The 72,089-nt window shown below is 35.4% G+C and overlaps 2 protein-coding genes across 2 annotated transcripts; both read left to right on the forward strand.

Moving 5' to 3' along the window:
* Positions 1–18,036: 18,036 nt before the first annotated feature.
* On the forward strand, positions 18,037–18,723 carry LOC141673351 (secreted RxLR effector protein 161-like). Its single transcript, XM_074480086.1, has one exon. It carries the CDS (start codon positions 18,037–18,039, stop codon positions 18,721–18,723), a length of 687 nt encoding a protein of 228 aa, XP_074336187.1.
* Positions 18,724–50,056: 31,333 nt separating this feature from the next.
* On the forward strand, positions 50,057–50,743 carry LOC141673352 (secreted RxLR effector protein 161-like). Its single transcript, XM_074480087.1, has one exon. The coding sequence runs from the start codon at positions 50,057–50,059 to the stop codon at positions 50,741–50,743; it is 687 nt and encodes a 228-aa protein (XP_074336188.1).
* Positions 50,744–72,089: the final 21,346 nt, after the last annotated feature.

The raw sequence follows: 72,089 nt of genomic DNA on the forward strand, positions 1-72,089 counted from the left end.
CATTTGTATGCATATTTAGCATGATCCCTTAAGGTGAACTATGATATTTGATAAGTTGATGTTTATTTCAGTGTGGTAATGACGAATAGAGGGATGTTTAAGTCTTATAGGGTTGCTTTTGATCTAGATCATGATCATACTTATTTATTGTTGAGATTTAATCACTTGGTTATATTTAGAATTTGTGATATTCTCGTAATGACGTAAAAATACTAATTTTTTTATCTGGAGAAAAACTTGGATTTCATTGCTAGTTGTTGTAAGGCTAGGCGTCAAATGGCTAGTAGCCAGCTCATATTTTTATGAGTAGTCTAGGGTTGAATGAGATGGAGCGAAATTCACTCATTCAGAAATTGTTGAAAAAAAGAAAAAAAAAGAAAAAAGAAAAGAAAAAAGAAAAGAAAAAAGTATGTGTTTATGCATAATTTATCAAGAGTGAGCTCTTTAATACTCGAGTTATTAAGATCTAGGGGACTTTGTTTCTAGTGACCTAAGGCTTTTATATTCTGGGATCCGCTAACCTAACGCTCGCCACATGGGTATTATTGCATAAGTCTTTTGGGACCTCATTCATTGCACAATCAAATAAGCATCTTTGCTATGTGTTCAATAATAGTATGAATCCTTGTATGACTCTAGTAGAAAGGAGGTGTTGTGAGTCATAATGCGTTTATTGTCTATATTGTTTATAAACTTTTGATTATTTCGTTGACAGATAAGTTATGGTTATTGATCAAGTATCGAGAGATATCTGTTAAGCATTCCACACACGCACGTTTCTGGTTTGTGAGTTGGTTTGTGGGATTTATTCGAACTCTGTTTTAAGTCATTGCATTCTTAGAGGCATTGGCTTATTCATTTGGTTATGGTTATTCCGAGGGGATCGATTGCATTATCATTTAGTTACATTCATGTAGTTGCATTCATGCATTAGGTTTGTTTTGTAATTTTGAGTCTGTTTATGCTTGAGGACAAGCATCGATTCAAGTTTGGGGGTGTGATAAGTGGATTTTATATCCACTTGAAACACTTTATTACAAGCTTAAATTGGTGTTTTGAACTCAAGTTTTTGGTATTTTGATGTGTTTTTGTGTTATTGCATTTCAGGTATCAGTTAAATGAAGAAAGGAGCTTTTAAAGGAAATATAATAAAAAGTGATCAGATTTGGAAGCCAAAGCCATTATCAAGTTGTAGAGAATCTTGTTTGCTTCGCGTGGGCAGTTGAATCGCCTAATTCTGACGAGTAGAACTCAAGTTATGTCCAAAACAAGATTCATCAGAATTTTTTCTAGACAGGCTCCAGGCGCCCGCCCGGATGTGGGAGGCCGCCAGGAGCAGGCTCCAGTACAGTCGGACATATGTGAATTTGGCGGTGCGTTGACTAAGGATCACTATAGATATTTTATTACTTATATAAATGATTATAGTAGATATTGTTATATTTATTGGCTTAAAAATATGGATGAAGTACTAGATAAATTCATTATATATAAAAATGAAGCTAAAACACAAACTGGCAAAGTATAGGAGTACTTTGTTTAATGAATTTTGCACAAGCAATGGTATAGTTCATGAGGTTACTTCACCATACACACCAGAGTCTAATGAGGTGGCAAAGCAAAAGAACAGAACTTTTGCAGACATGATTAACAGTACACTGATTAATTCTGGGTTTCCTAAGTACACGTGGGGACAGGCTCTGAATACGGCTTGCCATATTCTGAATAAAGTCCCTCTGAAACATATAGAAAATACACCTTAAGAATTATGGAGAAAGCGTAAGATAAGTTTGAGTTATCTTCGTGTATGGGGATGCCTTGCTAAGGTGCTTGTCCGTGAACACAAGAGAAAAAACTAGGTCGGAAAACTATTGATTGTATCTTTCTGGGCTATACTGAAATCACAACTGCTATGAGATTTTAAATTTTAAAATATGACATAGATGGTTTTGTGGCAAATACGATAGTTGAGTTTCAAGATGCAACTTTCTTTGAGGAAGTGTTCCCTATGAAGACTGGTATATCTTTGGGTATTTCTAATCCTAATCATTTGGAAAAGATGATAAATATGGGGGCGGATCCTGGTAGTAGCTCTATTCCTAATGAAGTAGAGGAACCTAGAAGGAGTAAGCGTGAAAAGGTATTCAAGGACTTTGGAAGTGTTTTTACCACTTATAATGTCGAGGATGAGCCTTTGACTTTTCGTCAAACCATGGATTCTTCGGAGTCAAGGCATTTAAAAGGCGCTATGAAGAGTAAAATTGACTCAATTATTTCTAACAGAACCTCGGAATTTGTTGATCTCCCTCTTGGGCGTTCTACTATTGGATTAAATGGATCTTCAAGAGAAAGATAAACCCTAATGGTTTAATAGATACGTACAAAGATAGGCTAGTTGTAAAGGGATTTAAGCAAATGGAAGGCATTGACTATTTTAATACATATTCTCTTGTTGCCCGAATGACAACAATCAGAATGCTTATTGCATTGGCTTCCGTACATGGTCTTATCAACCATCAAATTGATATAAAGACAGCTTTTCTTCATGGTGACCTTGAAGAAGAGATATATATAGATAAGCCTGAGGGATTTGTTGCTTCTAGTAATGAGAAGAAAGTGTGTAGACTAGTCAAGTCCATCTATGGCCTTAAACAAGCAGCTATAGACTGGCATAGAAAGTTTGATAAAACTATTTTTGACTTTGAATTTTTAGTTAATGAAAGTGACAAATGTTTCTACTATAAGGTTAGAGGTAATGATTGTGTGACTATGTCTTTGTATGTAGATGATATTTTGTTGTTCGGAATCAATATTGAGATTATTAATGAGACAAAGAGTTTCTTGAAGAGGCACTATGAAATGAAGAATATGGGTGAAGCTAGTGTAATTCTTGGGATCATGTTGACTCCCTTAACTGATGGAATAACATTGTCACAGTTTCATTACATAGAGAAATCTATACTTGAGAAGTACGGTTATTCAAAGTGTAGAATCACTAGTACATCATATGATTCAAATATTGCCATAGTCAATAATAGTTCAGGAGGTCATGTGTCTCATTTAAGGTATTCTCAGAGTATTGGGAGTTTGCAATATCTTGCTAAAGTGATTAGACCAGATATTTCTTATTCTGTGTCTAAGTTAGCTAGATATACAAGTTGTCCAAACAAGGCTCATTGGGAGGCACTGGATAGAGTTCTTAGATACCTCAAAGGAACTATTTCCCTTTGCTTGCATTATCAGATATTTCTGGGGGTACTTAAGGGGTAAAGTGATGCAAGTTGGATAGCTAAGAAATTCGGTTCCAATGGAGTGACTAGATATGTGTTTACCCTTGGGGGGAGCAGTGTCCTGGAAGTCTTCTAGAAAGGCTTCAATAACTCAGTCTACTTTTGAGGTTGAGTTGTGTGCACTTAATGCCACGGGGACGGAGCATGAATGGTTACATAGACTCATGTTAATGTTACCTGTAGTAAGCAAACAGCTTCCTGCCATTTCTGTTCATTGTGATAGCCGTACAACTATCAACAAGATCAGAATTGTGAAGTATAATGCTAAGACAAAGAGAAACATCCAAGTTAAACTAAAGTCTAGAAGGGGTCTTGTGTCTGATAGGAATATTGCTATAGAGTTCATAAGAACTCAAGATAATATAGCTGATCCGCTGACTAAGGGGCTTGAGAATGTTGTAGTCCTTAAGTCGAGATTGGGGATGGGACTGGAAACCCATCATAATTCATCAACAGCGAGAACCTAATAAACCTGAGAGGAGATCTCTCAAAGTGAATTCAATGTGGTAATAACAATTTGTAAGGATGAATTGGTAGTGCCTCTACCATATACATCTAGATACTTAAGCATCTAAGTCTATCCCATGTAACCTTAAGAGGTACTTGAACTGCTAGTTAGCAAGAGTCTTAATATGTAGCTTGTACTGAAACTTTAATTTCAAAAGCTTGTACTATTTATATCAATATTTGCATAGATTTGGACTGTTAATTAAATCATAAACTAGCCATACATAATTATATCTATTTTTTATGAAGAATTGTAGAATACTTATTGTTATTTATACTGTAAATTAGGTAATATTGTTTAATAATTGATTGAAATTGTGTTAATTAGTGTTAATTAAAGATGCATTTCCAGAAGCCAAAGTCCCTTTATCTTTTGCCACTGCAAAAAATATAACTAAAGTTGCATATTGTATTGGGCTAAAAATAAAGACAAACAACTTTGTGATTGTTTTGGGGCTTCGAGTTGGGTTATACAAGAGAAGGAAGGTTGTGCTGCTAATGATCCAGAGAAGTTAATTATTAAAGTGCCAGCTAATGTTTTAGTTACTTTCCACTTAAACCGAGGTTATAATGGTTGTTTATGTGCAAAGAGTTTTTCAAACTCATGATATGTCATGCAATAATATGGATATAATATGGAAAACTAATGCTTCTAAGTGACGATAAAGCTTGGAATATATGGATGCTATATAACTATCCTGATTTTGCTTCAAAAATTCAAAATATAAGCCTAGGTGTAGATGTTGACGGATAAAGTCCATTATGTACAATGAATTTAAGTCAGAGTATATGGTTGATTGTATAAGTAAATTACAACCTACCATCTTTGATTTGCATGAAACAAGAGAATTTGATTCTCTCAATGTTAATATCGGGCCCAAATTCTTATTCAAATAGTATTGATGTATATACGTAACCATTAATTTTCGAGTTGAAAAAGGTATGGAATATTGGCATTCAATCTTATGATGCCATGACTGATCAGAGTTTTAATTTATGGGCAGGGGGCGTTCTGGACCATTAGCTACTTTCCGGGATATGCTATTATGTCCAGTCGAAGCACAAAAGGTAAACTAATGTGTGCTATTATGAAACCTGTCCACAATATTTGGAGCACAGCCGAAAAGTGTGTTATATGAATCATAGGAGGTTTCTTGATCTTTCACACAAATGGAGGTTTGACAAGAAAACATTCAATGGGGAGATCGAAACGAGGCATATGCTGAACTATTAACGGGGACATAAGTTGAACAATTTTTGGTTGGTTTAAAAATCAATTTGGGAAAATTAACAATAAAAAAACGTGAAAATAACATCCCTTTTTAAAAAGAAGTCATTTTTTTTATTTGCCGTATTGAAAGCGTAATCCACTTGGACATAACTTCGATGTTATGCATATCAGAAAAAATATTTATGACAAAATATTAGGTACCTTAGTTAATGTTGGAGGAAAGTCAAAAGATCATTTAAGTGCCCGATTAAATTTACAAGAAATAGGAATAAGGAAGTACCTTCATCCTGTGGAATCTGCTGATAAGCAAAAATATGAAATTAGCATCAGTCGTTGACATGACAAATAAGAAGAAATATCTATTTTCCAAGGTATTGAAGAATGTGAAACTTCCTTACAGTTGTTCTTCTAATGTTAGTCATCATGTGCAAACAAATGAAAGAAAGATATTGGGGTAGAAGAGCCAAGATGTGCATTTTATACTCCACTACTTGTTATAATTTTTTGTGAAAAAATCACTAAAAGCCAATGTTGTCAAACTATTGATAAAATTCAGCGCATTCCCTAGAGGTTGATAGAGTAAGGTCATTCATTTTGATGATATCAAGAGGTTACAAGAAGAATTTGTTGACATCCTATTTGAATTTGAGATAATATCCCCCTGTCTTTTTTGGTATCATGGTGCACCTGCCCGTTCATCTATGTATAAAAATTGAATATGGTGGATCAGAACACATTCGGTGCATGTATCTTATTAAGCAATATCTTTGCAAGTTGAAAAATTATGCACGTAATAGGAGCTGACTGGAATTTTCAATTGCAGAAGGCTATTTAGCAGGAGTGTGTAACATTCTGTTCAAGGTTTTTGGGTGGTGAATCGACTAATTTTGGAAGATGTCCAACGAATGTCTCTTAATTCACTAATTCATTACTATAAGATTAACATATGTCTCTCTTTTTAAACAATTTTTATGTTATATTTTCTTAAGGATTATCGGGCTTTATTGTATGCGGATGCATATTGAAAAAGATATAAATAGAACACTTGGTAGAAATATGTTGTAGTCTTGATGATAATTTACCAAAATACCTTAAGTAGATTTATTTAGTATCTTTTATAGCCTTCAACGGATAACCACAATAATCTATCCGTTGAAGGAGTAACTTATGTAAATAAGTATGTAGCACATTCTGTAATCTATAACAGCTAAGGGGTTTAGGAGTTTTAGTAGTTTCTAAGTCATGTTGACTACTAGCAAGATATATAAAATAGGTGGGCTAAGTTTAAATATAAAATGCCTTGTAATTTTGTATAAGTAAAAGAGTATCAACTTCTATGGAAACAACTTCAACTGCTAATCCACAAAGCTTCAACGAATGACTCTACAAGCTTCAACGGATAACTCAATATGCATTCAACGGATGTTATCAAGAGAGCTTCAATGAATGACACAAATAGTATCAATGGATAACACTTATGGAGGTTCAATGCATAATCAACAAAGATATCAGTTGATAGGGACTTGATAAAAGCTAATAGATTCACATGGGTTGATAGTGCACAAAAGGAATGTGGCGGTCTGATTGCAGGTGTTAGAAAAAAATGAAAATTTTCCATTTCCATGAAAAATAAACTCGTTGAAAGATGCTATATCTAACTTGAATTGCATTGGACAGAGAAATGAAGAAGCATGTGATTGGACCTAGCTAATAGGAATATTATTCTTGTCTTATTGCCAATGTAAACTTGGTGGATATCTATAAATCAAGTGTAGCAAATATCTTATAACTTAACCAACTAGAACAACATGTAGAAAGCAAGCTATTTTTTTAGTACTCTTAAGTTCTAAGTTGTAGGATTCACTTGTAAGCAACTGTGTGCATTTTGCATCACAGAGATTTCTTCATGTAGAAAGTTTTTAAACTTGTGTTTATTTACTTTATGTTACTTGAATACTTTTAAAGTCTTATTTGCACTCTTGCACATTCTGTTGGGTTTAATCTAAACTTTAATAAGATTTATTTAAATATGCATTTGATTTAATTTAGAAACCTGTGGAGTAGTGCTCAAGGTAGTTACTTGATTGCAGCTAATCAGAGATTTGATTAGCAGAATAGTTTATTTTCTTCCTAGTTTCTAGCCACTTTATTTGCAAGTTTTCTCCTTTATATTGAAATGTTTTGCTGGAATAAAAAGTGTGAGTTCAGAGCATCTCCTTTGGTTTATTCAGTTTGTGAATATATTAGATTGTCCTATAAATCTGGTATCAAAACACAAGTCCAATAGTTGGTGCCCAAGTATATGCCCAGGGCAACAACAATGGCTCCAGGGAAGAACAAAGAAGGAGCCGTCAGCCTCAGCTATCCCATGCTATCGAGAACGAACTATACGGCATGGGCTTTAAAGATGAAAGTGTATATACAAGCCTATAGTTTTTGGAATGCAGTGATGCCCACAGATCCTAAGGCAGCAATTGATGTTAAGACAGACAAGATTGCTATGTGTAAGTCATATGTCATAGACCTATTTGTATATTCGAGGATTCAACTCAACTCAAATAAGAATGTAATAAGTAAATAGTCTCGCAAAGTAATATCTGTCAAAGGATTCAGAAACAAGGTTCATCTACAGACTTGAGGAGTTAATTCACTGGAAGAAGTTCAAGAAGTTGATCATGCCTCAGTGATATAAATCAAGATCGTGGATTTAATCAAGTGACAGAGATCTCGTCAGGGTATCAATAAATTACAAGGATTTAATCTGAAGAAAATCAAAGTGTCGAAGTCAAGACATGAAGAAACGTCACGGAAGTTAGTCACTCATGAACCAGACAGTACATCGAGTGTCAACGTTGAAGTGATGGAATTGATTCATAATTTTCAGTGATTTTCAGAAGATTTGCAGAAGAATGGTTGCTGCTCAAGACTAGAATTAATTCTCTATTAATTAATTAAGTCATCTAATTTAATTAAGAAAATAAATTATATCTGCGAAGAATAATTTATTTATTAATTGAATTCATTGATTAATTAATTCTGAATTAATTCTAGGAATTTTAGGAATTTTCAGAAGTTTAATTGGATTAAATTCAAGCATTAAATCAGCAAGACAATTGAAAATGAACTAGCATGACAATCAGGATTGTCATACCGATTGTCATGCTAGTTCATTCAGATTGTCTTGCTAGTTCATTCAATTGTCTCACCGAAAGTCTTGCCATCTATAGGATTGTCATGCCAAGTCAATTCTATTCGTTTGTTGATTTAAATAGAAGCAGAGAAGCAGCATATCAATCATTCATTAAAACAGAAGAACAAAGAACAAGAAAAGCAGCCGCCTTGAAATATTACATTTTTCATCTGTTTAATTCAAGATCAATTTCTAGATTGTAAAGTTAAATCCAATCAACTAGAAATCTTTATCTTGTTCTTGTGTAACAATCTAGCGGATCAAAATCCCTAGAACTTAATCTCAAATTGCGTTTAGCATTTGAATCTTTTTATTACAAAAATAGAAAAAGTTCATGTCGAATTTATTCTAGATTTGTGATAATTAATTTGAGATTAATTCCTTGTAATCGATACAGTTGTTGTAACACATTTCAAGTTTAATAATATTTTTATTTAACTTGAATTTTGTTTCACATTTTTTATTCCGCATTTTATTCGATTATTTGGTACTGTTTGTATTCAACCCCCCTTCTACAAACACATTGGGACCCAACAATTGGTATCAGAGCCTTCTGATTAACGAACAAGTCAAGATCCTAGACTTTTGTGATTTTTCAACTCTTTGAATTTTTATTCATTCAAAAATTCATAATGACTTCACATAAAGTTGGAACCGTTAAAATTCCACAATTTGATAAAGAGAATTATATCATGTGGAAGAAGAAGATGCTATTATTTTTACAAGTTGCAAATCCCAAATTTTCAAACTTGTTAAAGAAGAGTATAAAAACTCCGATGATTATTGAACCGGAGGTAATAATAGATGGTGTGGTGACTACTGAAGCTAGAACCTATCCAAAAGAGCCTGAAGATTTTACTCCTGCTGAGAAGGAAGAAGCCTCCTTGGATGCCAGCCTTCAATTAATATTAATTGATTCCCTTGATCCCTTGATGAACAGACATGTGATGAACTGTAAAAATTCCAAACACATGTGGGAAACTATTGAGGTGATTAATGAAGGCACAGAGGAAGTTAGGGAGAACAAGTTGGAAATCCTAACCTCTGAATATGAACATTTCAAATCAAATCCAGGAGAAGGAATTACTGAAGTGTTTGAGAGGTACAATGCGTTGATCAACAACCTGAACATCAATGGAAAGTATTATTCAATCAGGGAGGTCAACAAAAAGTTCCTTTTAACACTGCCAGCTCATCTTGAACATAGAATCACTGCCATTAGAGAAGCTAGAGATCTAAGTGAGATTTCTTTGGACAGGCTCTATGGAGTGTTAAAAACCTATGAGTTGGAGCAGATTCAACAGAAGGAAGTCTACGGGAAGGATAGAATGGTCAGCACATCTACTGCACTTGTAGCTGAAGGTCAACAACAACAATCTCAACAGTTAGAAAGAATGGTACAGTTTTCCAAGGGTGAGGAAAATGAGTTAGTAGCAGAATATGATCCTCCTACTACAAATCAATCAAGTGATGATTTTTATTCCTTGGAAGAGCTGGAGCAATTGGAAGATGAATCAATGGCCCAAATTGTCAAGAGATTCTCCCATGTCAGATTCAAGAGGAATCCCAAGCTTAAGTACAAGTCCAACTACAACAAATTCCAGAAAGGTGGATCTTCATCCTCTAACACCAGCAGTGGTGGATACAAAACAGGGATGGTTGATCGGAGCACCATTAGATGCTATAACTGCAATGAGTTGGGACACTTTGCCACAGAATGTAGAAAGCCAAAGCAAGTAAGAAAGAACTCTGAAAGGGCTTATCTGGCAAAGGGAAGAAGCTGGGATGATACTGACAGTGAAGATGAAGATGAAGGAAATCTTGCTCTTATGGCTATTGATGGAAAAGCTTCATCATCAAGAATAGAGGTAAAACTTTCTAATGCTGAAATGGTTTATCATCTAAGAGGTAACTTAGATTGTGCACGTCGTGATAATAAACTGTTAAGTTTACAGATCACAGACCTTGAGAAAGAGGTCAATGAATTAAGACTTGTGCACATTAATCAAGACAAATTAAAAGAACAGGTATCTTTTCTAGAGAATAGAGTTGACTGTTATAGAAAACTCGAAACTATTCTCAAAGACAAGATCACCGGTCTTGAGACTAAGGTTAGAGCCTACTTCAATTCTTGTTCGAAGGCTAAAGAGTTCTACAGTAAGCAAGCTGTTAATCAAACATCTGGAATAGGTTATGATTACAATGCTGCTATTGGAGAATTAGGCATAAACTCCCCTCCTCATGTATGTGCTAAAGGGAGGGAAGTACCACATGTGCTTAAGGGTGTTGATGAACCCCTCTATAAAGCATCAATTGCTGAACCATTTGATGCGACCTCTTCTGTTATTCATGAAGAAATACGTGCTGAAGATCATGCTAATGAGAAGATTGTTTCCAAGTCAAGTGAGTTGAAAGTTCCAGTCAAAGTTGTGAAAGCAACTGAGACTAACTCAGACACGCATGAGTTGGATAACAATAATGCCATGTCTACCATGCATAAATTGCCTGCTGTTAATCACTCTCATAAAGCATGTAGTGTTGCTAATTGTATGTCTTGTGCTTTTAATATGATGTATGCTTATTTTAATGGTAAGCATGTGTCTAATGATAAGACTACTCCTCGTCAGCATGTGAATAACAAGAAGCATGATAGGTCTAAGACTGCTAGTCCTTCTAAGGCTAGAAAGGAGACATTTTTGCCTAAGCTTAAACAGAAATTTGTTAAGGCTGTTTACAAGGTCAAATGTTCAGTCATTGAGGATGTTGAGACCATTAAAATTAAAAATGTTGTTTTGCCTGACAAAGGACAGTTCTACAAGTATGCCGGGCCCAACCAAGTTTGGGTTCCGAAGAAGGTCTAATCCATTTGTAGTGCAGGGCATTAAACAAGTATAACCGGTAGTGTAGATTCTTGACAGTGGATCATCAAGACATATGACCGGAGATAGAGCCCTGCTATCAAATGTGGTTGAGAAAGCTGGCCCCCTGGTTACCTTTGGAGATAACAGCAAAGGTTTATCCGAGGGATATGGCTGTTTGCAAGCTGGGAATGTTATCATTATAATTTTGTATATTGTGCTAGGTTATTATCAGGAAGCATCATCTAACATATAGCACCAGTGACGAGACTTGAGAATATTACGACATATCAGACACCTGCTGCACATTACACTTGGAATTGTACTCTAGTAAGATGTGTACAAGTGTACTCCTGATTGGTAAGTCAAAAGAGGAAGTCAATGCACCACAGTTCATGGACTTTGCAGCTGCAGATCTATTGGACTATGCAATTTCTTCTTCACAATCTCACTTCAGGTTGGTATGAACTAGTATACTGCTCAAGCAATCGTCAAGAACATGGTATGGCACTCTAACAGAAATTGTAATTTTATATGAACTAGTAGAGTCGTCATATTTATGCAATATAACAATTAGTATCTAAAGTACTTGACAAGTATCAGTCAATGATATGTTGTTAACATTATGTTGCAGATATTTGTAAGCTTTTGACATGAATGAGAATTACTTAGACTTTACCCTAAGTGATCAATGTTTTATCAAAAACTCATTCATTTTGAAAAATAAAAATCAAACTTCTTTCTACATTAGTGATTTCTTATTTCATGTAAAATCTTTTGAAATCACTATTGTAAATCATTTTCTCTCTATTACCATATGTTCTATGATACAGGTTCAGTCTCCAATGACTTTCTTTCATTGACAGTCATGAGGTTGAAAACCCACAACGTCTATCCCAGACTGTAAAGACAAACACAAAAACAGAACCAACCAACACTCTCTTACCACTAAATGTAGTATGAATGAGCGTGAGGGAGATAGTGCCTAGTGCACCACATAAGGAAGGTTCTGTAGTCAACCCAGTAGCTCTGTCTCCTACATAGATGAGTAGTATTTAAACCGAGACAACTGCTAGCCCCCATACATCTTCTCAAAAAGATGTAATGGCTGAAAAGGTACAAAAACAGTTACTAGATTCATTCTCTCAACAGGGTGCGTCTATTGAATTTTGCCTGTCAGCCAAGGCATCCGATGTAGTGTCACCACTTCAAACTTAATCAATTCTTGATGCACAAGGAGAGGTTACACACACAAAGGATGAGTTGACGGAAACAAGAGTTTCGACCATTTTAAGGTCAGATTCGATTGTTCAAGGTTCGTTAGTGGACCAATTGCCTTTACAGGTGTTAGGAGAGGATACTGATCCAAAAGCCATATGTCAGTGGTCAGTGTCTACCTCCCCAGGCTTAAATCCCCTGGATGCATCTGCGGATAGTGGATCTGACATAGGTGCAGATCGGCAACTTGTTGACAATGATTCAGATATTACCTGATGAGTCACAAGGAAGTGTCTTCACAGACATTAGAAGGGAACCTTGATCTTTATGCTAAAATCTTTGGATCATTGTTTACCTTCCCAGAATTCAAATCTGGAACCCTAAAAGGGAAACTAGCAACTTGTAGATTATGACTCAGATTCATCTGACGAGTTTAACAAGGATGGGGATTTGTGAACTCCCATTGCACCACCTGTGACCTCCTTTAAGGATGGCTAAGGTGATTTTCCTTGCAGGTATAGCTGGATTATGGAGCTATGAGAGGAGTGATACACTTGTGAGAATGAGTGTAAACATGAGTGGAGAGAAGAGTGAAACACATGTGAGGTACACTAAAACACAATCACACACTCACAGTGAGGAAGAAAGAGAAACACTTGTTATTTCTTTTCCAACCAAGTGAAATATGAGAACTCCTTCAGACGACGGCATACATTCCTTCTTTAAGGGGGAGATAAAAGCTTAAGTAATAGTTTGGAGGATTCCTCAACTAAGGGGGAGAAATAGCAGGGAGGAAGAAAAAGATCCTACATGTACACTACACCACACCATTGTTGTTTGTAACTACGGATCCTATTGTACGGGAGAGGTGGTAAACACAAGGTGATTTCCTAGTAAGGGAAGAAGCTGTTAGGGGAGTACCATTGGTTTTTATCTGCGGATCCTATTGTACGGGAGAGGTGGTAAAACGAAGGTGATCTTCTTTAATCAGTTGATTCTCATAGGGGGAGAAGCAAGAGATATGGGCTTCTCAACAGGAAATGTGGTTGTACAAAAGAAGATGGAACTACTTGAAGATATGTTCAGTCTAGAGGAACATCTACTTGGAATCTGGAAAATGTTAAATCTCATCCAGAACTTTTCTGCTATTTACTTTGCACGTATGTTTATATCTTTTTCTTATTTGTTAGTTGAGTTATTCTCTAGGTATTTGTGTGTTATTGTCTAACAAACAAATAGGGGGAGATTGTAAGTCATATGTCATAGACCTATTTGTATATTCGAGGATTCAACTCAACTCAAATAAGAATGTAATAAGTAAATAGTGGATCGACCGTCAGAGAGATCTCGCAAAGTAATATCTGTCAAAGGATTCAGAAACAAGGTTCATCTACAGACTTGAGGAGTTAATTCACTGGAAGAAGTTCAAGAAGTTGATCATGCCTCAGTGATATAAATCAAGATCGTGGATTTAATCAAGTGACAGAGATCTCGTCAGGGTATCAATAAATTACAAGGATTTAATCTGAAGAAAATCAAAGTGTCAAAGTCAAGACATGAAGAAACGTCACGGAAGTTAGTCACTCATGAACCAGACAGTACATCGAGTGTCAACGTTGAAGTGATGGAATTGATTCATAATTTTCAGTGATTTTCAGAAGATTTGCAGAAGAATGGTTGCTGCTCAAGACTAGAATTAATTCTCTATTAATTAATTAAGTCATCTAATTTAATTAAGAAAATAAATTATATCTGCGAAGAATAATTTATTTATTAATTGAATTAATTGATTAATTAATTCTGAATTAATTCTAGGAATTTTAGGAATTTTCAGAAGTTTAATTGGATTAAATTCAAGCATTAAATCAGCAAGACAATTGAAAATGAACTAGCATGACAATCAGGATTGTCATACCGATTGTCATGCTAGGCCATTGTCAATTGTCTCACCGAAAGTTACTCTAGGAGGATGATTGTCTTGCTAGTTCATTCTGATTGTCATGCTAGTTCATTCAGATTGTCTTGCTAGTTCATTCAATTGTCTCACCGAAAGTCTTGCCATCTATAGGATTGTCATGCCAAGTCAATTCTATTCATTTGTTGATTTAAATAGAAGCAGAGAAGCAGCATATCAATCATTCATTAAAACAGAAGAACAAAGAACAAGAAAAGCAGCCGCCTTGAAATATTACATTTTTCATCTGTTTAATTCAAGATCAATTTCTAGATTGTAAAGTTAAATCCAATCAACTAGAAATCTTTATCTTGTTCTTGTGTAACAATCTAGCGGATCAAAATCCCTAGAACTTAATCTCAAATTGCGTTTAGCATTTAAATCTTTTTATTACAAAAATAGAAAAAGTTCATGTCGAATTTATTCTAGATTTGTGATAATTAATTTGAGATTAATTCCTTGTAATCGATACAGTTGTTGTAACACATTTCAAGTTTAATAATATTTTTATTTAACTTGAATTTTGTTTCACATTTTTTATTCCGCATTTTATTCGATTATTTGGTACTGTTTGTATTCAACCCCCCTTCTACAAACACATTGGGACCCAACACTATGGCAGCGATCTATCAAAGTATTTCCGAAGATAATCTCTTGTCAGTTGCAGAGAAGGAGACTGTAAAAGATGTTTGGGAGGGAATAAAGGTGATGTTCCAGGGGACAGATCGAGTAAAGATTGCAAAAATTCAAACACTTAAAACTGAATTTGAGTCCATAAACATGAAGGACTCAGACTCATTGGATGACTTCTACTTGAAGATCACAGTACTGGCAACAAATATATGCGCACTCGGGGAAGTTGTAACGTTGGCGTATATAGTTAAGAAACTATTGAGAGCCGTACCCCCACAATTATTACAAATAGCATCCACGATTGAGCAGTTCGGTAACTTGGACACAATGACAGTTGAAGAGACAATGGGATCATTGAAGGCCCATGAAGAGAGGCTACGATGACAAGTCGAAGGAAGTGGTAGCCAGCAACTACTTCTTACCGAGGAAAAGTGGTTGAAGAGAGATAGGGAAGAGGGGAAACTATTACTCACTAGAGACGAGTGGTTCAAACGCTTGAGCAAGAGTGGAACAGAATAGAGAACTCGAGGCCGAGATATCGGTCGAGTTGGGCGTGACAAAAGTAGAATAAGATGTTTTAATTGCAACATTCTAGGACATTACGCTGCTGAATACAGGAGACCAAGGCATGACAGAGAAAACAAAGAAGAGGTGAACATTGTACGAATTTTAGATGATGAGCCAGCACTACTACTGACTGAATGTGAGGGGAAGACCGAGAATATGGTGTTGGTTAATGAAGAAAGAGTAGCACTAAAACTATGTAAAGCAGAGAGTGAATAAAAGGTGGAATCTAATTTGTCGTATCTGGATAATGGTCCAAGCAACCATATGACTGGGCATCGCTCAACGTTTAAAGAATTGGATGAAAAAATAACAGGACAGGTCAAGTTTGGTGATGGCTCAGTAGTTCATATAAAAGGAAAAGGCTCAATAGTATTCAAATGCAAGACAGGAGAAGAATGAATTTTACGAGAGGTATACTATATTCCTTCACTTTGCAATAATATAATTACCTTTGATCAATTATCGGAAGAAGGAAATAAGGTTACTCTCAACGGTAATCTATTGTGGGTGCATGACAAACGGGGAAAGTTACTGATAAAAGTAAAAAGGTCATTGAATAGGTTGTATGAAATCATTCTTGTACACAGTGAACCTCATTGTATGTTGTCAAAGGCGGATGAAAATACATGGTTGTGGCACTCTTGTCTGGGACACGTAAGTTTCAAGGCAATGTTGTTAATGGATTCTACAAAGATGGTGCATGGTCTACCAAAGCTGACACACCAGAAAGCAGTGTATACGGGGTGTTTAATGGCAAAACAAACAAGGAAATGCCTCCCTTCTCAATCAAGTTATAGTGCTAAGAGGGTACTCAAATTGGTTCACAGAGTTCTCTGTGGTCCACTCTCTCCACTTACCCCATCAGGTAACAGATATATATTTCTTCTAGTTGATGACTATAGCAGGGTCATGTGGGCATATTTGTTAAAATCAAAGGATGAAGCATTTCAAACATATAAAAAATTTTGTGCACAAGTTGAAGATGGCCCCGAAAAGAAAGTTAAAGTTTTCAGAACAGATAGGGGGGTGAATTTTGCTCAACAGAATTCATGAATTATTGTGATGAAGCAGGCATTGCAAGAAAGCTTACTGCACCCTACTCGACAAAATGGCGTAGTAGAATGAAGAAATAGAATAATGATTGAAATGGCTCGCAACTTGTTAAAAGAGATGCAACTACCGAATACTTTCTGGGGTGAAGCCATTCGCCACTCGATTTACATATTAAATTGACTACCCACTTGTGTCATGTCTGGAATAACCCCGTATGAAGCTTGGTCAGGAGAAAAACCAAACATTGGACATATACGGGTATTTAGGTGTTTATCTCATATGAAGGTGCCAAGCCAAAAAGTGACAAAGCTAGACAATAGAAGCAAACCAGTTATCCATCTCAGAAAAGAACCTGGTACAAAAACATATAGGTTGTACGATCCAGTTAATCAAATAGTGCATGTCAGTAGAGATGTGATTTTTGAGGAAAGAAAATAATGGTCATGGAAGAAAGATGAAGACGTTCACGGAGAACAGTCGAAGACATTTACTATTTTTGGGACAGGAGAGAATTTGATGGAAGAAAATGTTGATATACCACTTGATACAGGAACTGATAATGAGTCAATACGCTCTTCGAGCTCATCTGTATCTAGTGTAGACTCTAAAATAAGCAGCGAACCACGTCAAAATTTCAGATCATTGAGTGAAATTTATGCCAACACCGAAGAGGTTGAACTCGAAGATGATGAACTATTCTTCATGGGGATCGATGAACCTGTGAGTTATGTGCAAGCTGTGAAATATCATCAATGGAAAGAAGCTATGAAGAAGGAGATGGATGCAGTAGAGAAAAATGGCACATGGAAACTCACTAAGTTACCACCTGGAAAAAGGGTTATCGTCCAAAATGGATATTCAAAATTAAGAGAGACACAAATGGGGAGGTCTTGAAGTATAAAGCAAGAATTGTGGCCAAGGGGTATGTACAAAAGCAGGGAGTAGATTTCGAAGAGATCTTTGCACCAGTCACTCGACTTGAGACTGTGAGATTGTTGCTTGCTCTTGCTGCAAGTAAGAGCAGGGAAGTTCATCATTTGGATGTGAAAACTGCGTTTTTGAAAGGTGAAATTCAAGAAGAAGTCTCTGTATATCAACCTGAAGGTTTCGTCCAGAAAGGAAAAGAGCATTTACTGTATAGATTAGTAAAAGTATTGTATGGCCTGAGGCAGGCACCTCGGGCGTGGTACGCAAAATTGAGCAGGTGTCTTGAGGAGTTGGGTTTCCAGAAGTGCCTGTATGAGCATGCCATCTACACTAGAAGATCCAGAGGAGAAATTCTGAACATTGGAGTATATGTCGATGACTTGCTTATAACAGGAACAGGTGTTGCCGTAATTAATGAATTTAAAGAACAGATGAGCAAGAAGTTTGAGATGTCTGATTTGGGAAAACTCTCACATTACTTGGGGATAGAGGTCAAACAAAGAGCTGGATATATCGAACTCAAACAATCAGCAGGGGTGGGTAGTTGTAATCCAACAAAATACCCAATGGACCCCAAATAGATTGTTAACAAAGATGAAGGTGGTGTAATGGTGGACACAACTCTGTTTAAAAGTTTAGTTGGAGGACTGCGTTATTTAGTTCACACAAGGCCAAACATCACATTCTTGGTTGGCATAGTAAGCAGATTTATGGAGAAGCCTACTACAGTGCACCTTAATGCAGCAAAGCGTATACTAAGGTACATGAAAGGGACATTGAACTTTGTTCTTGTTTACTCGAAGAACAGCAGAAATAATGTGTTAACTGGGTACTCAGATAGCGATTTAGCTGGAAAAATTGAAGACAGGAAAAGTACAGGTGGTATGGTTTTCTACTTAAATGAAAGTCTGATAATATGTGTATCCCAAAAGCAGAGGTGTGTGCCATTATCACCTTATGAAGCTGAATTTATGGCAGCAACCACAGCCGCGTGTCAGGAAATTTGGTTACGTAATCTACTCTCTCAAATAACATGTGAGGATATTGGTCCAGTGGTGCTTTATATTGACAACAAATCAGCTATTGATTTGGCCAAAAACCCTGTATTCCACGGAAGGAGCAAACATATTGACATTCACTATTATTTTATACGTGAGTGTGTTGAGAAGGGGGAGATCATTGTGAAATATGTTAGCACAGATATGCAACAAGCAGATACATTGACGAAGGCACTAACTGTGGTCAAGTTTGAGAAAATGCGCAGACTACTCGGAATAAAGGATCCACATGGATAAGTTTAGATTACGGGGGAATTTGTTGGGTTTAATCTAAACTTTAATAAGATTTATTTAAATATGCATTTGATTTAATTTAGAAACATGTGAAGTAGTGCTCAAGGTAGTTACTTGATTGCAGCTAATCAGAGATTTGATTAGCAGAATAGTTTATTTTCTTCCTAGTTTCTAGCCACTTTATTTGCAAGTTTTCTCCTTTATATTGTAATGTTTTGCTGGAATAAAAAGTGTGAGTTTAGAGCATTTCCTTTGGTTTATTCAGTTTGCGAATATATTAGATTGTCCTACACATTCAAAACACAGTTGTATTGTTAGGGAATAACAGCACTCTGAAGAGTTTTGGAATTGGTTAAAAAATGGCGGAAAAAGGGTGAAAATTTCTGATTTATATGTCCTTGCCTTGGGTTTTAATTGAATAGATAGGAGGTTTAGTGGGTACATGGTAAATGGATATGATTTTCATAAAAAGAGTAGAGATTCTAGATGCGCAACACAAAATATCAGCGTAAATTTTGAGTGTCGAAACCACTAGATTTGCAAGTTCGAAAGATGAAAACATAATAGTAGAGGTTATCAATTACTACAGATCAGTTAAAGAAATTGTTAAAGTTGATTATTATGGTGTTTTTACAGTGGTTCTATTCAGGTTCCATTTGTACCAAGAAAAGGACTCATTCGGTCTAACTAAAATGAATTTTAACAAGTTATGCAACAAATCAGATCCTTATATCATAGCTTCACATGTACAACAAATATTTTATACGGAAAATCCGACTGAGAGGATTGGGCATTATGTTATCAAAAAGTTGGCAATGGAATGGTCTAACGCTGAATAACAGTATGTAGAGGATAAACACAATGATGACAACCATCCTAGTACACATGATATCCCTAAAACTTGTGCTCCAAAAATAACTAAAGAAGAAGAACCTTTGATTTTAATATGTATTTTAGTTCAAGGCAAATACCTAAAGATAAATTTATGTCCTAGCTTATAATATTATAAATATGTTGCTCTTTTTTTCTGTTTTAATGTAGTTGCCTTATTTTTCTGTTACAATTTGGTTGTGTTTTTCTGTTTTAATTTAGTTGCTCTATTTTTCTATTCTAATTTAGTTGCTCTTTTATTTTTTAATTTAATTTCTCTATTTTTTTGTTGATCAATTCCTATTTTTAACTTTGTTACTTTTTATTTATTGTTACTTTATTATTTGTTGCTTTATTTTACATTAACATGTGCCTGGTCTAATCATCTTCTTTTTATTTTGTAGGATGGGCGCAAAACTTATGACCGTAAGATTGTATTATGGCGGAATTTTCAGGAGGGGTACTTATTCTTGTGAAAAGACCATCACAACATGCATAGTAGATACAGAAGAATTCGTGTATTTTGTGCTAATGGAATACATCAAGGATTATATATACTTAACAGAAACTGGAGGAGTATATACGGGAGATTACAGTGGTTGCAAGCTTTTGACAAAAGATAAAGTTTTGTTAGAGCTTGTAGATAGATGCAAATATGATGTTGAGATAGATCTGTATATTGATACCTTGGTTGACAAAGAAATTTAGCCCTCGGTTCATATGCGGGGAATTCTACGACTAAGGCTGAACATATTAAAAGGTATTCAAATTTCTTATGTCTTTAGAAATTTCAGTGTCATTTTTATAGATCATGTCTCTCGTTTCTAATTTATACCTTGACTACTTTTTATTCATGGCCAACTAATGGACAAGGGAAGTGGACATTATAGAACAAGCACAATACACACGCACACTTCTTGTATGTATATACCGAGAACAACTAAGTTTTATTACTTCTCACTATTCCACCCACAACTAAAGCTGCATGCAAGAGAATTTAAAAACAACTAGTACGTGATGGGCTGCTACAAAGCATGAGCCTCACAACTACAATCCTACTTAGTCTCCACTACTTTTATTCCAATCCTACAACCAGTAAGGCCCAAACGACCCGTTATGGCTGACTGCTAATACATAAAATAAAACATAAAACATAAAACATGTTTAGATATAAAACAAATATTCCAACAAATTCTCCCCTGATCTTAATATGTTTTCCCACCTGAGAACTCAGCCTTTTACAGCAAGATTCTCAACTCGGATCACCCTCCTCATTTACTCGAATTTGACTGGCCCAAACGCCTTAGTCAGAATGTCAGCTCGCTGCTCTTGAGTAGATACGTGTTTAACCACCAGCTCACCTCGTTCAATGCATTCGCGAATAAAATGAAACCGCACATCTATATGTTTGTTCCTGCCATCTAAAACTGGGTTCTTCATCAATTCAATGGCTGACCTATTATCTATATACAGTACCATCGGGCCAACCAGTTGCCTTGTAATTTCCTTCAACAACCCACGAAGCCATATACTCTGACAAGCCGCTGTAGTAGCCGCCATATATTCAGCCTCACATGAGGATAACGCAACCACCTTCTGTTTCTGTGAACCCATTAAATTAAGCATCTATTAAGGTAGAAGCACATCCCTCCAGTACTTCTCCTATGAATGACATCACCAGCTAAATCACTGTCCGTATACCCGTAGAAGACTCGACTGGCTTTCTCACCTTCATACACCAACCCATATTCAATTGCCCCCTTTATATATCTCAAAATATGTTTCACAGCCTGTTGATGCTTCACTGTAGGATTTTCCATAAATCTACTTACTACTCCCACGATGTAAGTAATATCTGGGCAAGTGTATGTCAAATACTAAAGGCTTCCAACTATACTTCTGTATTCAGTTGCATTTACCAATGTTCCCTCCTCGTCTTTATCTAACTATAGCTTATGCTCCATCGGAAACTTCTCTTTCATCAGTGATTCACCGGCCACTAATAAAAGTTACTCTAGGGATAGAATGGTTGCAGTTCATCATCCCCAATTTTTCCAGCAATTTGTTAGAATATGCTGACTATTTCAGGGTTGTACATTTTCCCTCTTGATTAACTTCGATTCCTAGATAGAATGACAGTAACCCCAGATTACTCATCTCGAAGTGTTTATTCATATCCTGTTTAAATGCCTCTATTTCCTGTTTTTCTGCACCAGCCACGAGCAAATCATCAACATATACTCTTACTACAAGTATTTTCCCATTTCTGCACCTTGTATACACAGCTTGCTCGTGTAAACATTTTTCAAAACCCAATTCCCGTAGACATTTATCAAGTTTTGCATTCCATGCTCTCGGAGCTTGTCGAAGCCCATACAGCGCTTTCACAAGTCTATACACCATCTGCTCTTGGCCTTTCTTGACAAATCCCTCGGGTTGTGTAACATAAACCTCTTCAAGGAGTTCCCCATTAAGAAACACTAATTTTATGTCGAGATGATGAACTTTACATTCCTCCTTCGCTGAGAGAGCTAGTAGCAGGCGTACCGTGTCAAGTCGGGCTACCGGGGCGAAGACTTCATCGTAGTCCACTTCTTTTCTTTGGACGTACCCCTTTGCGACAAGCCTGGCTTTGTACTTCACCACGTTTCCCTCCGGATCCCTTTTTAATTTATAAACCCATTTTAACCCTATAGGTTTATGTCCAGGAGGCAGAGTTGTAAGCTTCTAAGTTCCATTTTCCTCAATTGTCTCAAATTCTAACTCCATTGCATCTTTCCATTGCTCCTCGATTCTGCAGCCTCCCGAAATGACATTGCCTTCTCAGCTTTCAGTAGCATTAACTCGTCAATCTGATCGACAACTTCAGTGCTATCATAAATATCATCCAACATCCTGAACCTCCTTGGTTCAGTACTGGTTGCAGACGACGCACCAGTCGTTTCCGTGGCACCATCGCTTGTGGGTACTGACATATTCTGTTACGAACATGGTTGTCAGGAAGATGAAGCTTGGACTGAGATTGACTATAAAGGAGTTACAGGTTCCTGTTCAGCATCAACCATCATTTCTGTAAATTCATTTATTTCGACGTAATTTCCCGAAAACTCAACTTCACCATTTGTCTCCTTTTCCCACGGCTAGAAATCCTCTTCTTCAGTCACAATATCTCTACTAACATGCACTCTCCCCATTTCTGGATTGAACAAACGACTCCCTTTTGTTCCAGGCTCCTTGCCGAGATACACCATTTTTTCACTTCAGTTGTCTAGCTTCTTCACATTTTTTAACGGGATTTTCACGAACGCGGTACACCCAAACACCTTTAGATGTGTCAAATCCAGCTTATCTCCATTCCAGGCTTCATAAGGTGTCTGCCCATTCAAACTTCGGGTGGGCACTCGATTCAGAACATAGATTGAGTAACGTACCGCTTCTCCCCACAGGTAAACATGAAGATTTCCCCCCTCAGGAAGCTCCTCGCCATGGCAGCAACAGTCCTGTTCCTCCGTTCTACCACCCCATTTTGTTGCGGGGTGTAAGGGGTTGTGTAGTGCCTTAAAATTCCTGATTTTTCACAGTACTTTCTGAATTCGTTAGAGAAGAATTCGCCACCACGGTCTGTCCGCAACGTTTTTATCCTTTTCTCTGTTTCATTCTCCACCAACGCTTTAAACCTCTTGAACATCTCGAAGGCATTGCTCTTCTCCTTCAACAAATAAACCCACATTTTCTTGCTAAAATCATCAACTTTGTCAATGGGGTGATTGGTCTGTAGATATTCGCGTGAACAAGCTCGAGTAATTTTCTTGACACAAAACTGGTTTGGTGTGGGAAGAGCTTCCTAGGCATCTTTGTCATTAAGCACCCTTCACATCTTTTTACCGGTTGTACCAAAGTGGGTATCCCATATGCCATTTTTTCCCGTGATATCAGCTCCAACGCTTGAAAATTCACATGCTCAAGACGGCCATGCCACAATCACGTGTCTTCTTCCAGCTTCGTTAATAGGCATGAGGGTTTGCTATCTTCAAGACTGATCTTCTACAAGCTATTCTCAGTTCTTTTTACCTTCATCATTAACTTTCCACTCGCCTCATAGACCCACAAGTAGTCACCATCAAGCACAACTTTATTCCCTGTTTCAGATAATTGACCCAAACTTATAATATTATTACACAAGTTTGGGACGTAATATACCTCACTGAGTGTCCTTTATTCGCCATTCTTGCACTAGAATGCCACTGTCCCCTTTCTCATGATACACACCGTTGACCCATCACCAATTTTTACCTTTCCCGACACACGTTCATCCAATTCCTTGAATTTACCCCGCTGTCCTATCATGTGATTGCTTGCGCCATTATCCAAATACCACACCTGGGATTCCCTTTGTCCCTCAATATTTGTCTGGAGTTTTGCCACCAGAGCGTCTTCCTTCAACAGCATGACTTCATTATCTGTTTGTCCCACCTCAGCAATAAGCAAAGCTGGTTCGTCCTCTTGAACATTGGACATATTTGCCTCCTTAGGTGTCTCTCGTTCTTTTCTCAGTCTGCGATATTCTGCAGCGAAGTGCCCATGACATTGACAATTAAAACACCATACTCGTCTTTTATCCCGTATTCCTCGAGTATTACCTCCACCCCGAGTCCCTTCTCGGTTGGCCCATTTTTGCCACTCATCCCGGGTTAACAACAGCTGCCCGTCACTGCTTTCTTTCTTCCTCCACTCTTCTTCTGTGAATAACAGTTGTCCCTAGCTTTCTCAGTTGTTCCTCTCAGCCTTTCTTCATGAGCTTTTAGCGATCCAACAACCTCTTCCACTGACATCATTTCTAAGTCCCCAAATTGTTCGATGGCCGACGCAATTTGTAAAAATTTAGAAGGAACGGCTCAGAGGAGCTTTTTAACCACATACGCCTCATCTACTTTCTCTCCTAATGAACGGATATTGGTCACGAGCCCATTCAGTTTCAAATAAAAATCGTCGAGTTGCTCTTCTTCACTCATAGCCAGGGCTTTGAACTCACTCTTGAGTGTTTGGGCTCTTGCCACCTTCACTTTGTCTGATCCCAGAAACATAGTTTTGATAGCAATCCACGTGTCCTTGGACGATTTCTTCTCTGCTAGTGATAACAGGACATCCTCGGGCACACCTTGATAGATAATAGCTAGAGCTCGCTTATCGATTTTGTCCTCCACGACACCCTTGGGATCCTTGGGTTCGATTGCCTTCTACACGCCATGGGCCTGTATGAACACCTTCATTTTTAGAGCCCATGCTGTGTAGTTGGTCTAAGTCAATATTGGATAGCTCAGTCTGAAAGAGCTTTCTTTGGTTTTACGCGTCGCCTTCATTGACACCGGGAACGTCTCCTATGCTCTGATACCAAATATAGAACAAGCACAATACACACGCACACTTCTTGTATGTATATACCGAGAACAACTAAGTTTTATTACTTCTCACTATTCCACCCACAACTAAAGCTGCATACAAGAGAATTTAAAAACAACTAGTATGTGATGGGCTGCTACAAAGCAAGAGCCTCACAACTACACTCCTACTTAGTCTCCACTACTTTTATTCCAAACCTACAACCACGTAATGCCCAAAAGACCCGTTCTGTCTAACTGCTAATAGATAAAATAAAACATAAAACATGTTTAGATTAAAAACAAATATTCCAACAGACATTTGTTATTGCACACCAACTACAACAACAACAACAAAAAAGTTGAAGATGAATCAGAAGTGACAAGAGCTTTAGATGAGGATTTTGTCACCTAAACACTATAAGAAGCCAGTTGCGGAAATTGCACAACACGAAGAACCAACTGTTAATTAAATTGCAAACACGAGAAGGAAATTAAATTTACTAGACTGCAGCACTGATGGGAAATATAGAGGCAAATATGATATTGCTCTTAAGGTAGTAATATTGTATTAATTTTCTTGTAAACATAAACTTATATATAGTGACAATTACATCATGAAAATTAATGTATTGCAGGGGCATCTATTACCAGCAGTGAATATGTATGAGCAAGGAAGAATTAACTACGTGCTTGAAACAAGGTAAAGTTTCATGAACTTGGGTTGGTTAAATATTCAGCTAAACCTTGATCCACCAACAGTCCAGAAAAACAAGAAAAAAATAAAGACCAAGAGGAATCCGACAAATATGTTTTGAAAAATGTGAGCGAAGAAAATAGTGATAATTCATCGAAGGCATCATATATATCTTTTTTAGGATGAGAGTATATTATGCATTCTAGTATAATAAATAAAATGGTGAAATAACTGAGATTAAAATTTAGAAATTTATTTATAGAAATCATCTAACTAAAGAATATAGAATGGCTAATAAAGTTATCTAGATAATTATTAATGCTGATAAAATTATGTAATAAAAACATGTAAATAATATAAACCAAAATAAAATACAAAATTATTAACTTTGGTTGGTTATTGTTCTTTATTAGTGTTTTACTCATACTATACTTGTTGAATTTATTCACTTTTCATTTTACTTGTATTAAGTCTACCAATACAAAGAAGGTAGTACCTGGTCCCAGAACTCGTCCCCAAGCAATTGATTTGAATTTATTCAAGAAGAATCATGTGCCTACTATCGAGAAGAAATCAAGTAGATCTGCCACAATTGCGAACAAGAGAATGAAGAATCCAACTTCAAGAAAACTTTTAAATCTCACATGTAGTAAATTATTAAAGCAGTGTGGCAATATTGAAAGTGGTTCAGTTGGTGAATTTGTGGCATCGTGGGAACATCAGGCGCCAGGTTTTGAAACTGATCCAATAATAGAGGATGTTGTTGAGTCTAGTTGACCAAATAAAGATGAAGACGAATTTGAACCAGATAATGTATTTTTACACCTAAGCGGGTTCGGCCAATTGGAGATAAGAAGCCTAGATGAGAGCTAAGTAATTATCTTGGGACACTAGTTAAGGATCGTGTGTCTCGTGTGTCACTTACTTATGTTAAATAGCATGATGTTCAAGAAGAATTAAAGATAAAAATGTTGCCTTATATTCTGGTAACTTTATTAGTAATAGTAAACATTTCTTTCTTATTCATATATTTGCACTAAATAATGTATTTTATGTTTGCACATTACATGTAAGGTACGATGTTCCTGAACATGGACAAATGTGAATAAACATAATACTTTGTACTTGTTGGAGAGTTCACAAGTCCCGTGTCAAGAAAGATCATTACACAAAATATGGAATTGATGACGAAAGGATTCAAAATAAGCTCGATGAAATTTCACTAGATTTTAAGTTATTAATAAGGTATTCGGCAGATGAACGAGTTCGGGTACGCTTAACACAATAACATGCACTATAAGAAAAACGGCCAAATACAACCGGTTTAAAACCGGTCGCATTTAACTAAATTCGACCGCGGGGAGTCGAATTTAGTTAAATATGACCGGTATTTTGACCAGTCGTACATATACGAGTGATATTTAGTAGTCGGTTGTATTTATACTAAATTCAACCAATTAAATTCAACCGGTTAAATACGACCGCTAAATTCGACCGGTCAAATTCGACCGAGGTCAGTCGATTTTGATTTTTCATTAAAAATTTGAAAATCTCACCAAAATAATTAATTTTTCTTGAAAATTATAAAAATTCCGCCTAATAACTAAATTCTAATGAAAAATAATTTTTAAAAAAATAAAATATTTAATCAGCTAATTTAATTAATACAAACATAATCTTTAAGACTTTTATTAAAAAAATTGATCCAAACAGTTTTAAGAATTAAAAATCAGTTTTAGAGATCAAACAACGGTCCTAACCAAGAACTTGTTCAGAAAACTAAGAAACCAGATTCCGATCACTTTGTTGAGGTCATTTTCATTGTTTTCCATCATGTTTCAATTAAACAACAGCAACTCAACAACAATCGGTTTGAAACAACAAACTCAAAGTCCCAACCTTAATTAAAAACATCAACAAACAATAACACCAACCTCGAACCCGACTAATTTGAAACAAAACCAGATGATAACTCCCGCAAAACTCGATTTTTACTCAAATCTTAACTAAAATCAACACACAACCATTCAAGAACCCTAAAATTAACAACAAAGTCAAGAAAATCAAACCCCCAATGTGATTCAAGAACCCTAAAATAAAATTACAACCAAAACTTACAACTAAATATATGATACGACTCGAAATTGAACGATCTATTCAAATACGTAATCAAAGACATTGAAATATTACTCAAATCCAACCATGGTTCAATCGAAATTTTAAAAACAAAATACCCAAGAATGTGATTTGTTTGTGTACATAAATATACGTAAAAAGAAAATTGTCAAGAAGGAAAAAGAAAAATAAATTGTATCTTGTGTTTGGGGTTGTTCGGAAAAGAAATAAGGGAAGGAGAGAATGTGTGCGGTGGCTGGGGGGATGGTTTCTGGATGGGGGTAAGTTAATAAAGACGGGGAGGGGTTGGTTTAATACCTAGTAAGTAGTAACTAGTATTTGTTTTTTTAAATAACTTTTTTTGCTAAGACATTATTAAACTTAGGATCATAATTTTAGAGACTAAATTTGGTACGTCGGATAAATTCACGCGGATTGCTGATGTGTCATTAAATTTCGACTGCCTGCTGTTGTATTTACGAGTGTCAATTTTTGAATTTCAACTGGCTGATGCAAACTATTTATGCTATTCGAATTAAACTTCCTTATTTTCTCCAAAAAAAACCTATTTATAAATTTTAGGTCAAAAAATTATAATTAATTAATCATTTTAATACAAAATATTAAAAATATTAGGAATTTATTTTAATAACAAGTTATTTTTATTAAAAAAATGAAATTGTCATTTTGGTTGATTTGTACCACTAACTAGTGTTTATTCCTAAATTGATATTTTAATTTTTTTTAAAATATTGTTTATTGATCCAATTGTATGAATATCAAATAAATACATCAATAATATAACCAAAGTTTTATATCAAAATAATTTTATTTGGTTTGCTATTTTTACAGTCAAGCATCAGTTTGACTGGGACCACTAACTAATGTTTAGTTCTGAAGTGGTGTTTCGATTTTTTTTAAAAAAATATTTCGTCAATCCAACCTGTACGGATTTCAACACATGTCTATTTTAGTCATTAAATTCATTTGATTTGCTATTGTAACAGTCCACCACTTATTTGACTTTAATTATTCTTAGTATTTAGTCTCATGTCGATATTTTTAAACATTTTTATGAATGATCTAAACATACGGATGTCAATACCTATATATATTAGTTATATAACAAAAATTATAGAAAAAAATAATTTCATTTAATTTGCTATTTTAACAGTCAACTAGTTATATGACTAGTAATTCTTACTAGTGTTTAGTCCCATGCCAATATTCTGAGTTTTTAAAAAATATTTATGAATGATCCAACCATACCAAAGTCAAATCCTGTATATATTAGTGATATGATTAAAATTTTAGAAAATAATAAATTCATTTGGTTTGCTATTTTAACAGTCAACTAGTGATTTGACTAATACTTCTTACAAGTGTTTAGTCCCTTGTCGATGTTTTGATTTTTTAAAAATATTTATGAATAATCCAACCGTACGCATGTCATTAAGTGTATATATTAGTGATTTGACAAAAAGATTCAAAAAATAATAAATTCATTTGGTTTGCTATTCTAACAGTCCACCGATGATTTGACTAATACTTCTTACTAGTATTTAATCCCATGTCGATGTTTTATTTATTTAAAAATATTTATGAATGATCCAACCATACAGATGTCAACACATGTATATATTAGTGATATGACAAAAATTTCAAAAAATAATAAATTGATTTGGTTTGCTATTTGAACAGTCAACTAGTGATTTGACTAGTATTTTTTACTAGTGTTTAGTCCAATGTCGATGTTTTGATTTTTCTAAAAATACTTATTAATGATCCAGTCGTAGAGATGTCCAGACCTCTATATATTAATGATATGACAAAATTTTTAGAAAAAATTAAAGTTATTTGGTTTGCAATTGTAATAGTCAACTAGTAGTTTGACTAGTACTACTTAGTAGTGTTAAGTCCTTTATCTTTGTTTTGATTTTCTTGAAAGTATTTCTGAATGATCCAATCGTACAGATGTGAAGACCTGTATATATCACTATCTGACAAAATTTTTGGAAAAAAATTAATTCATATGGTTTGCTTTCTAATAGTGATTTTACTAGTACTTCTTACTAGTGTTTAGTCCTATGTTCATGTTTTGATTTTTAAAAAAATATTTATGAACGATCCAACCGTAAAGATGTCAAGACCCGTATCCAGTTATTTGCTATTTCGGACAATCAAAATTCTCCCATAATATATATTTTTTCGCCACCATAAATATTTGTACATGTGATAAATGTTATCTTTGTAAATAAATATATATTTTTTTACTATATTTAATACTATTTAAATTTTTTAAGTATTTTTTTTGTTTTTTGTTTACTAAATACAATTGCTTGCAATCAATTTAATTATTTCAACCGATTTCGATTGAAATTGTTTTTTGCCATTTCAGCAAATTCAAACAAAAAAAGCGGGAAAATATATTGCCATTTGGTAAGGCTAAATTCGACTGCTAGCGGTTCAATTTAGGAACACTAAATAATTCAGTTAGCGGGAAAAACCCCTCCATTTTTTGACAGAGTCAAATTCAACCGCATAAATATCCGGTCATATTTATTACTAAATTCAACCGCGTGCGGTTGTATTTAGCCGTGCCCAAAGAAACAACCGTTATCGGTCGAATTTAGGTCGGTTAAATTTATGCAGTTGAATTTAGCCTTATTTTCTTGTACTAATGCGCGTATAAAGTAGAATTAAAGAAGTGTAAACATTTGCTTCGTTTATTTGGTACCTTAAATACAATTTGTGTCTAGAATATTATTTTTTAATAACAGTCACTTGCTAAAGATAATGCAACACATCTTAGTTCTTATGCTGACCCACACACTCTTGATCGTAAGCCTCCTCTTGATGTTAGATCCAATTTGGTATGATATTATATTAATTGTGAAACATGAATTATTCAATTTTAGATCTGTTATATTTTAACCAAAGTGGTATGACATTGATTTATATTTTATTTATATTTTATTTTTATTTTTTCATACATGTCAGAATAGCAAAGACCCTAATCTTGAATCCTTATTGATGCTGCAATCTATTTTACAGCAAACCAGGGTGCAAGTATAAATCAAATAGGGAAGCAGTCCAAAAGCGAATTATAAGTACTCACCTTTTTTCTGCTAACTTAAAAACCAAACCTTATTTTACCTTTAACAAAAATATTGTGACTTTCACGTGTAGGATTCCAATGAGGGGATTATAAAATATGGAAATGATGCAGACATGCTACATTCTATTGGCAAGCATGGATCAGATTTGTTTCTGGGAAGGCGTTGTCAAACGGTTTGCCATGTTTGTTGGTTGAAAATGAATTCATTATTTTTGATTGACTTTTTTCTTCCAAATCATTACTTTTGAGTGGTATGTATGGCTAACATGGTTTACCATCGTGACTCATAGGTCCATTACTTACAAAACTAAATTTAGTAAATGAGTGTGAATAGTAGTGATAACGGACCATCATTTACGATTGTTGAGTCAAAAGAGAAAAGGCTTTAAATGATCAAAGAGGTGGCCAGTTTTCGGTCAATTCATTTACCTCTACCTAGAATTGTCGAATATCATTTTAAACCATTTTTTATCATTTATTACCTTTTTTTGTAGTGATAATTTAAGTAGCGGTTTAATTATTATTTATATGTTAAAATTTATCATTGATAATTATTGGGCTAGTCTTATTTCAATGGGCTTTTAAACACATTTATTTCATTGTGCCGGTAGACTCGAGACCTCTAGAAAATAATAAAATTCGAATTTTCAATAATTAAGTCGGTCTTAAATGGATTTGGAGTTGGACCAAGTTGATTTTGTTCAAAAAGAGAAAGCCTGTGCAAGGCCGTGGGCTTGACCATATTGGGTTGAACTTGGGCGTTATTAGGGATTAAATTTTTTGATTTTGAATTTTTGTGATTTTTAAAAGAAACTAAATTTGGTAATTAAAAATTCTAAATATGGTGTAGTCAAATGAAATTGAGTTAAATATATACGACACATGTTTACATATTTTTTTTTATATATTTCCGTTAACTAATTTAACCCTAATGAAATATAAAATGGCAGGGATAATCGAATATATTTCCAAGTTTTTATTAACAATACTCGTTTAATGTTATAACTATTTTAAGTAACTTCCTAACTTGACAGAGTGATATTTCTCTATCAACCATATCCTAAGCTATCTAGCTGATATATGGTGTGACAGATAGTGTCTATATATATATATGTTAAAATTAAACTAACATTCAAGGAATTAAGCTTATAGTTTTCCGAATGAAAATACAACTGGGATTATTATTGAATTATGTAAATAATACAGAACTTATAGAGGAGATAACTGACACTCAAAGCACCTAAAGACCAAGGACGTTCACCTGGTTTTTCTCCATACATACTCAATTGGACTCCTACTAAATAGCAACTACATCAGACCAAGTCTGATACTATAACATAAACTTTGTTTATTTATACACAAAACACAACTAAATAAAACAAATAGAAAATAAGACATGTTTAGATTAAGACCCAACATGCTCCCCGTTAATCTAAACACGTTCCAGGTTCTTGACTCCGAGTAAACTTCTCATCTTTTCAAACTTGGCTGCAGAGAAAGCTTTAGTCATTATATAAGCATGTTGTTCACTTGTACATACATGTTTATTCATGATTAACCCCTGCTCAACACAATCTCTAATGAAATGGTAGCGCACGTCAATATGCTTGCTTCTTCCATGAAATACCAGGTTCTTCGCTAAATCGATAGCAGACCTATTATCAATGTACCAGACAAATAGACCTGGTTTAATATTAGTAATATAACTAAGAACCCTTTGAAGCCATATGCCTTGACAAGCTATAGTCGTAGCCTCCATAAACTCAGCTTTACATGACGAGAGTGCAATACATCGCTTTTTTTTGAAATCCAAGAAATCAAACTTTCATCAAAATAGAAAACCACCCCACCTGCACTCTTTATGTCTTCTACACTACAAGCCAGGTCACTGTCACAAAACCCAGAAAAAAGGTAATTGCCACGCCCTTTGGTATATGTCAGACCATAATGTAAAGTACCTTTCACATATCAACATATCCTCTTTATAGCATTTAAATGCAACAAAATAGGATTCTGCATATACCGACTAACTATTTCCACCGTATATGCTAAGTCGGGATGTGTATAAACAAGATATCGTAAACCTCCAACTAGACTCTTGTAATAAGTTGAGTTAACTGGTTCACCAGTTATGTCTGCATCAATATGTAGCTTTGGCTCCATAGGATATTTCACTGCATTACACTCACTCATTCTTGCCTTCTAGAGCACCTTCTTAGCATATGTGGTTTGTTTTATACAAATAAACCCAAATAATATGATAACTTTCCAAGATCAGTCATGTCAAATTTACTACTCATCTCCCCTTTGAATTTGACAATACTTGCAAGACTAGTTCCAGTGATTATTAAATCATCAACGTAAATACCCACAAGTAATGACTCATGGTCGGTTCTTCGAATGTAGACAACATGCTCAAAAGGACACTTAACAAAACCCAAGTTTAATAAGCACTTGTTCAGCTGGGAGTACCATGCACGGGGTGCTTGACGCAACCCATATAGGGCCTTTATCAATTTATAAACTTTATGTTCTTGACCCTTTTGTACGTAGCCCTTAGGTTGTGATACATAAACTTATTCCTGGAGAACACCATTCAAAAAAGCAGACTTAACATCAAGATGATGGACCTCCCATTCATTTTTGGCTCCAGGTGCTAATAACAGGCGAACCGTTTCCAATCTGTTACAGGTGTAAAGACCTCATTGTAATCTATACCATATTTTTTCACGTAGCCCTTTTCCACCGGACGTGCTTTATGTTTGATCACCTCCCCGTTTGTGTCCCTTTTTAGTTTGAACACCCATTTTAGATCAATTTCCTTTATGTCCTTTTAGTAAATCTATGAGCTACCATATGTTCTTTTTCTCAATAGTGTCAATTTCCATATTCATTGCAACTCTCCAGGCTTTTTCTTTGACAGCTTGCTCAAAATTGACCGGCTCATCGACTCCTGACAAGAGTAGTTCATCTTCAATCTCCACTTCTTCAGTGGTATTGTAAATATCTGTAAGAGATCTGTAGCACTATCGCTCATTATCACTACTGGAGACAGCACTACTGAAAACACTAGAGCTGCCACTCGCTTGAGATTCAAGTCTAGAGCTGGTACTGCCTTCGATTTCAGGTGTCTGTGCAGAAGACATAGTTGTGATTGGTGTTGTTGGAGACAAATCGTTGTGGAGCTCAGAATCCTCTTGTGTGTCTGGTGCATAATTTTCGAGAGTGAACTGTCCTGTTGGTTGTGTACTGCCATCATTTGATTTCTGCCATGTCCATCCTTTTTATTCATTAAAGATGACATCCCTGCTTTTATGTATAAACCATATGTCTGGATCAAACAAACGGTAAGCCTTGGTTCCTAGTTCTCTTCCAAAATGAACCACGAATTTACTCCGATCATTAATCTTATGCATGAAATTAGTTAGGATCTTCATGTAAGAGATGCAGCCAAACACTTTTAAATACTTAACATTTGGTTTTTGACAATAGCAAGCCTCATGCGGAGTGATGTTTGAAAGTGTTCGAGTAGGTAGTTTATTCAAGATGTGAACTGCGTGCCTGATAGCTTCCCTTTCTTTTAAAAGACTCCTAGCCATGGAAACCACAGTTCGGTAACGATGCTCTACAACACCATTTTGCTGTGGTGTGCTGGGCGCGGTATAATTTCTTGATATGCCTGTCTCCATAAAAAAAGATTCAAAATTTCTCGAGAAAAATTCTCCTCCACGGTCAGTGCAAAACACCTGGATTTTCTGGTTTCCGTTTTCAACTTGCAATTTTAACTTATTAAAAGAAATCAGTGCCTCATCTTTTGTTTTAAGCATAAAGACCCGCATCTTATGACTGTAATCATCAACTACTAACATGAAATATCTATTACCAGCTGGAGTAGGTGGTGAAATAGGCCCACAAAGATCCCCATGTATAAGTTATAATGCATGCTTAGCAATAAAATTTGGGTGAGAGGGAAAAGGCTTACGAGATTGTTTAGACATAAGACACCCACTGCAGATTTCTCTTGGCTGATTGATCGATCGATGAGAGTCCACACACCATTTGATTTTTCGACATCAGGTGCATTGCTTTAAAATTAACATGCCCAAGGCATGAATGCCATAACCATGCTTCTTCCTCCACCTTTGTCAGTAGATAAGCTTCTTTTCTTTCTTCAACCTTAATTTTGTAGGGACGATTGACAGAGCATTTCATATGCATAAGAAGACACCCACATCTGCCATAAACCCATAAGCTATCCCCGTTAAGCACCACATGGTTACCTTCTTCAGAAAGTTGGCCTAAGCTGATAATGCTACTTCGCAATATAGGAATATATTACACTCCATGTAATACTCCGATTTCACCATTTTTAAAAGAAATCCTGATTGAACATTTCCCTTCAATTTTGATCAGAGAACCCTCACCAAATTTTACCCACTACAAGAAAAAAGTCCATAGATATCGCTTTTTGGCTGATGTCTATGCTGTTACCCAACCAATGTTGATGTCGGTGATGTCTATTCTAGACATCGATGAATACCTGATGTCTATACTCGATTAGACATCGATTTTAGTTAAAAAACAGATGTCTATGTGTTGATTATTTACATAAAATGTTATAAATAAAATATTTAATAACTAAATTACTCCTAATTAAACATGTTAAACATATCATAAGCTATGTTTTTTGTCACAAAAACATCGATTTTAATAAAAACACTGATGTCTATGTGATAATTTTTTACAAAAAAATGCTATAACAAAATTATTTGATAATAAAATTACACCTATTAAAACATATTAAACATATATAGAGCTATGTTTTTTGTCACAAAAACATCCATAATTTTGACAGAGGTGATGCAAAATGACATATTAAACATCTGTTTCTTTAATGAAAGGTGATGTCTAATTTAGCGTCATACATCTGTGTTTTCTAGAATGAAGTGATGCATATGTATCATTTAGAGTTGAACATGTTAGTCTTTAACATTAGTTGTTTGTCTGAAACTGATGTACATTGTGTTTTTTGACATCAGTTTTGTTTGGGTAAAAGTGATGTTTATAATTTTACTTGACTTCAGTTTTATCTTAAACAAAGTGATTTCTATATTTTATTTAGACTTGAACCTGGATTTCTTTGACATCAGTTTTTTACCTTAAAGTGATGTACATTATCCTTTTTGATATCAGCTTTTCTTAATTGAAAGTGATGTGTAAGAAGTTTATAGACCAAAGTGTGTAAAGTTTTACATAATTAATTTTCTAAAAAAGCGATGTACTCGTTACTAATAGACATTTGTTATAAATAAAACCGATGTCCTTTACTACATAACCAAAACTAAAACATTAGATTAACAAGCATCCACACAAATCTAACCAGTCAATCATTCATATATTTAACCATTCAATCATCCAAAAATGACCAACAACAACCCCATCATCTGCATCAATCATCTAAAAATCACCAACACCAACCCCATCATCTGCATCAATCATTCAAAAACTACAGAATCTACATTATCAAATGTACAACCCCCAACATTTGCAAACCTATACACCAACCCCAACATTCATACACTTACATTCTTACTACATCGAACTGTTTAATTGCCAAATGTACGACTACGCAAAAGAAAAGACATTGAGTACAAGAATTGATCAGATATGCTCTTGGATGAACTGCAGGACCTCAATGCAAACTTCATCTAGTTGTTCAATGCTGTAACACGATCGAGTCTGGGCCAACCACTACAAATTCCAAACAAACAAAATTCAGTACATGAATGAAAAGTAACCATATCGAAAGTAACCATATCTCAGTATATAGCGAACTGGAAGCGTCAAAGTAATACCTTTTTAGCAAAATTCAACTGGTCATCATCGATAATTTATTTCATGTATCGCATTATTACATACGCACATTCAATCCCACCGGGTTGTTTGGGAGATCCCTTTTTTATTAATTAAAAGACAAATCAGGCATTTCAAATAAATTATATATATTCAACACAAATATTACGTACTCGATCTATTGTACTTACACTAAGAAACTTTGCCTTGGCCATCTTGTTGCCCCTACCGGTTTCAGAGTTGTAACTTTTCAAAGCCCTGCATAAAAAACATAAAACCTCATATAATGTACAGAAATGAACATACAATTATACCAAACTGTTACGTTAATAAAAATTAATCATGACAACGCCTTTTCTAGTTCTGGAAATTGTGTCGGGTGAGGTAGTGGATTCAAAATATATATTTTCCCTTCCCAAATAACGACCAAAATCCAATGCATACTATTTTCATAAAAAAAACAAAGACAGATAGGAAACATCACATAGAAGTTTGTACTGTACTATCCATGTTTTTAATTTTCAGTATTACAATAAGCACTTACTTCTGATTATGCAGAAGATAGAATAGGCGATCCGGGTTACTCTCTCTCAACCGGTTTAAAATGTATGCTTCAAAATCAGCATTCACGTGATATGTGGATTCGGGATCAATAAAAGCAAATGTCTCCGCCAGTTCTGGTATTTCACTAATCTCAGAATAAAAGTGCCTATCGAAAGAGTGCTGATACTAAAATGCAATTTATGTAATATTACAACCATTAAAAAGAAATGATCAATAAAAAGAACAAAAAATGTAACTTACGCCATGTAATATGCAACTAGTGCTTGGCCCAGCATTTCAAACTCCAATAAAGACACAACATTCTCATGCAAAAATAAATTGTTTTTTCATGTCCAAACACATCCGGCTCACATCGAACCAGGATACTGACCCCAGAAGTTTTTAAATCTTTTTTCTCAGATTAGGTCCTGTATACAACAAGAAGAAAAGTATTAGCAACAAGTTTAGACAATAAATTAATAAAAAAAGGGTTTAAAATTAGAAAAAACCCCAATTTATAAAATTGGGGTTTTGAATTCAAAAATCCTCAACTTTTAAAACTGGTCTTCATGCAGAGAAGACCAGCTCGACTCAAGTAGATACAACAGTTACCGAAGTAGAGAGGTTAACTGAAAGAGGCTTAACGGAGAGATTGAGAGCGGAGAGAGGTTCAGAGAGAGAGAGAGAGGTTACAGAGACAGGTTCGAGAGAGAGAGAGGTTTGAGAGAGAGAGAGGTTCGAGAGATTGTGATGGTGTGATGTTTTTAGAGGTGTTCAAGAAACTTCATATCAACATACCTTTCACTGAAGCTCTTGAACAGATGCCTAGCTATACGAAGTTTATGAAAGGTATTCTCTCTCGGAAAGTGAAGCTTGATGAGTTAGAGACTGTTGCTCTAACGGAGGAATGCAGTGTTGTGCTGTAACAGAAGTTGCCTCCGAAGCTTAAAGATCCTGAAAGCTTCACGATTCCTTGCACCATCGAAAACTTGTCGTTCGACAAGTGTTTATGTGATTTAGGAGGTAACATCAATCAGATGCCCTTATCTATCTTCAAGAAGCTTGGTCTGCCTGATCCGAAACCAACATACATGTCATTACAACTAGCTAATCGTTCCATCGCTTATTCACGAGGTATAGTGGAGGATGTCTTGGTCAAGGTGGATAAACTCATCTTTCCTATTGACTTTGTAGTTCTTGATATCGAGGAAGATAAGAAGATTCTCATTATCTTGGGAAGACAATTCTTGGCTACAGACCAAACTATGATCGATGTACAAAAAAGAGAGCTTTCGATGAAGGTTTATGATCAAAAGGTCACTTTTAATGTGTTCAAGGAATTAAAGTTACGCACAGCTAAAGAGGAGTGCTTTAAAGTAGAGCAAATGCAGGTTTTGAATGCCCTCCATTGAAGAGGAAGTTGAATTTGCCATTCGATTCTCTTGGGTTAGCAGAGCTGAAAATTTCTTAGGAGCGTTTTGAACAATTTATTCAGGAAGCTCCCACACTTGAGCTCAACTGAAAGGTAGATCACTTGAGTTATTCATTCTTAGGTGCACCCCCATGATAAGGGTTTGGGATATATTTTTGATGATGTAGAGAGTGGCGGAACGGATCTTCCAGTACCTACAGAGGGTTCTTCTCATGCGCCACAAGTAGTTGATAGGACTCGTGTTGGCGATGAGCAGTACAGGCGAGTGACTAGGCGTATGGAGGCCATGCACGACATTCACCATCATTTTTATGAAGATTTGACACACGCTTCCGGTACTATTTTCCGAGACACTAGTGGCGAGGTTGATTGGCCACCTAATCCTCCACCCGAAGAGGGTGATCTTTCCGACGAATAGGTATGCCTGAAATCCTTATTATTACCTTCAATGAGGATATTAAAAATTTTAAGTTTGGGGGTGATAATGTAAGGATTAGTAGTGTGTGTTCATATAGATTTATATAGATTCATATTGCATGCTTAGTTGTAGTTCATTCATATTTTTGCATGATTGTTCATTTAGGACATATTTGTTTGTTTTATTGTGATTTCATATACCTGCATTTGTATGCATATTTAGCATGATCCCTTAAGGTGAACTATGATATTTGATAAGTTGATGTTTATTTCAGTGTGGTAATGACGAATAGAGGGATGTTTAAGTCTTATAGGGTTGCTTTTGATCTAGATCATGATCATACTTATTTATTGTTGAGATTTAATCACTTGGTTATATTTAGAATTTGTGATATTCTCGTAATGACGTAAAAATACTAATTTTTTTATCTGGAGAAAAACTTGGATTTCATTGCTAGTTGTTGTAAGGCTAGGCGTCAAATGGCTAGTAGTCAGCTCATATTTTTATGAGTAGTCTAGGGTTGAATGAGATGGAGCGAAATTCACTCATTCAGAAATTGTTGAAAAAAAGAAAAAAAAGAAAAAAGAAAAGAAAAAAGAAAAGAAAAAAGTATGTGTTTATGCATAATTTATCAAGAGTGAGCTCTTTAATACTCGAGTTATTAAGATCTAGGGGACTTTGTTTCTAGTGACCTAAGGCTTTTATATTCTGGGATCCGCTAACCTAACGCTCGCCACATGGGTATTATTGCATAAGTCTTTTGGGACCTCATTCATTGCACAATCAAATAAGCATCTTTGCTATGTGTTCAATAATAGTGTGAATCCTTGTATGACTCTAGTAGAAAGGAGGTGTTGTGAGTCATAATGCGTTTATTGTCTATATTGTTTATAAACTTTTGATTATTTCGTTGACAGATAAGTTATGGTTATTGATCAAGTATCGAGAGATATCTGTTAAGCATTCCACACACGCACATTTCTGGTTTGTGAGTTGGTTTGTGGGATTTATTCGAACTCTGTTTTAAGTCATTGCATTCTTAGAGGCATTGGCTTATTCATTTGGTTATGGTTATTCCGAGGGGATCGATTGCATTATCATTTAGTTACATTCATGTAGTTGCATTCATGCATTAGGTTTGTTTTGTAGTTTTGAGTCTGTTTATGCTTGAGGACAAGCATCGATTCAAGTTTGGGGGTGTGATAAGTGGATTTTATATCCACTTGAAACACTTTATTACAAGCTTAAATTGGTGTTTTGAACTCAAGTTTTTGGTATTTTGATGTGTTTTTGTGTTATTGCATTTCAGGTATCAGTTAAATGAAGAAAGGAGCTTTTAAAGGAAATATAATAAAAAGTGATCATATTTGGAAGCCAAAGCCATTTTCAAGTTGTAGAGAATCTTGTTTGCTTCGCGTGGGCAGTTGAATCGCCTAATTCTGACGAGTAGAACTCAAGTTATGTCCAAAACAAAATTCATCAGAATTTTTTCTAGACAGGCTCCAGGCGCCCGCCCGGGATGTGGGGAGGCCGCCCGGGAGCAGAGGCTCCAGTACAGTCGGACATATGTGAATTTGGCGGTGCGTTGACTAAGGATCACTATAGATATTTTATTACTTATATAAATGATTATAGTAGATATTGTTATATTTATTGGCTTAAAAATATGGATGAAGTACTAGATAAATTCATTATGTATAAAAATGAAGCTAAAACACAAACTGGCAAAGTATAGGAGTACTTTGTTTAATGAATTTTGCACAAGCAATGGTATAGTTCATGAGGTTACTTCACCATACACACCAGAGTCTAATGAGGTGGCAAAGCAAAAGAACAGAACTTTTGCAGACATGATTAACAGTACACTGATTAATTCTGGGTTTCCTAAGTACACGTGGGGACAGGCTCTGAATACGGCTTGCCATATTCTGAATAAAGTCCCTCTGAAACATATAGAAAATACACCTTAAGAATTATGGAGAAAGCGTAAGACAAGTTTGAGTTATCTTCATGTATGGGGATGCCTTGCTAAGGTGCTTGTCCGTGAACACAAGAGAAAAAACTAGGTCGGAAAACTATTGATTGTATCTTTCTGGGCTATACTGAAATCACAACTGCTATGAGATTTTAAATTTTAAAATATGACATAGATGGTTTTGTGGCAAATACGATAGTTGAGTTTCAAGATGCAACTTTCTTTGAGGAAGTGTTCCCTATGAAGACTGGTATATCTTTGGGTAGTTCTAATCCTAATCATTTGGAAAAGATGATAAATATGGGGGCGGATCCTGGTAGTAGCTCTATTTCTAATGAAGTAGAGGAACCTAGAAGGAGTAAGCGTGAAAAGGTATTCAAGGACTTTGGAAGTGTTTTTACCACTTATAATGTCGAGGATGAGCCTTTGACTTTTCGTCAAACCATGGATTCTTCGGAGTCAAGGCATTTAAAAGGCGCTATGAAGAGTAAAATTGACTCAATTATTTCTAACGGAACCTCGGAATTTGTTGATCTCCCTCTTGGGCGTTCTACTATTGGATTAAATGGATCTTCAAGAGAAAGATAAACCCTAATGGTTTAATAGATACGTACAAAGATAGGCTAGTTGTAAAGGGATTTAAGCAAATGGAAGGCATTGACTATTTTAATACATATTCTCTTGTTGCCCGAATGACAACAATCAGAATGCTTATTGCATTGGCTTCCGTACATGGTCTTATCAACCATCAAATTGATATAAAGACAGCTTTTCTTCATGGTGACCTTGAAGAAGAGATATATATAGATAAGCCTGAGGGATTTGTTGCTTCTAGTAATGAGAAGAAAGTGTGTAGACTAGTCAAGTCCATCTATGGCCTTAAACAAGCAGCTATAGACTGGCATAGAAAGTTTGATAAAACTATTTTTGACTTTGAATTTTTAGTTAATGAAAGTGACCAATGTTTCTACTATAAGGTTAGAGGTAATGATTGTGTGACTATGTCTTTGTATGTAGATGATATTTGGTTGTTCGGAATCAATATTGAGATTATTAATGAGACAAAGAGTTTCTTGAAGAGGCACTATGAAATGAAGAATATGGGTGAAGCTAGTGTAATTCTTGGGATCATGTTGACTCCCTTAACTGATGGAATAACATTGTCACAGTTTCATTACATAGAGAAATCTATACTTGAGAAGTACGGTTATTCAAAGTGTAGAATCACTAGTACATCATATGATTCAAATATTGCCATAGTCAATAATAGTTCAGGAGGTCATGTGTCTCATTTAAGGTATTCTCAGAGTATTGGGAGTTTGCAATATCTTGCTAAAGTGATTAGACCAGATATTTCTTATTCTGTGTCTAAGTTAGCTAGATATACAAGTTGTCCAAACAAGGCTCATTGGGAGGCACTGGATAGAGTTCTTAGATACCTCAAAGGAACTATTTCCCTTTGCTTGCATTATCAGATATTTCTGGGGGTACTCAAGGGGTAAATTGATGCAAGTTGGATAGCTAAGAAATTCGGTTCCAATGGAGTGACTAGATATGTGTTTACCCTTGGGGGGAGCAGTGTCCTAGAAGTCTTCTAGAAAGGCTTCAATAACTCAGTCTACTTTTGAGGATGAGTTGTGTGCACTTAATGCCACGGGGACGGAGCATGAATGGTTACATAGACTCAAGTTAATGTTACCTGTAGTAAGCAAACAGCTTCCTGCCATTTCTGTTCATTGTGATAGCCGTACAACTATCAACAAGATCAGAATTGTGAAGTATAATGCTAAGACAAAGAGAAACATCCAAGTTAAACTAAAGTCTAGAAGGGGTCTTGTGTCTGATAGGAATATTGCTATAGAGTTCATAAGAACTCAAGATAATATAGCTGATCCGCTGACTAAGGGGCTTGAGAATGTTGTAGTCCTTAAGTCGAGATTGGGGATGGGACTGGAAACCCATCATAATTCATCAACAGCGAGAACCTAATAAACCTGAGAGGAGATCTCTCAAAGTGAATTCAATGTGGTAATAACAATTTGTAAGGATGAATTGGTAGTGCCTCTACCATATACATCTAGATACTTAAGCATCTGAGTCTATCCCATGTAACCTTAAGAGGTACTTGAACTGCTAGTTAGCAAGAGTCTTAATATGTAGCTTGTACTGAAACTTTAATTTCAAAAGCTTGTACTATTTATATCAATATTTGCATAGATTTGGACTGTTAATTAAATTATAAACTAGCCATACATAATTATATCTATTTCTTATGAAGAATTTTAGAATACTTATTGTTATTTATACTGTAAATTAGGTAATATTGTTTAATAATTGATTGAAATTGTGTTAATTAGTGTTAATTAAAGATGCATTTCCAGAAGCCAAAGTCCCTTTATCTTTTGCCACTGCAAAAAATATAACTAAAGTTGCATATTGTATTGGGCTAAAAATAAAGACAAACAACTTTGTGATTGTTTTGGGGCTTCGAGTTGGGTTATACAAGAGAAGGAAGGTTGTGCTGCTAATGATCCAGAGAAGTTAATTAGTAAAGTGCCAGCTAATGTTTTAGTTACTTTCCACTTAAACCGAGGTTATAATGGTTGTTTATGTGCAAAGAGTTTTTCAAACTCATGATATGTCATGCAATAATATGGATATAATATGGAAAACTAATGCTTCTAAGTGACGATAAAGCTTGGAATATATGGATGCTATATAACTATCCTGATTTTGCTTCAAAAATTCAAAATATAAGCCTAGGTGTAGATGTTGACGGATAAAGTCCATTATGTACAATGAATTTAATTCAGAGTATATGGTTGATTGTATAAGTAAATTACAACCTCCCATCTTTGATTTGCATGAAACAAGAGAATTTGATTCTCTCAATGTTAATATCGGGCCCAAATTCTTATTCAAATAGTATTGATGTATATACGTAACCATTAATTTTCGAGTTGAAAAAGGTATGGAATATTGGCATTCAATCTTATGATGCCATGACTGATCAGAGTTTTAATTTATGGGCAGGGGGCGTTCTGGACCATTAGCTACTTTCCGGGATATGCTATTATGTCCAGTCGAAGCACAAAAGGTAAACTAATGTGTGCTATTATGAAACCTGTCCACAATATTTGGAGCACAGCCGAAAAGTGTGTTACATGAATCATAGGAGGTTTCTTGATCTTTCACACAAATGGAGGTTTGACAAGAAAACATTCAATTGGGAGATCGAAACGAGGCATATGCTGAACTATTAACGGGGACATAAGTTGAACAATTTTTGGTTGGTTTAAAAATCAATTTGGGAAAATTAACAATAAAAAAACGTGAAAATAACATCCCTTTTTAAAAAGAAGTCATTTTTTTTATTTGTCGTATTGAAAGCGTAATCCACTTGGACATAACTTCGATGTTATGCATATCAGAAAAAATATTTATGACAAAATATTAGGTACCTTAGTTAATGTTGGAGGAAAGTCAAAAGATCATTTAAGTGCCCGATTAAATTTACAAGAAATAGGAATAAGGAAGTACCTTCATCCTGTGGAATCTGCTGATAAGCAAAAATATGAAATTAGCATCAGTCGTTGACATGACAAATAAGAAGAAATATCTATTTTCCAAGGTATTGAAGAATGTGAAACTTCCTTACAGTTGTTCTTCTAATGTTAGTCATCATGTGCAAACAAATGAAAGAAAGATATTGGGGTAGAAGAGCCAAGATGTGCATTTTATACTCCACTACTTGTTATAATTTTTTGTGAAAAAATCACTAAAAGCCAATGTTGTCAAACTATTGATAAAATTCAGCGCATTCCCTAGAGGTTGATAGAGTAAGGTCATTCATTTTGATGATATCAAGAGGTTACAAGAAGAATTTGTTGACATCCTATATGAATTTGAGATAATATCCCCCTGTCTTTTTTGGTATCATGGTGCACCTGCCCGTTCATCTATGTATAAAAATTGAATATGGTGGATCAGAACACATTCGGTGCATGTATCTTATTAAGCAATATCTTTGCAAGTTGAAAAATTATGCACGTAATAGGAGCTGACTGGAATTTTCAATTGCAGAAGGCTATTTAGCAGGAGTGTGTAACATTCTGTTCAAGGTTTTTGGGTGGTAAATCGACTAATTTTGGAAGATGTCCAACGAATGTCTCTTAATTCACTAATTCATTACTATAAGATTAACATATGTCTCTCTTTTTAAACTATTTTTATGTTATATTTTCTTAAGGATTATCGGGCTTTATTGTATGCGGATGCATATTGAAAAAGATATAAATAGAACACTTGGTAGAAATATGTTGTAGTCTTGATGATAATTTACCAAAATACCTTAAGTAGATTTATTTAGTATCTTTTATAGCCTTCAATGGATAACCACAATAATCTATCCGTTGAAGGAGTAACTTATGTAAATAAGTATGTAGCACATTCTGTAATCTATAACAGCTAAGGGGTTTAGGAGTTTTAGTAGTTTCTAAGTCATGTTGACTACTAGCAAGATATATAAAATAGGTGGGCTAAGTTTAAATATAAAATGCCTTGTAATTTTGTATAAGTAAAAGAGTATGCAACTTCTATGGAAACAACTTCAACTGCTAATCCACAAAGCTTCAACGAATGACTCTACAAGCTTCAACGGATAACTCAATATGCATTCAACGGATGTTATCAAGAGAGCTTCAATGAATGACACAAATAGTATCAATGGATAACACTTATGGAGGTTCAATGCATAATCAACAAAGATATCAGTTGATAGGGACTTGATAAAAGCTAATAGATTTCACATGGGTTGATAGTGCACAAAAGGAATGTGGCGGTCTGATTGCAGGTGTTAGAAAAAAATGAAAATTTTCCATTTCCATGAAAAATAAACTCAGTTGAAAGATGCTATATCTAACTTGAATTGCATTGGACAGAGAAATGAAGAAGCATGTGATTGGACCTAGCTAATAGGAATATTATTCTTGTCTTATTGCCAATGTAAACTTGGTGGATATCTATAAATCAAGTGTAGCAAATATCTTATAACTTAACCAACTAGAACAACATGTAGAAAGCAAGCTATTTTTTTAGTACTCTTAAGTTCTAAGTTGTAGGATTCACTTGTAAGCAACTGTGTGCATTTTGCATCACAGAGATTTCTTCATGTAGAAAGTTTTTAAACTTGTGTTTATTTACTTTATGTTACTTGAATACTTTTAAAGTCTTATTTGCACTCTTGCACATTCTGTTGGGTTTAATCTAAACTTTAATAAGATTTATTTAAATATGCATTTGATTTAATTTAGAAACCTGTGGAGTAGTGCTCAAGGTAGTTACTTGATTGCAGCTAATCAGAGATTTGATTAGCAGAATAGTTTATTTTCTTCCTAGTTTCTAGCCACTTTATTTGCAAGTTTTCTCCTTTATATTGAAATGTTTTGCTGGAATAAAAAGTGTGAGTTCAGAGCATCTCCTTTGGTTTATTTAGTTTGTGAATATATTAGATTGTCCTATAAATCTGGTATCAGAGCACAAGTCCAATAGTTGGTGCCCAAGTATATGCCCAGGGCAACAACAATGGATCCAGGGAAGAACAAAGAAGGAGCCGTCAGCCTCAGCTATCCCATGCTATCGAGAACGAACTATACGGCATGGGCTTTAAAGATGAAAGTGTATATACAAGCCTATGGTTTTTGGAATGCAGTGATGCCCACAGATCCTAAGGCAGCAATTGATGTTAAGACAGACAAGATTGCTATGGCAGCGATCTATCAAAGTATTTCCGAAGATAATCTCTTGTCAGTTGCAGAGAAGGAGACTGTAAAAGATGTTTGGGAGGGAATAAAGGTGATGTTCCAGGGGACAGATCGAGTAAAGATTGCAAAAATTCAAACACTTAAAACTGAATTTGAGTCCATAAACATGAAGGACTCAGACTCATTGGATGACTTCTACTTGAAGATCACAGTACTGGCAACAAATATATGTGCACTCGGGGAAGTTGTAACGTTGACGTATATAGTTAAGAAACTATTGAGAGCCGTACCCCCACAATTATTACAAATAGCATCCATGATTGAGCAGTTCGGTAACTTGGACACAATGACAGTTGAAGAGACAATGGGATCATTGAAGGCCCATGAAGAGAGGCTACGATGACAAGTCGAAGGAAGTGGTAGCCAGCAACTACTTCTTACCGAGGAAAAGTGGTTGAAGAGAGATAGGGAAGAGGGGAAACTATTACTCACTAGAGACGAGTGGATCAAACGCTTGAGCAAGAGTGGAACAGAATAGAGAACTCGAGGCCGAGATATCGGTCGAGTTGGGCGTGACAAAAGTAGAATAAGATGTTTTAATTGCAACATTCTAGGATATTACGCTGCTGAATACAGGAGACCAAGGCATGACAGAGAAAACAAAGAAGAGGTGAACATTGTACGAATTTTAGATGATGAGCCAGCACTACTACTGACTGAATGTGAGGGGAAGACCGAGAATATGGTGTTGGTTAATGAAGAAAGAGTAGCACTAAAACTATGTAAAGCAGGGAGTGAATAAAAGGTGGAATCTAATTTGTCGTATCTGGATAATGGTCCAAGCAACCATATGACTGGGCATCGCTCAATGTTTAAAGAATTGGATGAAAAAATAATAGGACAGGTCAAGTTTGGTGATGGCTCAGTAGTTCATATAAAAGGAAAAGGCTCAATAGTATTCAAATGCAAGACAGGAGAAGAATGAATTTTACGAGAGGTATACTATATTCCTTCACTTTGCAATAATATAATTACCTTTGATCAATTATCGAAGAAGGAAATAAGGTTACTCTCAACGGTAATCTATTGTGGGTGCATGACAAACGGGGAAAGTTATTGATGAAAGTAAAAAGGTCATTGAATAGGTTGTATGAAATCATTCTTGTACACAGTGAACCTCATTGTATGTTGTCAAAGGCGGATGAAAATACATGGTTGTGGCACTCTTGTCTGGGACACGTAAGTTTCAAGGCAATGTTGTTAATGGATTCTACAAAGATGGTGCATGGTCTACCAAAGCTGACACACCAGAAAGCAGTGTATACGGGGTGTTTAATGGCAAAACAAACAAGGAAATGCCTCCCTTCTCAATCAAGTTATAGTGCTAAGAGGGTACTCAAATTGGTTCACAGAGATCTCTGTGGTCCACTCTCTCCACTTACCCCGTCAGGTAATAGATATATATTTCTTCTAGTTGATGACTATAGCAGGGTCATGTGGGCATATTTGTTAAAATCAAAGGATGAAGCATTTCAACCATATAAAAAATTTTGTGCACAAGTTGAAGATGGCCCCGAAAAGAAAGTTAAAGTTTTCAGAACAGATAGGGGGGGGTGAATTTTGCTCAACAGAATTCATGAATTATTTTGATGAAGCAGGCATTGCAAGAAAGCTTACTGCAGCCTACTCGACAAAATGGCGTAGTAGAATGAAGAAATAGAACAATGATTGAAATGGCTCGCAACTTGTTAGAAGAGATGCAACTACCGAATACTTTCTGGGGTGAAGCCATTCGCCACTCGATTTACATATTAAATTGACTACCCACTTGTGTCGTGTCTGGAATAACCCCGTATGAAGCTTGGTCAGGAGAAAAACCAAACATTGGACATATACGGGTATTTAGGTGTTTATCTCATATGAAGGTGCCAAGCCAAAAAGTGACAAAGCTAGACAATAGAAGCAAACCAGTTATCCATCTCGGAAAAGAACCTGGTACAAAAACATATAGGTTGTACGATCCAGTTAATCAAATAGTGCATGTCAGTAGAGATGTGATTTTTGAGGAAAGAAAATAATGGTCATGGAAGAAAGATGAAGACGTTCACGGAGAACAGTCGAAGACATTTACTATTTTTGGGACAGGAGAGAATTTGATGGAAGAAAATGTTGATATACCACTTGATACAGGAACTGATAATGAGTCAATACGCTCTTCGAGCTCATCTGTATCTAGTGTAGACTCTAAAATAAGCAGCGAACCACGTCAAAATTTCAGATCATTGAGTGAAATTTATGCCAACACCGAAGAGGTTGAACTCGAAGATGATGAACTATTCTTCATGGGGATCGATGAACCTGTGAGTTATATGCAAGCTGTGAAATATCATCAATGGAAAGAAGCTATGAAGAAGGAGATGGATGCAGTAGAGAAAAATGGCACATGGAAACTCACTAAGTTACCACCTGGAAAAAGGGTTATCGTCCAAAATGGATATTCAAAATTAAGAGAGACACAAATGGGGAGGTCTTGAAGTATAAAGCAAGAATTGTGGCCAAGGGGTATGTACAAAAGCAGGGAGTAGATTTCGAAGAGATCTTTGCACCAGTCACTCGACTTGAGACTGTGAGATTGTTGCTTGCTCTTGCTGCAAGTAAGAGCAGGGAAGTTCATCATTTGGATGTGAAAACTGCGTTTTTGAACGGTGAAATTCAAGAAGAAGTCTATGTATCTCAACCTGAAGGTTTCGTCCAGAAAGGAAAAGAGCATTTACTGTATAGATTAGTAAAAGTATTGTATGGCCTGAGGCAGGCACCTCGGGCGTGGTACGCAAAATTGAGCAGGTGTCTTGAGGAGTTGGGTTTCCAGAAGTGCCTGTATGAGCATGCCATCTACACTAGAAGATCCAGAGGAGAAATTCTGAACATTGGAGTATATGTCGATGACTTGCTTATAACAGGAACAGGTGTTGCCGTAATTAATGAATTTAAAGAACAGATGAGCAAGAAGTTTGAGATGTCTGATTTGGGAAAACTCTCACATTACTTGGGGATAGAGGTCAAACAAAGAGCTGGATATATCGAACTCAAACAATCAGCAGGGGTGGGTAGTTGTAATCCAACAAAATACCCAATGGACCCCAAATAGATTGTTAACAAAGATGAAGGTGGTGTAATGGTGGACACAACTCTGTTTAAAAGTTTAGTTGGAGGACTGCGTTATTTAGTTCACACAAGGCCAAACATCACATTCTTGGTTGGCATAGTAAGCAGATTTATGGAGAAGCCTACTACAGTGCACCTTAATGCAGCAAAGCGTATACTAAGGTACATCAAAGGGACATTGAACTTTGTTCTTGTTTACTCGAAGAACAGCGGAAATAATGTGTTAACTGGGTACTCAGATAGCGATTTAGCTGGAAAAATTGAAGACAGGAAAAGTACAGGTGGTATGGTTTTCTACTTAAATGAAAGTCTGATAATATGGGTATCCCAAAAGCAGAGGTGTGTGCCATTATCATCTTATGAAGCTGAATTTATGGCAGCAACCACAGCCGCGTGTCAGGAAATTTGGTTACATAATCTACTCTCTCAAATAACATGTGAGGATATTGGTCCAGTGGTGCTTTATATTGACAACAAATCAGCTATTGATTTGGCCAAAAACCCTGTATTCCACGGAAGGAGCAAACATATTGACATTCACTATTATTTTATACGTGAGTGTGTTGAGAAGGGGGAGATCATTGTGAAATATGTTAGCACAGATATGCAACAAGCAGATACATTGACGAAGGCACTAACTGTGGTCAAGTTTGAGAAAATGCGCAGACTACTCGGAATAAAGGATCCACATGGATAAGTTTAGATTACGGGGGAATTTGTTGGGTTTAATCTAAACTTTAATAAGATTTATTTAAATATGCATTTGATTTAATTTAGAAACATGTGGAGTAGTGCTCAAGGTAGTTACTTGATTGCAGCTAATCAGAGATTTGATTAGCAGAATAGTTTATTTTCTTCCTAGTTTCTAGCCACTTTATTTGCAAGTTTTCTCCTTTATATTGTAATGTTTTGCTGGAATAAAAAGTGTGAGTTTAGAGCATTTCCTTTGGTTTATTCAGTTTGCGAATATATTAGATTGTCCTACACATTCAAAACACAGTTGTATTGTTAGGGAATAACAGCACTCTGAAGAGTTTTGGAATTGGTTAAAAAATGGCGGAAAAAGGGTGAAAATTTCTGATTTATATGTCCTTGCCTTGGGTTTTAATTGAATAGATAGGAGGTTTAGTGGGTACATGGTAAATGGATATGATTTTCATAAAAAGAGTAGAGATTCTAGATGCGCAACACAAAATATCAGCGTAAATTTTGAGTGTCGAAACCACTAGATTTGCAAGTTCGAAAGATGAAAACATAATAGTAGAGGTTATCAATTACTACAGATCAGTTAAAGAAATTGTTAAAGTGGATTGTTATGGTGTTTTTACAGTGGTTCTATTCAGGTTCCATTTGTACCAAGAAAAGGACTCATTCGGTCTAACTAAAATGAATTTTAACAAGTTATGCAACAAATCAGATCCTTATATCATAGCTTCACATGTACAACAAATATTTTATACGGAAAATCCGACTGAGAGGATTCGGCATTATGTTATCAAAAAGTTGGCAATGGAATGGTCTAACGCTGAATAACAGTATGTAGAGGATAAACACAATGACGACAACCATCCTAGTACACATGATATCCCTAAAACTTGTGCTCCAAAAATAACTAAAGAAGAAGAACCTTTGATTTTAATATGTAGTTTAGTTCAAGGCAAATACCTAAAGATAAATTTATGTCCTAGCTTATAATATTAAATATGTTGCTCTTTTTTTCTGTTTTAATGTAGTTGCCTTATTTTTCTGTTACAATTTGGTTGTGTTTTTCTGTTTTAATTTAGTTGCTCTATTTTTCTATTCTAATTTAGTTGCTCTTTTATTTTTTAATTTAATTTCTCTATTTTTTTGTTGATCAATTCCTATTTTTAACTTTGTTACTTTTTATTTATTGTTACTTTATTATTTGTTGCTTTATTTTACATTAACATGTGCCTGGTCTAATCATCTTCTTTTTATTTTGTAGGATGGGCGGCGCAAAACTTATGACCGTAAGATTGTATTATGGCGGAATTTTCAGGAGGGGTACTTATTCTTGTGAAAAGACCATCACAACATGCATAGTAGATACAGAAGAATTTGTGTATTTTGTGCTAATGGAATACATCAAGGATTATATATACTTAACAGAAACTGGAGGAGTATATACGGGAGATTACAGTGGTTGCAAGCTTTTGACAAAAGATAAAGTTTTGTTAGAGCTTGTAGATAGATGCAAATATGATGTTGAGATAGATCTGTATATTGATACCTTGGTTGACAAAGAAATTTAGCCCTCGGTTCATATGCGGGGAATTCTACGACTAAGGCTGAACATATTAAAAGGTATTCAAATTTCTTATGTCTTTAGAAATTTCAGTGTCATTTTTATAGATCATGTCTCTCGTTTCTAATTTATACCTTGACTACTTTTTATTCATGGCCAACTAATGGACAAGGGAAGTGGACATTATAGAACAAGCACAATACACACGCACACTTCTTGTATGTATATACCGAGAACAACTAAGTTTTATTACTTCTCACTATTCCACCCACAACTAAAGCTGCATACAAAGAATTTAAAAACAACTAGTACGTGATGGGCTGCTACAAAGCAGGAGCCTCACAACTACAATCCTACTTAGTCTCCACTACTTTTATTCCAATCCTACAACCACGTAAGGCCCAAACGACCCGTTATGGCTGACTGCTAATACATAAAATAAAACATAAAACATAAAACATGTTTAGATATAAAACAAATATTCCAACAAATTCTCCCCTGATCTTAATATGTTTTCCCACCTGAGAACTCAGCCTTTTGCAGCAAGATTCTCAACTCGGATCACCCTCCTCATTTACTCGAATTTGACTGGCCCAAACGCCTTAGTCAGAATGCCAGCTCGCTGCTCTTGAGTAGATACGTGTTTAACCACCAGCTCACCTCGTTCAATGCATTCGCGAATAAAATGAAACCGTACATCTATATGTTTGCCCCTGCCATCTAAAACTGGGTTCTTCATCAATTCAATGGCTGACCTATTATCTATATACAGTACCATCGGGCCAACCAGTTGCCTTGTAATTTCCTTCAACAACCCACGAAGCCATATACTCTGACAAGCCGATGTAGTAGCCGCCATATATTCAGCCTCACATGAGGATAACGCAACCACCTTCTGTTTCTGTGAACCCATTAAATTAAGCATTTATTAAGGTAGAAGCACATCCCTCCAGTACTTCTCCTATGAATGACATCACCAGCTAAATCACTGTCCGTATACCCGTAGAAGACTCGACTGGCTTTCTCGCCTTCATACACCAACCCATATTCAATTGCCCCCTTTATATATCTCAAAATATGTTTCACAGCCTGTTGATGCTTCACTGTAGGATTTTCCATAAATCTACTTACTACTCCCACGATGTAAGTAATATCTGGGCAAGTGTATATCAAATACTAAAGGCTTCCAACTATACTTCTGTATTCAGTTGCATTTACCAATGTTCCCTCCTCGTCTTTATCTAACTATAGCTTATGCTCCATCGGAAACTTCTCTTTCATCAGTGATTCACCGGCCACTAATAAAAGTTACTCTAGGGATAGAATGGTTGCAGTTCATCATCCCCAATTTTTCCAGCAATTTGTTAGAATATGCTGACTATTTCAGGGTTGTACGTTTTCCCTCTTGATTAACTTCGATTCCTAGATAGAATGACAGTAACCCCAGATTACTCATCTCGAAGTGTTTATTCATATCCTGTTTAAATGCCTCTATTTCCTGTTTTTCTGCACCAGCCACGAGCAAATCATCAACATATACTCTTACTACAAGTATTTTCCCATTTCTGCACCTTGTATACACAGCTTGCTCGTGTAAACATTTTTCAAAACCCAATTCCCGTAGACATTTATCAAGTTTTGCATTCCATGCTCTCGGAGCTTGTCGAAGCCCATACAGCGCTTTCACAAGTCTATACACCATCTGCTATTGGCCTTTCTTGACAAATCCCTCGGGTTGTGTAACATAAACCTCTTCAAGGAGTTCCCCATTAAGAAACACTAATTTTATGTCGAGATGATGAACTTTCCATTCCTCCTTCGCTGAGAGAGCTAGTAGCAGGCGTACCGTGTCAAGTCGGGCTACCGGGGCGAAGACTTCATCGTAGTCCACTTCTTTTCTTTGGACGTACCCCTTTGCGATAAGCCTGGCTTTGTACTTCACCACGTTTCCCTCCAGATCCCTTTTTAATTTATAAACCCATTTTAATCCTATAGGTTTATGTCCAGGAGGCAGAGTTGTAAGCTTCTAAGTTCCATTTTCCTCAATTGTCTCAAATTCTAACTCCATTGCATCTTGCCATTGCTCCTCGATTCTACAGCCTCCCGAAATGACATTGCCTTCTCAGCTTTCAGTAGCATTAACTCGTCAATCTGATCGACAACTTCAGTGCTATCACAAATATCATCCAACATCCTGAACCTCCTTGGTTCAGTACTGGTTGCAGACGACGCACCAGTCATTTCCGTGGCACCATCGCTTGTGGGTACTGACATATTCTGTTACGAACATGGTTGTCAGGAAGATGAAGCTTGGACTGAGATTGACTATAAAGGAGTTACAGGTTCCTGTTCAGCATCAACCATCATTTCTGTAAATTCATTTATTTCGACGTAATTTCCCGAAAACTCAACTTCACCATTTGTCTCCTTTTCCCACGGCCAGAAATCCTCTTCTTCAGTCACAATATCTCTACTAACATGCACTCTCCCCATTTCTGGATTGAACAAACGACTTCCTTTTGTTCCAGGCTCCTTTCCGAGATACACCATTTTTTCACTTCGGTTGTCTAGCTTCTTCACATTTTTTAATGGGATTTTCACGAACGCAGTACACCCAAACACCTTTAGATGTGTCAAATCCAGCTTATCTCCATTCCAGGCTTCATAAGGTGTCTGCCCATTCAAACTTCGGGTGGGCACTCCATTCAGAACATAGATTGAGTAACGTACCGCTTCTCCCCACAGGTAAACATGAAGATTTCCCCCCTCAGGAAGCTCCTCGCCATGGCAGCAACAGTCCTGTTCCTCCGTTCTACCACCCCATTTTGTTGCGGGGTGTAAGGGGTTGTGTAGTGCCTTAAAATTCCTGATTTTTCACAGTACCTTCTGAACTCGTTAGAGAAGAATTCGCCACCACGGTCTATCCGCAACGTTTTTATCCTTTTCTCTGTTTCATTCTCCACCAACGCTTTAAACCTCTTGAACATCTCGAAGGCATTGCTCTTCTCCTTCAACAAATAAACCCACATTTTCTTGCTAAAATCATCAACTTTGTCAATGGGGTGATTGGTCTGTAGATATTCGCGTGAACAAGCTCGAGTAATTTTCTTGACACAAAACTGGTTTGGTGTGGGAAGAGCTTCCTAGGCATCTTTGTCATTAAGCACCCTTCACATCTTTTTACCGGTTGTACCAAAGTGGGTATCCCATATGCCATTTTTTCCCGTGATATCAGCTCCAACGCTTGAAAATTCACATGCTCAAGACGGCCATGCCACAATCACGTGTCTTCTTCCAGCTTCGTTAATAGGCATGAGGGTTTGCTATCTTCAAGACTGATCTTTTACAAGCTATTCTCAGTTCTTTTTACTTTCATCATTAACTTTCCACTCGCCTCATAGACCCACAAGTAGTCACCATCAAGCAAAACTTTATTCCCTGTTTCAGATAATTGACCCAAACTTATAATATTATTACACAAGTTTGGGACGTAATATACCTCACTGAGTGTCCTTTATTCGCCATTCTTGCACTAGAATGCCACTGTCCCCTTTCTCATGATACACACCGTTGACCCATCACCAATTTTTACCTTTCCCGACACACGTTCATCCAATTCCTTGAATTTACCCCGTTGTCCTATCATGTTATTGCTTGCGCCATTATCCAAATACCACACCTGGGATTCCCTTTGTCCCTCAATATTTGTCTGGAGTTTTGCCACCAGAGCATCTTCCTTCAACAGCATGACTTCATTATCTGTTTGTCCCACCTCAGCAATAAGCAAAGCTGGTTCGTCCTCTTGAACATTGGACATATTTGCCTCCTTAGGTGTCTCTCGTTCTTTTCTCAGTCTGCGATATTCTGCAGCGAAGTGCCCATGACATTGACAATTAAAACACCATACTCGTCTTTTATCCCGTATTCCTCGAGTATTACCTCCACCCCGAGGCCCTTCTCGGTTGGCCCATTTTTGCCACTCATCCCGGGTTAACAACAGCTGCCCGTCACTGCTTTCTTTCTTCCTCCACTCTTCTTCTGTGAATAACAGTTGTCCCTGGCTTTCTCAGTTGTTCCTCTCAGCCTTTCTTCATGAGCTTTTAGCGATCCAACAACCTCTTCCACTGACATCATTTCTAAGTCCCCAAATTGTTCGATGGCCGACGCAATTTGTAAAAATTTAGAAGGAGCGGCTCAGAGGAGCTTTTTAACCACATACGCCTCATCTACTTTCTCTCCTAACGAACGGATATTGGTCACGAGCCCATTCAGTTTCAAATAAAAATCGTCGAGTTGCTCTTCTTCACTCATAGCCAGGGCTTTGAACTCACTCTTGAGTGTTTGGGCTCTTGCCACCTTCACTTTGTCTGATCCCAGAAACATAGTTTTGATAGCAATCCACGCGTCCTTGGACGATTTCTTCTCTGCTAGTGATAACAGGACATCCTCGGGCACACCTTGATAGATAATAGATAGAGCTCGCTTATCGATTTTGTCCTCCACGACACCCTTGGGATCCTTGGGTTCGATTGCCTTCTACACGCCATGGGCCTGTATGAACACCTTCATTTTTAGAGCCCATGCTGTGTAGTTGGTCTTAGTCAATATTGGATAGCTCAGTCTGAAAGAGCTTTCTTTGGTTTTACGCGTCGCCTTCATTTGACACCGGGAACGTCTCCTATGCTCTGATACCAAATATAGAACAAGCACAATACACACGCACACTTCTTGTATGTATATACCGAGAATAACTAAGTTTTATTACTTCTCACTATTCCACCCACAACTAAAGCTGCATACAAGAGAATTTAAAAACAACTAGTATGTGATGGGCTGCTACAAAGCAAGAGCCTCACAACTACACTCCTACTTAGTCTCCACTACTTTTATTCCAAACCTACAACCACGTAACGCCCAAAAGACCCGTTCTGTCTAACAGCTAATAGATAAAATAAAACGTAAAACATGTTTAGATTAAAAACAAATATTCCAACAGACATTTGTTATTGCACACCAACTACAACAACAACAACAAAAAAGTTGAAGATGAATCAGAAGTGACAAGAGCTTTAGATGAGGATTTTGTCACCTCAACACTATAAGAAGCCAGTTGCGGAAATTGCACAACACGAAGAACCAACTGTTAATTAAATTGCAAACACGAGAAGGAAATTAAATTTACTAGACTGCAGCACTGATGGGAAATATAGAGGCAAATATGATATTGCTCTTAAGGTAGTAATATTGTATTAATTTTCTTGTAAACATAAACTTATATATAGTGACAATTACATCATGAAAATTAATGTATTGCAGGGGCATCTATTACCAGCAGTGAATATGTATGAGCAAGGAAGAATTAACTACGTGCTTGAAACAAGGCAAAGTTTCATGAACTTGGGTTGGTTAAATATTCAGCTAAACCTTGATCCACCAACAGTCCAGAAAAACAAGAAAAAAATAAAGACCAAGAGGAATCCGACAAATATGTTTTGAAAAATGTGAGCGAAGAAAATAGTGATAATTCATCGAAGGCATCATATATATCTTTTTTAGGATGAGAGTATATTATGCATTCTAGTATAATAAATAAAATGGTGAAATAACTGAGATTAAAATTTAGAAATTTATTTATAGAAATCATCTGACTAAAGAATATAGAATGGCTAATAAAGTTATCTAGATAATTATTAATGCTGATAAAATTATGTAATAAAAACATGTAAATAATATAAACCAAAATAAAATACAAAATTATTAACTTTGGTTGGTTATTGTTCTTTATTAGTGTTTTACTCATACTATACTTGTTGAATTTATTCACTTTTCATTTTACTTGTATTAAGTCTACCAATACAAAGAAGGTAGTACCTGGTCCCAGAACTCGTCGCCAAGCAATTGATTTGAATTTATTCAAGAAGAATCATGTGCCTACTATCGAGAAGAAATCAAGTAGATCTGCCACAATTGCGAACAAGAGAATGAAGAATCCAACTTCAAGAAAACTTTTAAATCTCACATGTAGTAAATTATTAAAGCAGTGTGGCAATATTGAAAGTGGTTCAGTTGGTGAATTTGTGGCATCGTGGGAACATCACGCGCCAGGTTTTGAAACTGATCCAATAATAGAGGATGTTGTTGAGTCTAGTTGACCAAATAAAGATGAAGACGAATTTGAACCAGATAATGTATTTTTACACCTAAGCGGGTTCGGCCAATTGGAGATAAGAAGCCTAGATGAGAGCTAAGTAATTATCTTGGGACACTAGTTAAGGATCGTGTGTCTCGTGTGTCACTTACTTATGTTAAATAGCATGATGTTCAAGAAGAATTAAAGATAAAAATGTTGCCTTATATTCTGGTAACTTTATTAGTAATAGTAAACATTTCTTTCTTATTCATATATTTGCACTAAATAATGTATTTTATGTTTGCACATTACATGTAAGGTACGATGTTCCTGAACATGGACAAATGTGAATAAACATAATACTTTCTACTTGTTGGAGAGTTCACAAGTCCTGTGTGAAGAAAGATCATTACACAAAATATGGAATTGATGACGAAAGGATTCAAAATAAGCTCGATGAAATTTCACTAGATTTTAAGTTATTAATAAGGTATTCGGCAGATGAACGAGTTCGGGTACGCTTAACACAATAACATGCACTATAAGAAAAACGGCCAAATACAACCGGTTTAAAACCGGTCGCATTTAACTAAATTCGACCGCGGGCAGTCGAATTTAGTTAAATATGACCGGTATTTTGACCAGTCATACATATACGAGTGATATTTAGTAGTCGGTTGTATTTATACTAAATTCAACCAATTAAATTCAACCGGTTAAATACGACCGCTAAATTCGACCGGTCAAATTCGACCGAGGTCAGTCGATTTTGATTTTTCATTAAAAATTTGAAAATCTCACCAAAATAATTAATTTTTCTTGAAAATTATAAAAATTCCGCCTAATAACTAAATTCAACCACAAATGGTTTAAATTAATTATTTTTTGTTCAACCGCAATCGGTTGAACTAATGAAAAATAATTTTAAAAAAAATAAAATATTTAATCAGCTAATTTAATTAATACAAACATAATCTTTAAGACTTTTATTAAAAAAATTGATCCAAACAGTTTTAAGAATTAAAAATCAGTTTTAGAGATCAAACAGCGGTCCTAACCAAGAACTTGTTCAGAAAACTAAGAAACCAGATTCCGATCACTTTGTTGAGGTCATTTTCATTATTTTCCGTCATGTTTCAATTAAACAACAGCAACTCAGCAACAATCGGTTTGAAACAACAAACTCAAAGTCGCAACCTTAATTAAAAACATCAACAAACAATAACACCAACCTCGAACCCGACTAATTTGAAACAAAACCAGATGATAACTCCCGCAAAACTCGATTTTTACTCAAATCTTAACTAAAATCAACACACAACCATTCAAGAACCCTAAAATTAACAACAAAGTCAAGAAAATCAAACCCCCAATGTGATTCAAGAACCCTAAAATAAAATTACAACCAAAACTTACAACTAAATATATGATACGACTCGAAATTGGATGATCTATTCAAATACGTAATCAAAGACATTGAAATATTACTCAAATCCAACCATGGTTCAATCGAAATTTTAAAAACAAAATACCCAAGAATGTGATTTGTTTGTGTACATAAATATACGTAAAAAGAAAATTGTCAAGAAGGAAAAAGAAAAATAAATTGTATCTTGTGTTTGGGGTTGTTCGGAAAAGAAATAAGGGAAGGAGAGAATGTGTGCGGTGGCTGGGGGGATGGTTTCTGGATGGGGGTAAGTTAATAAAGACGGGGAGGGGTTGGTTTAATACCTAGTAAGTAGTAACTAGTATTTGTTTTTTTAAATAACTTTTTTTGCTAAGACATTATTAAACTTAGGATCATAATTTTAGAGACTAAATTTGGTACGTCGGATAAATTCACGCGGATTGCTGATGTGTCACTAAATTTCGACTGCCTGCTGTTGTATTTACGAGTGTCAATTTTTGAATTTCAACTGGCTGATGCAAACTATTTATGCTATTCGAATTAAACTTCCTTATTTTCTCCAAAAAAAACCTATTTATAAATTTTAGGTCAAAAAATTATAATTAATTAATCATTTTAATACAAAATATTAAAAATATTAGGAATTTATTTTAATAACACGTTATTTTTATTAAAAAAATGAAATTGTCATTTTGGTTGATTTGTACCACTAACTAGTGTTTATTCCAAAATTGATATTTTAATTTTTTTTTAAAATATTGTTTATTGATCCAATTGTATGAATATCAAATAAATACATCAATAATATAACCAAAGTTTTATATCAAAATAATTTTATTTGGTTTGTTATTTTTACAGTCAAGCATCAGTTTGACTGGGACCACTAACTAATGTTTAGTTCTGAAGTGGTGTTTCGATTTTTTTTAAAAAAATATTTCATCAATCCAACCTGTACGGATTTCAACACATGTCTATTTTAGTCATTAAATTCATTTGATTTGCTATTGTAACAGTCCACCACTTATTTGACTTTAATTATTCTAAGTGTTTAGTCTCATGTCGATATTTTTAAACATTTTTATGAATGATCTAAACATACGGATGTCAATACCTATATATATTAGTTATATAACAAAAATTATAGAAAAAAATAATTTCATTTAATTTGCTATTTTAACAGTCAACTAGTTATATGACTAGTAATTCTTACTAGTGTTTAGTCCCATGCCAATATTCTGAGTTTTTAAAAAATATTTATGAATGATCCAACCATACCAAAGTCAAATCCTGTATATATTAGTGATATGATTAAAATTTTAGAAAATAATAAATTCATTTGGTTTGCTATTTTAACAGTCAACCAGTGATTTGACTAATACTTCTTACAAGTGTTTAGTCCCTTGTCGATGTTTTGATTTTTTAAAAATATTTATGAATGATCCAACCGTACGCATGTCATTAAGTGTATATATTAGTGATTTGACAAAAAAGATTCAAAAAATAATAAATTCATTTGGTTTGCTATTCTAACAGTCCACCAATGATTTGACTAATACTTCTTACTAGTATTTAATCCCATGTCGATGTTTTATTTATTTAAAAATATTTATGAATGATCCAACCATACAGATGTCAACACATGTATATATTAGTGATATGACAAAAATTTCAAAAAATAATAAATTGATTTGGTTTGCTATTTGAACAGTCAACTAGTGATTTGACTAGTATTTTTTACTAGTGTTTAGTCCAATGTCGATGTTTTGATTTTTCTAAAAATACTTATTAATGATCCAGTCGTAGAGATGTCCAGACCTCTATATATTAATGATATGACAAAATTTTTAGAAAAAATTAAAGTTATTTTGTTTGCAATTTTAATAGTCAACTAGTAGTTTGACTAGTACTACTTAGTAGTGTTAAGTCCTTTATCTTTGTTTTGATTTTCTTGAAAGTATTTCTGAATGATCCAATCGTACAGATGTGAAGACCTGTATATATCACTATCTGACAAAATTTTCGGAAAAAAATTAATTCATATGGTTTGCTTTCTAATAGTGATTTTACTAGTACTTCTTACTAGTGTTTAGTCCTATGTTCATGTTTTGATTTTTAAAAAAATATTTATGAACGATCCAACCGTAAAGATGTCAAGACCCGTATCCAGTTATTTGCTATTTCGGACAATCAAAATTCTCCCATAATATATATTTTTTCGCCACCATAAATATTTGTACATGTGATAAATGTTATCTTTGTAAATAAATATATATTTTTTTACTATATTTAATACTATTTAAATTTTTTAAGTATTTTTTTTGTTTTTTCGTTTACTAAATACAATCGCTTGCAATCAATGTAATTATTTCAACCGATTTCGATTGAAATTGTTTTTTGCCATTTCAGCAAATTCAAACAAAAAAAGCGGGAAAATATATTGCCATTTGGTAAGGCTAAATTTGACTGCTAGCTGTTCAATTTAGGAACACTAAATAATTCAGTTAGCGGGAAAAACCCCTCCATTTTTTGACAGAGTCAAATTCAACCGCATAAATATCCGGTCATATTTATTACTAAATTCAACCGCGTGCGGTTGTATTTAGCCGTGCCCAAAGAAACAACCGTTATCGGTCGAATTTAGGTCGGTTAAATTTATGCAGTTGAATTTAGCCTTATTTTCTTGTACTAATGCGCGTATAAAGTAGAATTAAAGAAGTGTAAACATTTGCTTCATTTATTTGGTACCTTAAATACAATTTGTGTCTAGAATATTATTTTTTAATAATAGTCACTTGCTAAGGATAATGCAACACATCTTAGTTCTTATGCTGACCCACACACTTTTGATCGTAAGCCTCCTCTTGATGTTAGATCCAATTTGGTATGATATTATATTAATTGTGAAACATGAATTATTCAATTTTGGATCTGTTATATTTTAACCAAAGTGGTATGACATTGATTTATATTTTATTTTTATTTTTTCATACATGTCAGAATATCAAAGACCCTAATCTTGAATCCTTATTGATGCTGCAATCTATTTTACAGCAAACCAGGGTGCAAGTATAAATCAAATAGGGAAGCAGTCCAAAAGCGAATTATAAGTACTCACCTTTTTTCTGCTAACTTAAAAACCAAACCTTATTTTACCTTTAACAAAAATATTGTGACTTTCACGTGTAGGATTCCAATGAGGGGATTATGAAATATGGAAATGATGCAGACATGCTACATTCTATTGGCAAGCATGGATCAGATTTGTTTCTGGGAAGGCGTTGTCAAACGGTTTGCCATGTTTGTTGGTTGAAAATGAATTCATTATTTTTGATTGACTTTTTTCTTCCAAATAATTACTTTTGAGTGGTATGTATGGCTAACATGGTTTACCATCGTGACTCATAGGTCCATTACTTACAAAACTAAATTTAGTAAATGAGTGTGAATAGTAGTGATAACGGACCATCATTTACGATTGTTGAGTCAAAAGAGAAAAGGCTTTAAATGATCAAAGAGTTGGCCAGTTTTCGGTCAATTCATTTACCTCTACCTAGAATTGTCGAATATCATTTTAAACCATTTTTTATCATTTATTACCTTTTTTTCTAGTGATAATTTAAGTAGCGGTTTAATTATTATTTATATGTTAAAATTTATCATTGATAATTATTGGGCTAGTCTTATTTCAATGGGCTTTTAAACACATTTATTTCATTGTGCCGGGTAGACTCGAGACCTCTAGAAAATAATAAAATTCGAATTTTCAATAATTAAGTCGGTCTTAAATGGATTTCGAGTTGGACCAAGTTGATTTTGTTCAAAAAGAGAAAGCCTGTGCAAGGCCGTGGGCTTGACCATATTGGGTTGAACTTGGGCGTTATTAGGGATTAAATTTTTGATTTGAATTTTTGTGATTTTAAAAGAAACTAAATTTGGTAATTAAAAATTCTATATATGGTGTAGTCAAATGAAATTCAGTTAAATATATACGACACATGTTTACATATTTTTTTTATATATTTCCGTTAACTAATTTAACCCTAATGAAATATAAAATGGCAGGGATAATCGAATATATTTCCAAGTTTTCATTAACAATACTCGTTTAATGTTATAACTATTTTAAGTAACTTCCTAACTTGACAGAGTGATATTTCTCTATCAACCATATCCTAAGCTATCTAGCTGATATATGGTGTGACACATAGTGTCTATATATATATATATGTTAAAATTAAACTAACATTCAAGGAATTAAGCTTATAGTTTTCCGAATGAAAATACAACTGGGATTATTATTGAATTATGTAAATAATACAGAACTTATAGAGGAGATAACTGACACTCAAAGCACCTAAAGACCAAGGACGTTCACCTGGTTTTTCTCCATACATACTCAATTGGACTCCTACTAAATAGCAACTACATCAGACCAAGTCTGATACTATAACATAAACTTTGTTTATTCATACACAAAACACAACTAAATAAAACAAATAGAAAATAAGACATGTTTAGATTAAGACCCAACATGCTCCCCGTTAATCTAAACACGTTCCAGGTTCTTGACTCCGAGTAAACTTCTCATCTTTTCAAACTTGGCTGCAGACCAAAGCTTTAGTCATTATATAAGCATGTTGTTCCACTTGTACATACATGTTTATTCATGATTAACCCCTGCTCAACACAATCTCTAATGAAATGGTAGCGCAACGTCAATATGCTTGCTTCTTCCATGAAATACCAGGTTCTTCGCTAAATCGATAGCAGACCTATTATCAATGTACCAGACAAATAGACCTGGTTTAATATTAGTAATATAACTAAGAACCCTTTGAAGCCATATGCCTTGACAAGCTATAGTCGTAGCCTCCATAAACTCAGCTTTACATGACGAGAGTGCAGATACATCGCTTTTTTTTGAAATCCAAGAAATCAAACTTTCATCAAAATAGAAAACCACCCCACCTGCACTCTTTATGTCTTCTACAACTACAAGCCAGGTCACTGTCAGAAAAACCCAGAAAAAAAAAGGTAATTGCCCGACGCCCTTGGTATATGTCAGACCATAATGTAAAAGTACCTTTCACATATCAACATATCCTCTTTAATAGCATTTAAATGCAACGCAATAGGATTCTGCATATACCGACTAACTATTTCCACCGTATATGCTAAGTCGGGATGTGTATAAACAAGATATCGTAAACCTCCAACTAGACTCTTGTAATAAGTTGAGTTAACTGGTTCACCAGTTATGTCTGCATCAATATGTAGCTTTGGCTCCATAGGATATTTCACTGCATTACACTCACTCATTCTTGCCTTCTAGAGCACCTTCTTAGCATATGTGGTTTGTTTTATACAGATAAACCCAAATAATATGATAACTTTCCAAGATCAGTCATGTCAAATTTACTACTCATCTCCCCTTTGAATTTGACAATACTTGCAAGACTAGTTCCAGTGATTATTAAATCATCAACGTAACACCCACAAGTAATGACTCATGGTCGGTTCTTCGAATGTAGACAACTTGCTCAAAAGGACACTTAACAAAACCCAGTTTAATAAGCACTTGTTCAGCTGGGAGTACCATGCACGGGGTGCTTGACGCAACCCATATAGGGCCTTTATCAATTTATAAACTTTATGTTCTTGACCCTTTTGTACGTAGCCCTTAGGTTGTGATACATAAACTTATTCCTGGAGAACACCATTCAAAAAAGCAGACTTAACATCAAGATGATGGACCTCCCATTCATTTTTGGCTGCAGGTGCTAATAATAGGCGAATCGTTTCCAATCTGTTACAGGTGTAAAGACCTCGTTGTAATCTATACCATATTTTTTCACGTAGCCCTTTTCCACCGGACGTGCTTTATGTTTGATCACCTCCCCGTTTGTGTCCCTTTTTAGTTTGAACACCCATTTTAGATCAATTTCCTTTATGTCCTTTTAGTAAATCTGTGAGCTACCATATGTTCTTTTTCTCAATAGTGTCAATTTCCATATTCATTGCAACTCTCCAGGCTTTTTCTTTGACAGCTTGCTCAAAATTGACCGGCTCATCGACTCCTGACAAGAGTAGTTCATCTTCAATCTCCACTTCTTCAGTGGTATTGTAAATATCTGTAAGAGATCTGTAGCACTATCGCTCACTATCACTACTGGAGACACCACTACTGAAAACACTAGAGCTGCCACTCGCTTGCGATTCAAGTCTAGAGCTGGTACTGCCTTCGATTTCAGGTGTCTGTGCAGAAGACATAGTTGTGATTGGTGTTGTTGGAGACAAATCGTTGTGGAGCTCAGAATCCTCTTGTGTGTCTAGTGCATAATTTTCGAGAGTGAACTGTCCTGTTGGTTGTGTACTGCCATCATTTGATTTCTGCCATGTCCATCCTTTTTATTCATTAAAGATGACATCCCTGCTTTTATGTATAAACCATATGTCTGGATCAAACAAACGGTAAGCCTTGGTTCCTAGTTCTCTTCCAAAATGAACCACGAATTTACTCCGATCATTAATCTTATGCATGAAATTAGTTAGGATCTTCATGTAAGAGATGCAGCCAAACACTTTTAAATAACTTAACATTTGGTTTTTGACAATAGCAAGCCTCATGCGGAGTGATGTTTGAAAGTGTTCGAGTAGGTAGTTTATTCAAGATGTGAACTGCGTGCCTGATAGCTTCCCTTTCTTTTAAAAGACTCCTAGCCATGGAAACCACAGTTCGGTAACGATGCTCTACAACACCATTTTGCTGTGGTGTGCTGGGCGCGGTATAATTTCTTGATATGCCTGTCTCCATAAAAAAAGATTCAAAATTTCTCGAGAAAAATTCTCCTCCACGGTCAATGCAAAACACCTGGATTTTCTGGTTTCCGTTTTCAACTTGCAATTTTAACTTATTAAAAGAAATCAGTGCCTCATCTTTTGTTTTAAGCATAAAGACCCGCATCTTATGACTGTAATCATCAACTACTAACATGAAATATCTATTACCAGCTGGAGTAGGTGGTGAAATAGGCCCACAAAGATCCCCATGTATAAGTTATAATGCATGCTTAGCAATAAAATTTGGGTGAGAGGGAAAAGGCTTACGAGATTGTTTAGACATAAGACACCCACTGCAGATTTCTCTTGGCTGATTGATCGATCGATGAGAGTCCACACACCATTTGATTTTTCGACATCAGGTGCATTGCTTTAAAATTAACATGCCCAAGGCATGAATGCCATAACCATGCTTCTTCCTCCACCTTTGTCAGTAGATAAGCTTCTTTTCTTTCTTCAACCTTAATTTTGTAGGGACGATTGACAGAGCATTTCATATGCATAAGAAGACACCCACATCTGCCATAAACCCATAAGCTATCCCCGTTAAGCACCACATGGTTACCTTCTTCAGAAAGTTGGCCTAAGCTGATAATGCTACTTCGCAATATAGGAATATATTACACTCCATGTAATACTCCGATTTCACCATTTTTAAAAGAAATCCTGATTGAACATTTCCCTTCAATTTTGATCAGAGAACCCTCACCAAATTTTACCCACTACAAGAAAAAAGTCCATAGATATCGCTTTTTGGCTGATGTCTATGCTGTTACCCAACCAATGTTGATGTCGGTGATGTCTATTCTAGACATCGATGAATACCTGATGTCTATACTCGATTAGACATCGATTTTAGTTAAAAAACAGATGTCTATGTGTTGATTATTACATAAAATGTTATAAATAAAATATTTAATAACTAAATTACTCCTAATTAAACATGTTAAACATATCATAAGCTATGTTTTTTGTCACAAAAACATCGATTTAATAAAAACACTGATGTCTATGTGATAATTTTTTACAAAAAAATGCTATAACAAAATTATTTGATAATAAAATTACACCTATTAAAACATATTAAACATATATAGAGCTATGTTTTTGTCACAAAAACATCCATAATTTTGACAGAGGTGATGCAAAATGACATATTAAACATCTGTTTCTTTAATGAAAGGTGATGTCTAATTTAGCGTCATACATCTGTGTTTTCTAGAATGAAGTGATGCATATGTATCATTTAGAGTTGAACATGTTAGTCTTTAACATTAGTTGTTTGTCTGAAACTGATGTACATTGTGTTTTTTGACATCAGTTTTGTTTGGGTAAAAGTGATGTTTATAATTTTACTTGACTTCAGTTTTATCTTAAACAAAGTGATTTCTATATTTTATTTAGACTTGAACCTGGATTTCTTTGACATCAGTTTTTTACCTTAAAGTGATGTACATTATCCTTTTTGATATCAGCTTTTCTTAATTGAAAGTGATGTGTAAGAAGTTTATAGACCAAAGTGTGTAAAGTTTTACATAATTAATTTTCTAAAAAAGCGATGTACTCGTTACTAATAGACATTTGTTATAAATAAAACCGATGTCCTTTACTACATAACCAAAACTAAAACATTAGATTAACAAGCATCCACACAAATCTAACCAGTCAATCATTCATATATTTAACCATTCAATCATCCAAAAATGACCAACAACAACCCCATCATCTGCATCAATCATCTAAAAATCACCAACACCAACCCCATCATCTGCATCAATCATTCAAAAACTACAGAATCTACATTATCAAATGTACAACCCCCAACATTTGCAAACCTATACACCAACCCCAACATTCATACACTTACATTCTTACTACATCGAACTGTTTAATTGCCAAATGTACGACTACGCAAAAGAAAAGACATTGAGTACAAGAATTGATCAGATATGCTCTTGGATGAACTGCAGGACCTCAATGCAAACTTCATCTAGTTGTTCAATGCTGTAACACGATCGAGTCTGGGCCAACCACTACAAATTCCAAACAAACAAAATTCAGTACATGAATGAAAAGTAACCATATCGAAAGTAACCATATCTCAGTATATAGCGAACTGGAAGCGTCAAAGTAATACCTTTTTAGCAAAATTCAACTGGTCATCATCGATAATTTATTTCATGTATCGCATTATTACATACGCACATTCAATCCCACCGGGTTGTTTGGGAGATCCCTTTTTTATTAATTAAAAGACAAATCAGGCATTTCAAATAAATTATATATATTCAACACAAATATTACGTACTCGATCTATTGTACTTACACTAAGAAACTTGCCTTGGCCATCTTGTTGCCCCTACCGGTTTCAGAGTTGTAACTTTTCAAAGCCCTGCATAAAAAACATAAAACCTCATATAATGTACAGAAATGAACATACAATTATACCAAACTGTTACGTTAATAAAAATTAATCATGACAACGCCTTTTCTAGTTCTGGAAATTGTGTCGGGTGAGGTAGTGGATTCAAAATATATATTTTCCCTTCCCAAATAACGACCAAAATCCAATGCATACTATTTTCATAAAAAAAACAAAGACAGATAGGAAACATCACATAGAAGTTTGTACTGTACTATCCATGTTTTTAATTTTCAGTATTACAATAAGCACTTACTTCTGATTATGCAGAAGATAGAATAGGCGATCCGGGTTACTCTCTCTCAACCGGTTTAAAATGTATGCTTCAAAATCAGCATTCACGTGATATGTGGATTCGGGATCAATAAAAGCAAATGTCTCCGCCAGTTCTGGTATTTCACTAATCTCAGAATAAAAGTGCCTATCGAAAGAGTGCTGATACTAAAATGCAATTTATGTAATATTACAACCATTAAAAAGAAATGATCAATAAAAAGAACAAAAAATGTAACTTACGCCATGTAACATGCAACTAGTGCTTGGCCCAGCATTTCAAACTCCAATAAAGACACAACATTCTCATGCAAAAATAAATTGTTTTTTCATGTCCAAACACATCCGGCTCACATCGAACCAGGATACTGACCCCAGAAGTTTTTAAATCTTTTTTCTCAGATTAGGTCCTGTATACAACAAGAAGAAAAGTATTAGCAACAAGTTTAGACAATAAATTAATAAAAAAAGGGTTTAAAATTAGAAAAAACCCCAATTTATAAAATTGGGGTTTTGAATTCAAAAATCCTCAACTTTTAAAACTGGTCTTCATGCAGAGAAGACCAGCTCGACTCAAGTAGATACAACAGTTACCGAAGTAGAGAGGTTAACTGAAAGAGGCTTAACGGAGAGATTGAGAGCGAGAGAGGTTCAGAGAGAGAGAGAGGTTACAGAGACAGGTTCGAGAGAGAGAGAGGTTTGAGAGAGAGAGAGGTTCGAGAGATTGTGATGGTGTGATGTTTTTAGAGGTGTTCAAGAAACTTCATATCAACATACCTTTCACTGAAGCTCTTGAACAGATGCCTAGCTATACGAAGTTTATGAAAGGTATTCTCTCTCGGAAAGTGAAGCTTGATGAGTTAGAGACTGTTTCTCTAACGGAGGAATGCAGTGTTGTGCTGTAACAGAAGTTGCCTCCGAAGCTTAAAGATCCTGAAAGCTTCATGATTCCTTGCACCATCGAAAACTTGTCGTTCGACAAGTGTTTATGTGATTTAGGAGGTAACATCAATCAGATTCCCTTATCTATCTTCAAGAAGCTTGGTCTGCCTGATCCGAAACCAACATACATGTCATTACAACTAGCTAATCGTTCCATCGCTTATCCACGAGGTATAGTGGAGGATGTCTTGGTCAAGGTGGATAAACTCATCTTTCCTATTGACTTTGTAGTTCTTGATATCGAGGAAGATAAGAAGATTCTCATTATCTTGGGAAGACAATTCTTGGCTACAGACCAAACTATGATCGATGTACAAAAAAGAGAGCTTTCGATGAAGGTTTATGATCAAAAGGTCACTTTTAATGTGTTCAAGGAATTAAAGTTACGCACAGCTAAAGAGGAGTGCTTTAAAGTAGAGCAAATGCAGGTTTTGAATGCCCTCCATTGAAGAGGAAGTTGAATTTGCCATTCGATTCTCTTGGGTTAGCAGAGCTGAAAATTTCTTAGGAGCGTTTTGAACAATTTATTCAGGAAGCTCCCACACTTGAGCTCAACTGAAAGGCTAGATCACTTGAGTTATTCATTCTTAGGTGCACCCCCATGATAAGGGTTTGAGATATATTTTTGATGATGTAGAGAGTGGCGGAACGGATCTTCCAGTACCTACAGAGGGTTCTTCTCATGCGCCACAAGTAGTTGATAGGACTCGTGTTGGCGATGAGCAGTACAGGCGAGTGACTAGGCGTATGGAGGCCATGCACGACATTCACCATCATTTTTCTGAAGATTTGACACACGCTTCCGGTACTATTTTCCGAGACACTAGTGGCGAGGTTGATTGGCCACCTAATCCTCCACCCGAAGAGGGTGATCTTTCCGACGAATAGGTATGCCTGAAATCCTTATTATTACCTTCAATGAGGATATTAAAAATTTTAAGTTTGGGGGTGATAATGTAAGGTTTAGTAGTGTGTGTTCATATAGATTCATATAGATTCATATTGCATGCTTAGTTGTAGTTCATTCATATTTTTGCATGATTGTTCATTTAGGACATATTTGTTTGTTTTATTGTGATTTCATATACTTGCATTTGTATGCATATTTAGCATGATCCCTTAAGGTGAACTATGATATTTGATAAGTTGATGTTTATTTCAGTGTGGTAATGACGAATAGAGGGATGTTTAAGTCTTATAGGGTTGCTTTTGATCTAGATCATGATCATACTTATTTATTGTTGAGATTTAATCAATTGGTTATATTTAGAATTTGTGATATTCTCGTAATGACGTAAAAATACTAATTTTTTTATCTGGAGAAAAACTTGGATTTCATTGCTAGTTGTTGTAAGGATAGGCGTCAAATGGCTAGTAGCCAGCTCATATTTTTATGAGTAGTCTAGGGTTGAATGAGATGGAGCGAAATTCACTCATTCAGAAATTGTTGAAAAAAAGAAAAAAAAGAAAAAAGAAAAGAAAAAAGAAAAGAAAAAAGTATGTGTTTATGCATAATTTATCAAGAGTGAGCTCTTTAATACTCGAGTTATTAAGATCTAGGGGACTTTGTTTCTAGTGACCTAAGGATTTTATATTCTGGGATCCGCTAACCTAACGCTCGCCACATGGGTATTATTGCATAAGTCTTTTGGGACCTCATTCATTGCACAATCAAATAAGCATCTTTGCTATGTGTTCAATAATAGTGTGAATCCTTGTATGACTCTAGTAGAAAGGAGGTGTTGTGAGTCATAATGCGTTT

This window comes from Apium graveolens, chromosome 7, assembly GCF_009905375.1.
Source record: "Apium graveolens cultivar Ventura chromosome 7, ASM990537v1, whole genome shotgun sequence".
NCBI lineage: Eukaryota > Viridiplantae > Streptophyta > Magnoliopsida > Apiales > Apiaceae > Apium > Apium graveolens.

Bases quoted from the DNA above. Each gene is read 5' to 3' on its own strand.
- LOC141673351 (XM_074480086.1), top strand. From the start codon at position 18,037: ATGGTGGACACAACTCTGTTTAAAAGTTTAGTTGGAGGACTGCGTTAT.
- LOC141673352 (XM_074480087.1), top strand. From the start codon at position 50,057: ATGGTGGACACAACTCTGTTTAAAAGTTTAGTTGGAGGACTGCGTTAT.